A 72,089-nucleotide genomic window follows, 5' to 3' on the forward strand; every position below is an offset into this window, starting at 1 on the left:
TCAATGTGTTTTGTATTTTGTTTTAAAAGAAAGGCTTTATTTATAGCACACAAAACTAGCCATTCTAGACAATATTTATTGGCCAAAACAATTTTGATTCACATCCACAACAAATTAACAAGTTTTCAAAAAGCTATTATGAAATGTCACAATCAACCGGGTGAAAAGTCGTTTTAACCGGTTGAATTGATTAGGCAGCTACTTAACCAAGTCAAAAATAGTTTTAAAACCTTTAAACAAACCAAGTGACAAATAATCGATTATTTCGATAATTCAACCGGTTTTTTTTCTCTTTGCTTAGAAAAACACTTTTCTTATAGAAACAGATTGAGCAAGCTTTGTGCAAGGGACTAGGAAAGACCTTACAAAGATTCTAAACACCCTAAACCAAACCCAAACCAAAAGCAACACAGCTTCAACCTTCATCATGGATTTGAAACATCAAAGCTCCCATGTTCAACAATTTGTTGTACTCATTCATTTTAAAATTTTGTGAAAAACTTGTATCCATTAATACTATAGTTAGGCCAAATAGGATCCCATGTCAAACTACTTAAAAGCACATCATTGATCATATTTTTAGGATTTTGTGAAAAACTTGTATCTATTAATACTATATTTAGGCTAAATAGGATCTCATGTCAAACTACTTAAAAGCACATCATTGATCATATTTTTGGGATTGAGTTAGACAGCACTTTATTAAGAAAGTTTCTTGGATCAACCAAAGTATATTAATTTCACTTATAAATATTTAAAACCCATTTCTTCATTAATAAAAATCTTATTCCAATAACATACAAATCAACCATTAAACATGATTTGACTTAATTAAAATCCACCATATACTTCCTTCAAATAAGGTACTATACCCAAGAAAAACTTAAACAATATACAAATATACAACTTTCTTGTTCATCATCTCATTCAATGTAGAAATGATATTTTTTCCAAAAGATAAACCAAGATAAATTGGCAAAAGAACATTACCCTCTATCATTATTTCTTAGCAATCTTATTCTCATTGGCGGAATGTTAATAATATGAAGCAAATGTCAATATTTACTCAAGTAAATAAACTTGACAAATTAAGTCTTTCACATAAGTTTTTTCTGTCACTTTTTCTTTTAAAGATTGAATAAATCTATAGAGCAAATAAAGAGTAAACTTAGAGTAAAACAATATAAATAAAGATTTTCTAAGAAGTTGGACACGTTGGAGAACTAACCTTTCTAATAGATATATTTATCTACATTGAATTGAAAACTTGTTTAATATAATAAATGAAGTGAAAGAGGTTTCATGAGTAAAAGAAAAATAGGAAGAAATTTTTTTATGAATAATACTAGTATAGAGAAAGAAATTAAAGGAAAAGCAAGCTAAAGTGGACATAAAATAATATTATTAAAGCATTTCTTTTAAACATGTTTTTACTAATGATTTTAGAATAAAAAAACTAGATATATAATTTTATTCAAACTAGGTTTTTAGCCTTTTTGTGAGAAGTCGTGAGTTTGGTTTAGGTGTAATTTAAGAATTTGGAGGAATTAATTTAATAAATTGAGTATGTGTTACTAGAAATCAAGGAAAAAACAAGATTACAGATTTATAAAAGAAATAGCATACATTTTTTCCATTTTCTAAATATATCTATGTAAAAAAATATTTTATTACATCAACAAAATCATTTAAAAAATTTATTCTTTTTTTCATTTTCTAATTCCTTTTTCTTAATTTAAAAATAATTACACTTTAAAAAAACATTATCTTTCTTCTTTCTTTCTTTATTTCACCCTCTCACTTTCTCTCCTAATTCAAACATTAATTTAGGGTTTAAAAATGTTGAAGTAACTCCTAGTTTCCCCTATCTATTCTTTCTTTTGCCTAACATTATCAAATTGATCAATGGAAAAGAAGAAAAGTTGAAAAAAAAAATCCTTTTTAAAAATAAAATAAAAGTGGGTACTTATCCATTCTTTCTTTACCACGTTGTTTCCTTTTTGTAGGTGACTTTTTAGAACATATGCTATGCACAGTTGATTGATGATTGATGAACACAGAAAAGAAAAAGTTAGAGTACTTGCAATCAAGTCAAACATATATACACACACAAAAACACATGGATGATTAAAGCTAATAATCAAGAATATAATGTGGTAGATTAATACATGAAAGAAAATTATTAGGTTTAAATTTTTATTTCTCTCAAATTAGCATTTTTTTTATTTAGATTCCTATAAAAGAATTGCTTTTCATCAATGTAAATTTTTTTTTAGTTCTTGCAAAATAGTTTTTTATATTCTTCAAAAATATTTAAATCATTATTTTTAGTTCCTAATATTCTTTTCAAAATAGATTAATAATATTTAACTTAAAAATTTAATAAACTTTGTGAAGTAAGACATTATCATTTAATATTACACCTACGCGTCTTTTAAAAATTATATTATATATAATATTAAAATGGATTTATTTAAATAACAAATATATAATTAAAGGGTTATATTTTTTGTATTATATTATTTAAATATGCAAAAATATTAAAATTTAAATCATTATGGTACCTGTAAGTCCATCAACACAGTAGGAACTCCTTCTTTTTCACTCCTATCATTAATTTTTTTAATTTGTTGAAGATATAATAAGTAAACATATATAATACTATATATTAAAATAATAGTCGTTTTCAAATTTAAATGACTAAATAATAAAGATAGTGATTAATTCACTCATTTTACCCATCTAAAAACATATTTAATTCACATTATTATCTATTCTAAAATAGTTACCATTATAATCAATAACCTATGCTTTACACACTGATAAAAAAATATTCATTAGATAAAAAATCCGTGTTAAATATTAAGAATTTAACTGACATTTATTTATAACCTTTAAGTCAAAATCCATAACCATGCACAAAATTATATATTTATAAATTATTTGATAACAATTCAAATAGATGACATGATAAATTGAGAAAACTTTAAATTTTAATATTATTTTAAAAAATAAACTTTTAATATAATTTAATTTTATATAATTATTTGTAAAATAAAGTTTGTACTTACTTATATATATTATAAATTAATATAATTTTTATTCAATTATAATCTCCAACCATAAAAATTCTTATCTCAACCATATGCATAAAGTTTGAAGTTATGATGTTTCTAGGAAGATCGAATCCCATATCAGTCAAAATAAAAGTAATCTATGATGAAGAAAATTGAGAATGGAGTAAAATTGTTCATGGCATGAAATGAAATAAATAAAAAAAGATAAAAAGAAAGCAGGTATGTACTTGGTTGCAAATTTCAAGTAAGAAAAAGTGTAAGAAAAGGATGCATGCTTAGCCATGTCCCAAAATAGTGAAAACACCAACACCACCACTGTTCCTCTTTTCTTATTCTCTCTTTTCACCTATTCTCTTCTCTCTCTTTTTCTGTCTCCACCACATGCATACCCTTCTCTTCTCTTCTCTTCTCTTCTCTTCTCTTACTACATCTATACATACGTACATTTATACATCCAAAACATGTACACAAAACCAAACAAACACATCAACTCAACTTCATTACCAAAACCAAGTGATCCGAGACAAACAAAAAAACATCGTGGCTTCGATTTCTGAACCCTTCGATTTTTGTGGTCGTCGTGGTTGTTTGTCTCACAACTTTTGCTCCTGTGGTACATCATCAAATCTTCAGAGATATTCATACACCTTTTCCTTCTTTCAAGATGCTGCACCTCTACATGCAACACACTATTAACAATAAATTATTCAGAAACTATGAAATCAAAAAGTACTTTAACCCTTCTGCTTCAAATCACATCAATCTCACACATCATTGCAATCTTGACTTCATCTTAACATCCTTCTTTCGCATCACGACAAACTGCACTTACTTCACAAACAAAATTCAAACTTTATACATTTTCCTCTCTACATTATCATATATAACTACACTCCATATTTCAAATAAATTTGTTAGTTAGTATATTTTATTATTATTTTGGGCTGTTTGGGCCTTGGGGCCTTGGACCTTCTTTTATTTTCTGTCACCATGTATCTTAGATTTAGTGAGTTTTTACTTTACTGATGGTAACTTTTTGTAATTGTAAATTTTCTCCTCAATTCAATTTCATAACAGCGTTTACGTTTTTTCCCTCATTCTCATCACAGAACCTTCCAACCCTTTTAGGGTTTATCTTTCCTTCATCTCTGCATCATTCTCATCACAGGTTCTTTTCATCATTCACGAAGTTCTTCCGCATAATCAAGACAAAGGATTTATTTCTAATATGGTATCAGAGCTTTGAAGAGCTCTGCTGTGCACTCTGAATTTCGTCTTCTTCTATGAATTTCGTTTTTCACGGTTTCTTGTTCCAAATCTTGAATTTTTTTGTTTCTCTTTCAGATATGGCTGAAACCGCTGGAACTGAAGGAACCACGGTGCAATTGTCTCAGCCGAATGCAACGAATCAATCAGTGGAACAATTGAACTTGATGAACAATTGCCTTTATCTCCATCCCAGTGAGAACCCTGCTGTCCCTTTGGTCTCACCGGCGTTGGACTCTACAAACTATCACTCTTGGAGTAAGTCGATTATAACGGCGTTGAGCGCGAAAAATAAGGTGGAGTTTGTTCTTGGCACGTGCCCATGTCCGCTCAAGAACCATCCCACTTACCCGACTTGGCACAGATGCAACAATATGGTCGTCTCGTGGTTAGTCCATTCTGTCTCTATTCCCATTAGACAAAGCATCGTATGGATGGATATAGCTTTAGATATATGGAATGATTTGAAGAGTAGATATTCTCAGGGGGATTTATCTAGAATTTCAGATTTACAACTGGGAGTTGCTTCTTTACATCAAGGTGAATTGACTGTAACTGACTATTTCACTAAGCTGAGAATAATTTGGGATGAACTAGAAAACTTTAGACCTAATCATGTATGCATTTGTGAGACAAAATGCTCTTGCTCTGTTGCTTTTACTTCTCTTATCAACCAAAGAAAATGTGAAGACCAGGCCATGCAGTTTCTAAGGGGGTTAAATGAACAATATCATAACATAAAATCTCATGTACTTCTTATGGAGCCTATACCTCCTATAACAAAAAAATTTTCTCTTGTGGTGCAACAAGAACGTCAACTGGCCAGCAACTTTTCTGTCTCAAATATTAATAGTGCTAATTCTAATCGCATCTCTTCTTCTGTGATATGCACCTTTTGTGGTAAAAATGGCCATACAGAGAACGTTTGTTTTCGGAAGGTTGGGTTTCCTAATCAAGAAAATAAGTCCTTCAAAAATAATGGGAATAAGAAAATATGTACCCACTGTGGAAGAAATGGTCACACCATAGAAACTTGTTACAAGAAACACGGGTATCCTCCTGGATACAAGTTTTATGGTAGTAAAACCAATCAGGTTAATAATATTGTTATATCTGATGATGTGCTTTCTGAGCCTTGCCAAAAAGAACAGGAAAAAGGGGAATATCACCTCACAGCACAGCAATATCAAGTTTTGTCAGATTTGTTTAGACAAAGCACCAATAATAACACTGCAGCCAATATTCAAGTAAATCAGGTGGGCTCGTTCACTGCAGACACCAATCACAAAATGGCAGAGAGGTCTCCAACTGGTAACATTCTTACCTTAAATAATTTACAGCATGGTAGAAATTATTGGATTCTAGATTCAGGAGCAACTGATCATGTGTGTTCTTCTTTATCTGAGTTTACTTCATACAAAAGCATTAAACCTATTTCTATTAGTCTACCTAATGGCCATCATGTGTTTGCAAAATATTCTGGAACTGTGATTTTTAATCACAAATTTTACCTTATTGATGTCTTATATGTTCCTCAGCTTTCCTTTAATCTTGTATCTACTTCTAAACTTTCTTTAAATATGAACTACAGTTTAATTTTCTCCTCCAATAATTGTATGATACAGGACAATACAACCAAAGAGAGGATTGGTATAGTTAGTGTCAAAGTTGGCTTGTATGCTTTTGAATCTTCTTTTTTTCGTAATACTGCTACACACACTATTGCTCATTCTTTCAATTGTACTGTCAAAGACATTAATCTGTGGCACTATAGAATGGGGCATCTTTCAGATGAAAGATTAAATGTTTTGAGAACTAAATACTCTTATATTCCTGCTGAAAAATCGCATGTATGTGATGTATGTCATCGTGCCAAACAAAAGAAACTCCCTTTTACTTTAAGTAAATCTCATACTGCTAGCATCTTTGAATTACTGCATATGGACATTTGGGGTCCTTGTTCTGTCATTTCAATGCACGGTTTTAGATATTTTTTAACCATTGTGCATGATTTTTCACGTTTTACTTGGGTTATTTCTTTACACACAAAATCTGAAGTTAGAAATCATATTGTTAATTTCATTGCTTACGTTGAAAATCAGTTTAAAACTACGGTTAAAACTATTCGCACTGACAATGGTGCTGAATTTGCCATGAAAAATTTCTTTTCTTCTAAAGGCATTGTTCATCAAACCACATGTGTAGAAACACCTGAACAAAATGGTATTGTTGAAAGAAAACATCAACACATTTTAAATGTTACCCGTGCCTTGCTTTTTCAAGCAAATTTACCTCATTTATTCTGGAATTTTGCTGTACAACATGTTGTCTTTTTAATCAATTGCACTCCTACTCCTTTGTTGCACAACATTGCACCCTATGAAACATTGAATGGTAGACCATATGATCTTTCTTCTTTACGCGTGTTTGGATGTTTGTGTTACTCTAGCACGCTCACTACACATAGAAAGAAACTTGATGATCGTTCTGTGCATGGTATCTTTCTCGGTTTTTCTTCCAACACAAAGGGATATATTTTTCTAAATCTTAAAAATCATAGTATTGAGGTATCAAGGAATATTACCTTTTATGAAAACCATTTTCCATATCATTTGAACAAAGATTCCTGTATGAATTCCAACAACCTTTCTTTGCCTATTCCTCACAATTATGATTCAAGCTGTGATATTATTTTTCAAAATGATTGTCATCCTCATGAGACTATGGGTACTGCACAAATTGATGTGGACATGAATCCTAACCAAAATGAAGAGACCCTAGATGATACACAAATTGATGATCTGAACATAGCATTGAGGAGATCAAATAGACAAAGAAAGGCACCAGCATACCTTGCAGACTTTCAAACTGATTTGACCACCACAAACAGTGTAAGTACTAAATATCCCATTAATAATTTTGTTTCTTATAAATCTTTATCTCCTGCTTTTAAATGCACTGTTCTTTCTATCTCTTCCCATTCGGAGCCTCACAGTTACAAGGAAGCTTCAAAACATGCCTGCTGGAAACAAGCTATGCAAGAGGAGTTGATTGCACTTGATGCCAATCACACTTGGCAGATTACCACACTTCCGCTTGGGAAGACGGCTATTGGCTGTCGTTGGGTTTACAAGATAAAGCACAAATCAGACGGGTCTATTGACCGGTACAAGGCACGCTTAGTTGCCAAAGGGTACACACAGTTAGAAGGCCTTGACTTCATAGATACTTTTGCCCCTGTTGCAAAATTGACAACATTGCGTCTACTACTTGCTGCTTCCAATGATTGGATTCTCAAGCAACTCGATGTCAATAACGCATTTTTACATGGAGATCTCCTTGAGGAAGTGTATATGCAGCCACCACCCGGTCTCACTCTACCCTCATCAAACCATGTTTGCAAACTCCAAAGATCTCTCTATGGTCTTCGTCAAGCTAGCCGACAATGGTATGCCAAATTATCTAATTTCTTGCTTTCACACACATTGTCATTTGCTGATCATTCATTATTTTTAAAACGCATTCATACTAAACTCACTGCTCTTCTTGTGTATGTGGATGATATTGTACTTGCTGGAAACGATGCTGAGGAAATCGCTCATATCACTAAGTTGCTGGATCAACAATTCAGAATTAAAAATTTAGGGGATCTCACATATTTCTTAGGACTGGAAGTGGCTCGCAACAAATCTGGTTTACATATCAGTCAAAGAAAGTACACTCTAGATCTTCTTCATGAAACGGGAATGCTGGATTGTGCCCCCGTGCCCACACCCATGTCTCATTCCTCTCGCCTTTCTTCCACGGACAGCGTTCAACTCAATGAAGAAGAATCATCTACCTACCGTCGACTTATTGGACGGATGATCTATCTCACCAACACGCGGCCTGACATAGCCTTCAGGTGTCAACAACTTAAGTCAATTCGTCTCTTCTCCTACAAAGCACCATCAACAAGCTGTTTTTCGCATCCTAAGGTACCTTAAGGGTAATCCTGGCTCGGGCATTTTTCTTCACAAGAACAGTAACAACCAGCTTCGCGGCTACAGTGATTCTGATTGGGCCACATGTTCTGAAACCAGAAAATCTGTTACTGGCTTTGCCATTTTCTTGGGTGAGTCTCTTATATCATGGAAGTCCAAGAAACAACCTACTATCTCAAGAAGTTCTTCAGAAGCCGAGTATAGAGCTCTTGCAGCAACCACTTGTGAAATTCAGTGGCTGACTTACATTCTTAAGGATCTTGGTATCTCCTACATTGAACCTGCAATTTTATTCTGTGACAATCAGTCAGCAATTCATATTGCCTCAAATCAGGTTTTTCATGAGCGGACGAAGCACATAGAGATTGACTGTCATATCGTCCGCGAGAAAATTAATGTTGGTCTTCTCAAGTTGCTTCCAATCACTTCCTCCATGCAAACTGCTGACATCCTCACTAAATCACTGGCTGCTTCCACCTTTACTGCTCTCAAGTCCGAGCTGGGAATGCAAAATATCTATTCCCAGCTTGAGGGGGGGTGTTAGTTAGTATATTTTATTATTATTTTGGGCTGTTTGGGCCTTGGGGCCTTGGGCCTTCTTTTATTTTCTGTCACCATGTATCTTAGATTTAGTGAGTTTTTACTTTACTGATGGTAACTTTTTGTAATTGTAAATTCTCTCCTCAATTCAATTTCATAACAGCGTTTACGTTTTTTCCCTCATTCTCATCACAGAACCTTCCAACCCTTTTAGGGTTTATCTTTCCTTCATCTCTGCATCATTCTCATCACAGGTTCTTTTCATCATTCACGAAGTTCTTCCGCATAATCAAGACAAAGGATTTATTTCTAATAAAATTCTCTGTGCCAATCTTATGAACAAAGACACATGATTCAGAAGATAGTTAACTACATTTTTCATTGAAATTAATTATTATAGTACTATTTATTCACTTTTTTTTTAAATTAATTTTTAAAAACACAGTAACATATTACTACCAGAAAATTATTAAATAAACATTAATTTTTAGTAATCAAAATAATTAGTTACAATAGTAACTAAATTAGATATCATTTTAAAAATTAAAAAAAAAATTAGTTTCAAAATTAATTTCTATTATTGTTATTTCTAAATTGGTATTTAATTAGCAACCAAGGTTTTAACTACAAATTATTTAGATTCTAAATTTGGTAGAAAAACCTTGGTTGCTAATTAGATACCAATTTAGAAACTATTTAACAATAATATAAATTAATTTAAAAATTAAAAATTTATTTAATTTTTAAAATGATTTTTAATTTATTTATTATAATAATTAATATTTTTGTCTTTAAAATTAATTTATATTTCATGATTTTCTTGTAGTGATTTAATATATTTTTTGAAAAAGTAAATGGTACACATATTAAAAAAATTAGTTGAAAACTTTATGTTCATACGTTATAAAAACAAATTATATGATGGGAAATCATTATTTTTATAAAAATTCATTTCGGAAAATGTTATTTTAATAAGTACACAGTAAAAATACGTTTATAGTTATGATATAACGTAATCTAATTTTAATATTATTCTATTTCTTCATATGATATTCATATTTAAGCAAGAGAATATTTCATTTTTTCTGTGCATAATTTTCAACATATGAACACTCGTTATTTTTTCAAAGAAGAAGAAAAAAGAAGTATTGAAACTAAAAAATAAAAAATAAAATATTTTTTTTCTATTTGTTCATAGAATTAAATACTTCACTTAAGAATGTTATAAACCCATCTTGGAGGAATGAACAGGAAAGGAAAATCTTTGATGATACATCATATCCAAAATGCAAAATATTGATGGATGCAGTTCTGACTATAACTCAACACAATTACTATTCTTTTGTTTTGTGTTTGGTTAATTTTTAGTGTCACTGTTTGTATGTGTATATATGGAAACCAAAGGTTTCTCTTTCCTTTCTTGTTTTGTGCTTATGCTTATATTGGTCACAAAGGTTAAATATTATATTTTTATTCACATTTAGCAAGTTTTTTCATAAACATGGTTAACATCTTAAGATTTCTCTTTAAACTTTCCCAAGTACATCTTTTAAATCATATATAATATGGTACTGTAGAATTTAATTGGAATCATGTATATTTGAAAATGATGAGTTTTATAATACTTTACTTTTGTGAATAGGGTATTTGTAGCAGAGAACTAATCATTCATTTTTCCGTATGATTTGACTACTCTTATGTTTTTTCTGTATATTTCAAACACAAAATTCGTCAATCACCTCACACTTTGAGTTGCTTCTACTAATATTTCTTGTGGCAAATTATTCCTACACCCAAGATTTTTAACTGCACCCAACATAATTTTACTTTTTTTCAAAAATGGTTTTCATTCCAAAAATGAAAATCCAGAATTGAAAATAATACATTGTGAAAAATATATTAAAAAAAATGGAAACATTCCAAAAAAAATATCCATAATGTATAACCCTATTTATTTAAGGGTATTTTCGTCCTTTTATACTGAAAATGGGTGCAGTATATGGTGCAGGAAGTAATTGGCATATTTCTTTTGGGTTCCTGTGTCTCCTTACAAAGGGTGGGCTGCTTCTTCCTGCATCTCCCTTTGTTTTCCTGCACCTCCATAACTTTTATAATTCAAGAAATACCCTTTCGTAAATAAGGTTTTGAATTTCATATTACACCATTTGAAATTAATTGAAAGGGTGGGATGACTTATGGTTGACAATCCAAAACTCATAACTAAATTTGGAAAAATGTTTTGGATTAATCAATCCATAAAATAAAGGTATGTTTTGAATTATATATTTTGGATTATATAAATTAGAAGTTAATAACTGGAAGTAATTTTTCAATAAAATATATTTTGTATTGCATAAATCAAAAGTTAATAGCCGATCCAAAAGTGGTTTCTGATTTATCTAATCCGAATTTTTTTTAAAAAAAAAATTACTTCCAAATTGCCTAAATTTAGTGAACAATTTTTCATTACAAAATGTTTTTCGATAAACATAATCCAGAATAATTACAAAATATGAAAAACAAAAAGTGAAAAACACTAGATGAAAACAGTAAAATACAACTAAAAAAATCATATTCTTCATCATAGAATCACAAAAACGGTTAAATCCTCTAAAAATAGATAAAGAAGCACCTAAAAAATCTTCAATGAGCTTAAATGGATGTTGGAGTGACGTGGAATGTTGGGATGCATGGGGCTGCGCCAATGAGAAAGATAAAAAGGAGAAAGAAGGTGAAAAGGTATTGGGGATTTTAGGATTTTATTTTTCTTTTCAAGGGTACAATCGTATTTTCATATTTATTATTGTGTATGTTAAGAACATATGGAGGTGCAGGAAGAAGCAGCTCAAAGGGTGTTCGGTTTAGCCCTTCATTTTTTTTTCTTAATTTTTGTTGGTTGTGGAAAAGTTTAGGTTTTAAATTATTTCATAATTTACAAATTTATTTTAAACTGTGTAATTCAGAATTTTAAAGTATATTATGTATTATATAATTTAAAAATATATTACAAGTTGTATAATATAAAATATATTTTTATATTAAAAAGTTATTCTAAATTATATGATATGAAACATATTTTGGATTGTAAAATTATCAATCTATAACATATTTTCTAGATACATAATCTAAAAATACATTGTAAATTATACATTTAAATATATTTTTGGATGAAATTTAAAATTGTACTTTTGATATTGGTATGAAAATTGAAAATAAATAAAAATATATTATAGATCACGAAATTTAGAATATACTTTCAAATTATGAAATTTATAAATCTAAAAATGTATTTTTGAATTATGTAATTTTAAATTATTTTCAAATTACATAATGTAAAAATTTAAAATTGTAATTCAAATTACATAATCTAATAGATTTTGTTGATTACAGATTTTGGAATTTACTTTTAGATCCAGAAATATATTTTTTATTGTTTAATTCATGTTTTCAAATTTCATAGTCAAGCATGAACACTTTAAAATTTCCAACATCGAAGAAACCATGGCTGCAAAAAGTAATTGCTTATAACTTCAAATCATTTTAGAGATAAGTATATTTCATATAAGAAACCCAGTGGATCAAATTTCAAGATTAACATGTGGGGATTTCTTCCTGCATTCCCATAATTTTTTCCTGCACCCCATATTATTTATATAATTGTGTTTGGATTATTCAAATCCTAATTTTTAGGTGTTGTTTCTTATAAAAATTTACGATGATCATATATTGCATGTGAGCAAAGGATGTTGTGGGTTATGAGACTCCAAAATAAAGATGATGAAATTTTTATTTTGAATCTTTTGATGTTTTGTTTGATGATATATATTTGGAAATCCCTACATGAATGGATAATATTTTATGATATAATATTATCTATCATGTAAACTTAATTTATATATTAAATGTCATAACATAATAATTTAGAAGGTAATTGGGATGTTAGATCTAAATATCATCCAGACTATGTAGATGACAATACAAAGTACATACAATCGATCTTTGTTTGCTTGAAAAAGTATGTAGAATTATGATAATGACCTGAACTAGTGCATGTATCCAACTACATATGATAAAGGGTGTGAAGACAATGTCATACCCGATAACAAGATGGTTGACAAAGTGCAATCATTAGTCATCAATAACAATAACTACACCTCCTTCAAATGGTTGGAGAGGTTGAAGAATCGCCTACTTGTACCCAAACTTCCGCACACTCTGACAAATGGCGCTATGAGCACGTCCCAAGCCGGGTATATTTTAAGAACATGGTTGTCGCCTCAAATGAAAAACTAGGACAATGATCACCATGAGTACTCCAGAGCACCCCCAACATGAGTAAAACCATTGATATGCACACGCACAACACCAACTGTACATATATGACGTCCAGTAACATAACAGGACGCCCAAGGGAAGAGCTCCCGATATGTGGGATTGATGTCCCTCATGAACAAAATATTATTCATATATTTAATTGAAAATAAATATAAGTTGTTAAATTTACCTATAACAACGTGACATAACCTCCTAATTACTTTGGCTACGCACAACAAGCATGCCTCAACTGGTCATACATGTGTGTGAGTGTGACATCTCCATATGCATACCCACCACACATCCTCAAATTGTCAAATAGCGACAAGTACGACATGCTAAAAAATATCACACTTTTATAAGCAAATATTGTGCACCCAATTATATACAACAAATAAGTGTGAGATGCGTACTCCCATCTGTAGTGGATGATACACTCCTTATACACCTCGCATAGCCAACTCAACCTGACTATTCCAGTTCTTTTTTATTTAACAAAAAAAAACTAGAAAACAAACAAATTAAAACTGAAATTTATTCAAGAAAAATAATTCAAGACATAAAACTAACAAAATAGCAAAAACAGATAATTTATTCAAAATAAGCAAATAAAACAAACTAAGCAAATAAGAAAAAAGTAAAATAACCGAAAATCACTTTTTTCGTTGAAAAACTCGCTTGAGCGAGAATTGTCTCACTTGAGCGAGATGACTCCAAAGAGCACCCCACTTTTTGTTGTTCAACTTGCCTAAGTGAGATTGGACTTGCCTGGACAAAAATCCCTACAAGAAAACATTATTTTGAAAGGTAAAATCAAAACAAAGATAATAAAACAACATAAAACTAAAATGTGGACTGGGTTGCCTCCCAGTAAACGCTCGTTTAACGTCATCTAGTTTGACGCCTATTTATTTCAAGGTGGACAACTCCCTTTGTTACATCCTTTTGTACAAATTCTTCCCCTGCATTAAATTTTTTTAGACCATAAAAAAGATTAAAGGTTACCTCGTCATCTTGAGCTCTAAGTTGAAGTTCTCCTATGCCAACATCAACTATGATTCTAGCATTCTTCATAAAGGGTATGTCAAGTATCAAGGGAACCTCCTCATCTTCTTTCATGTCCATTATAACAAAATCCACAGGGAATATGAACTTATCCACCTTCACAAGGACATCTTCAACCACACCATAAGGATATTTGATGGATCTGTCTGCCAACCGTAACGACATCTTTGTGGGTTGAACCTCCAAATCTCCTATTTTCTTCAGCATTGCCAAAGGTATTAGATTTATGCTTGCTCCCAAATCCAGTAAGACCTTGTCCATAGATAAAGCACATATAGTCATGGGAAGATTAAAACTTCTTGGGTCCTTGGATTTTTTAGGCAAGCCTTTTTGAATAATGACATTGTATCTATCCTCCAACTCCATATTTCTCTCTTCAAAATAGCTCATATTCTTTTGAAATATTTCAAATGTTGAATCTTGCTTCAGATTTCCTGCAAAATAATTTTTATGGAGCAAATTGTCAAAAAATATTATTTCCTTGTCTATTTTTTAAGCAGCATGAGGATATGATAAATCTTTTTCAAGAACACATTTCTCCTTATTTTTAATTTTTTCTTCCTCACTTCTCTTTTTTTTTTCTCTTTCTCATCTATTTCCCTCTCAGTCTCATCTTTTTCTTTCTCAGTCCCTACAATCTTACCATCCCTATCTCCTATTATTTTACCACGCTCGGCGATAATTTGATTGCGATGCTTTCTTCGGTTGGTTTGGGCGTCGGCTGAAAACTGACCACTTTGTCTCTCACCTAATTGTTTGGCAATTTGTCCCATATGAATTTCTATATTCTTTTATTGTCGCCATAGTATTCTTTTGACTGGCCATAATAACTTTCATGAATTTCTCCAAGGTATCTTCCAAATTGTTAATTGAAGGATATAGGTGATGAGAATCAAAAAGTTGCTATTAATAGGAGGAATGATCAAGGACCAAAATACTTGAAGTTCTTCTTATTAGTATTCTTAATATGGAGGCCCAAGCCCAAGGCCCAAACCCAAGAAGGCCAAAGCCCAAGAAGCCCAAGTCCAACCCATGAGGGGCAAGGCCAAGCATTAAATAAATGAGCATCATTGGATGTCTCTATTTGTAATTTCCTTTTGTATAGCTTTTAGTAGCACATTAAAGGAGGGTGTAGATATTAAAATAAGGGGTGCCTATGTATAAAGATAGGTCACACCTTCTATGTGACAAAATAGTAGGTGTAGGTGTAGTTTTAGGATGTGCCAAAGTACACCTCTCATGTGACTTGTTTTGGCTCCAAATTTGAATTAGAATTAGGAGGGAAATCTGAATTTGTGTAGCCTTTCATTTCAGCCCTCTTTTATTATAAATAGAGAGGCTATGATCTTGTAATTTCAGAATTTGATAATTGATAAAGGGAAACTCTACTCAATTTGAGAGAGAAAATTGTGAGATTTGATCTCCTTTCCATAGTCTCATCTTGTGTGCTTTTGGAGTGTTACAAGTGGCAGCTTCCCACACTCATCTTGGAGCTCCATCACCAAGTGGCGTGTTCCTCTCCAATTCCATTCCAACCGATCTTTATCCACTTAAGTTCTTCTTCCTTTCATCTTCATTTCCATTTTCAATCGGTAGCCTAGTGTTCTTTAGTTGTTCTTCATCTTTTCACCGTTTATTTTGTGCCTATGTGTTGTTCTTAGTTTTTATTTGGTTCAGTTTGTTCCTTTGCTAATTTCAGTCGGTAGAAATTAATTTTGTATTCAATTCTGCACTTTAGATCCTTCTTGATTAAAATTAGGTTCGGTTCTATCCATTACATATATCAATTGAGTTTCTATTTGTGTTCTTGAGTTGTTTTTTGCTTTCCTTTTCAATTCCGCCATATGTTTGTGTTAAGGACATGACACTCATGATTCATATGAGTTTGGCTCTTCATTTGGATGGCATTATCCTCCATTGCATTGTCCTTAAGCCTCCTTAATGTGTTGTTTCTTGTTTAGTGTCAATCCAACTCATATCATGTGGAATCTAGAGCTATGGTTGTGTGCAAATTTTTTTTGAGTTGTTGGACACTTTGATTTTGTTTTTGTGTTATTTTGAGTCTTTCTTGCTGTTTTAATTGTTGTTAATTCATTGTGCTTGAGCCATTTTAATTTTTGAATCCATACATGTTTTGTCAAGTCATGTTTCTCCTCATATGTCAACAATTCTTTGTAGTACTTTTCTTCTAATTTTAGTTGCTTGATTTTGTTTTTCTTCATTGAGTACAGTTTTGTGTTTCTATTTTTGATCCTTTGGTGCATTTTCTTTTTAGAATTGAGTTCGTGCTTGTGTATTAGATGTATACAAGTTCTTATACATCATTTCTATTGTGTCTTTGTAGTTTCTTCATTCTGTTTTTCATTCCAGAATAGGTTTCCTCTGTTTTTCTTGAAAACGTGCTGACTGTTTGGTTTAGGGCTTTTTTTGTGGTTACTGGAAAATTCTTAAAACCTGGATTTAAGTAGTTTTAGGTGTTAAAAAAGAAGTATAGAAAAATTCAATATACAAAAAAAAATGATAAATGAAATACGTACAGTGTGCAATACTGACACAGAAAATATGGTAAAGCGGCAGTGATTTTAGAAAATTTATCACAATTAATTGGCTTACTGTTTTTGAGTGCTTCCAGTGCCAATTTTTAGATAACATCTTGAATTTATAGTGGTTTAATTTTCAGATTCCAGTTTGCATTACACAGTTGTTTTTGTTGTTGGAAAGGACCTTGGTTGTTGATGTCAGTTGATTTGCTCATTTTAATTGGTTTCTCTTGTTTATGATTTTGAGATTAGCAATTTAAGGTGAGAACCCTAAGAAGATTCCTATTGAACACAAAGTTAACCAGGTGATTAAGTAAGTGTAAAGGTTCACTTTAGAAGAGTAAAGAGAAAAACACAAGAATAAGGTGATTATGATGCAGGGGGCGGAATTTAAGAACAATGGAAGTAAAGGATGAATGAAGATGACCAAAAGAAAATGACATAAACAAGAACATGATCAAGTAACATAAATGGCACAAGGAAAGATGGAAAAAGATAAGAGATGAAAGAAGCTTATGGTGAAAATGGTGAAGATGACCACGCCACTTGGACGGTTGGAAACTCCAAGATAAGTGAAGGAAGAGTCGCCCCTTAAAATGCTCACACACTCAAGATAAGACCCAAATCATTTAGGAGATAAAGCTCACTAATCACTCAAGTAGAGTTTCTTTACTATATTCAAAATCTAACTGAAAATACATGAGGCAAGACACTCTATTTATAGGAAGGGGTGCCTTGGTGAGAAAGATGAGGGAAGGGTAGAAATGGCAAGGGAAAGGGCTATCTAGGATGTTGACCATGGTCAAAATTGCACCTTTAGGTATAGCTTCTAGAAGATAGGTTAAAAACCCTAATTCTAGGTGCATTGTCTTGAAAAAGTGGGCTTGGTACAAGCTCATTTCGCTAAGTACACTCCTTTTTATGCTATGTGAACCTAGTCTATCCTATTTTTCTATTTGGACCCCAAAAGTGAGCCCAAATTATTTACAAACATGTTTTTGTCTTTTAAGAAGACTAGAAGAAGGAACAATTGATGTTCTGGTCTATGTCAAGTTCTTCTTCTATTGAGGTTCGTCTGAATATGGCCTTGACTTGATTGCTGAGATGACTGCTCACAGTGTGAATTGTCTCTTGAGTCCTTGGTCATCTTCTTGGCTACTTGGATTGTATCAATTATTGAAGAAACCACCTTTCCTTCCCCGATTACCCATGTAATTTTCCTCATCTTCAAGTGAATTATTCTGATAAAAACAATGACCATTAGGATTATCATCTCCACAAAAATCATACCTGATTGGTTGACTTTGGCTTTGAGATGAATGAACAACATGTAATTGTTGGGGCAATTTAGCTATTTGTGTAGTTAGTTGCTCAATCTGCTGTGTCAAAATTTTATTTTGAGCCAAGAGTGCATCTTCTAACAACCTTCTCTTTTGAATACCTTGTCTATCATGTTAGGCTTGATAATCATTTGATGTCAATGCATTAATAATCCTTTTCCCTTGTTCTACATCAAGAGCCATCCTTGTACCACCAACTGCGACATCTAGAAGCATATTTATGTCAGATTTGAGACCATTCAAGAACATGCTCAGTTGAGCAATATCTTCAAACCTATGATTTGAGCATTTTCTAAGCATCATTTTGAATATTCCCCATGTCTCACATAAAACTTCATTTACTCATTGTCTGAAAATAGAGATTTCGAACTTTGTTTTGATGTAGCGAGAGATTGGAAAAAATCTTTGCAAAATTTTTTCCTCTACATCATTCCAGCTAGTAAAGCTCTGATTTGGAAGTGATTTGAGTCATTCTTTAGCCTTTCCTGCCAATGAAAAAGGAAACAAGCGCATATAAACATTTTCAATATCACCTGATTGAAAGCCCATAGTTCCCCACCAATTCATAAAATGTGAACAAATGAGAATATGGATCCTCATGATCCATTGTTGTAAATTGATAAGCACTGATGAGAGTGAGAAAAACGGGTTTTATTTCCAAGGCTTTGGCTGTAGCAAGTATTGCAATACTAGAAAAATTCTTTGCCCTTGATACATGACATAATCTCGAAGTGTCCTCTTAGGAGGTGGTGCTTGCTCTTCTGCCATGTTGCTTTCCTCCTGAAAAAATATTATTGGAAAAAAAAGAAATGGTTGAGGATCCCTCTCTAGTATCTCCTTGTCTTTCTTTTGTCTTTGTCTTGCTTTTCTTTTGGCTACCTTTTCAATATTTGCTTCAAATAATAATTGGTATAAGGAAATTTGACCTTTCAATATCATACAACACAACTAAATCAAAGGTTAGCACAATGATTTACTAGAGTAACAGAGTATTTTTTTTTAATTTAAAAAATTAAATACAAATAAAAGAAAATAAATTCAAAATAAATTTGAAGATAAATAAAAACAAATTAAAACAAATCGACAAAATAAAATAAACAAAAATAAAATTAAAAAAAATAGTAAACAAATATAAACAAACTAAAGAAATATAAAAAATAATTAAGAATTGTTAACAAAAAATAAAAACACTTACAATATTAACAATATTTAGGAATTTATACTCAAAAATCAAACTATTCCCTGGCAAACGATGCCAAAAACTTGATGACTTTCTACAGAAAGTGCACCGTGTTGTTAGAAGTAATAATTTGTTCCTAAGGACGGATATCAATCCCACAAGGAACAATTGAATTATCAAGTACAATATTTTCTAAATATAAAACAGAACAATAAAAAGTGAGTTGAAATTGGTTGTGTTGGCGATGATTAATAAGAAAACATACAAAGAATTAGTTGCTTCAAGTTGGAAAAATAGGGATTAGGTTTCATCTTTCTCACTCTTATGTATTTTGATTAACATGTTAACATTATGTTCTTTGATTGAAATTGATGCTCGTATAAAACTCATTTATATCAATTCCTCGTGTATAAAATTATTAAAAAAATCCTAAATATTGATTTCTCTCATATTTATAAGAACAACTTAGAATCAAACTCAGACGTTAATAGCAATTAACATTTCAAGTATATTCCTAGCACTTAAATATGTTAAGTATTGTTGTTTAAGTCAAAACCTTCAAAATACTTTCTGGTCAGATTTAAGATTCTAGATCAAGAGTTAGAAACAAAAACAACAATACCAATAATCAATCAAGAATAGAATATTATATCATATTTAAATATCACCTTAATACATAAGAGTTCAAACAAATTATTCTCATTCCCAAAGGGTAGAATTAGCCACACATCTTCTAGCATATTCTATTCTCCCAATTGGTTACAAGTTACTCAATAGTGTTTTCCTCTCAATCTGACAGACTAGGGTCGAACCTCAAGCCCCCTATTTAACCTAATTTGCTAGGGTTGGGTGACTTCTTGAGTCGCACTAATGGGCTTATTGATTAAAACATAAAATGGCCCAATGTCGATTTTTAACACTGCCACAGGAGCATTTTGAGCGAGTTGCTCTGCTGCTGAGTTGGACTTTTTGTGCACTTATGCGTTCCTGGGCCTTCCAGCTTTTTCCTTATATCTTATATTATTCCTTTTTAGCCCAGTCATCTCCATTCTTCCCTAAAAACCTAAAATTAACACCAAATTTGAGAATAAAAGGCTCTTATTCAAATATAGATCATAAAATATGTAAAAAGGTATAAATTCATAAATTAGGGATTATTTTATATTTATTTAGGATCACTAGAGCCATTAAAACAAGGAAGCTTGACCGAAGGTAGCCTAGCCTTTGTATCTTGGTAGTATCCAACTCCACGGTGATGTCTCTCCCCTTGGTTGTGATGTCTATGTCCATGGAATTGAGGTGGAGTTTGCCTTCTCCTATGGTCCTCCTCACGACCAAAGTCATTTGAAGAACCTCTTGATGAAGGTCTATGTGAATGATGCCCACCATTGATAGATGGCCTAGCTTGTTGCACCTCCATCTTTTGCAATTTTTCTTCCAAACGTCGAATGGTGCGTTGAGCTTCATGCAATAAACCAAGGACTGAAGCTTTGGAAGGAGAGTGCTGCTTGTAAGATTCACCACTTGAATAGCCATCCATTTGCAAATGAAAACAGCAAACACAAAAAACAGCAAACAAGTTAAGAAACAAAGTTAGCAAAAATTAATTTGGCAACCAAATTGCCGAAGTGAAACTGGCCTGAAAATCACTCTCAAAGAAATAATGTCCCTGCACCAAGCTGATCTTGAGGCCTTAGGAATCCTCAAATGAAAGATGTCAAAGCAAAGCACACCAATCTCAAAGCCAACCACAACAAAACCAATGAAGCAATAAAGACAAACAAGAAAAGGTATAAGCAATAAAAGGCTATAACAAAAGGAATACTAGATGTATGACAAACTCAAAGAGTAATGAATAAAAGACAAGCAAGAAAATAAGGAACTCAATGAAAAAATAGGCACACAAAAGAATACTTAAAGAAAAGCACTAGAGTGGATGAAGAAAACAAAAACAAAACTACTGGAAAATATTTTTATGCAAACTGTCCTTGATGTTCACTGATTTAACTGGAATGATATAAAACGAACTGGATTATGAAATTTTAACCACAGAAACTTCAAGATCTTAGCTCAAAAATGGCACTGGAATCACGCAAAAACAGTAAGCCAATTAATTGAGATAAATTTTTCAAAATCGCTGCCAGATTACCATATTTTTTTCGGCAGAATTGTACACTTTTTGTATTTTATTTATCATTTTTTGTGTAATTTGAATTTTTGAGTACTTCTTTTTTCTAATCTTTTCTAACACTTTGAAGAACACAAATCCAGAATTTCAGAATTTTCCAGTGAGTAAATCAATTGCAATAAGGAAAAACAGTAAGCACGTTTTCAGAAAACAGAGGAATCCTAACAGGAATGAAAAAACAAAATTAAGAACTAGCAAAGACATAATGGAAAATGATGTATAGGAACTTGTATAGGTCTAAAATACAAGTATGAACTCAATCTAAACAGAAAAATGCACAAAGGATCAAATATCAAACTCAGAAAAAAATTATATGACACCAAAGCAAGAAACAAAAAATTCAATAAAAGTACTACAAGAAGTGATGACAATTATGGAAAAACATGACTATGACAAAACTTGTATGGATTTAAAAAGGAAAATACACAAACATATGATAGGCACAATTAAGAAAACAGCAAGAAAACTCCAAAGTAAGCCTAAAACATAAATGTAAACGGTAAGAATTAAAGAGCTCTTGAAATAAAGTGCAACACAACTCAACAATTAAACAAGAACACACCTAAACTCTAGATACCACATGATATGATTCCAATAGCACAATATGAATGATTCTTGACATTCTTAGGAATCATCTTGAGTTGTATATGAGATAGACACTTTATGATAGAATTGGATCAAGGTTCTATGATCAAGAACTCACCAAGACTAGTACCAAAACCCAAACTCATATGGAAGTTCCATGTAGTGTCAAATTGAACCGAACAAATTGAATGAAAAGGGTTCTAAGAGTCCTTGTTTTGATTCTACTTACTTCCTTTTAATTGTGAAGTTTGCAAAGTAATTAGAAACTTGTTTTTAGTAGAAGTAGATTTAAAGTTCCAAACACATGAATTCAAGTGTTCAATTATATTGAATACAACAAAAAAAAATTGTGAAAATTGAAAGTTCTTGAAAATTATGTATAATGCAAGTTATGGTCATTTCTTTCCATAGGTCACCATTAGTATAAAAAAACAAAAAAGCAGCAAATATATTTCAAAGAAAACGCCTCTATAGGTCTCAATTGCAAAGAAAATCATTTTCCAAATATGGATTCAAATTTATTGGCAAATTGTTTTCAACCTTGTGGAATTTTTTATCCTTTTGCTTTAACAAGTTCTAAAGAAAAAAAGTTTCATAGTTAAAAGTTTAGTAAGTATCTTAGAGTCTTTTTTTGTGCCTTTTCTTATTTGTCTTCCTTTTCAAGTTTTGTCATATTCTCTTTTTCCAATTTGGTTTAGCCTTTCTTTTGTTTGAGCTTTTCTTGTTTGTCTTTTCTTTCCTTCTCCTTAAAAGTTTTGTGGTGATTTTCCTTTGAGATCAAATGTTGAAGGCTTTGACCTTTTTCATCTGAGAGTATCTCATCCACAAGAGAGACCTTGGCTAAGGGAAGAAATTTCTTTCTTTGAGTGCTTGGAATGATCTTAATAAGTGGTGCCACCTTGAATTTTTTTTATTCTAACTTCTTTTTCTCTAATTGTTTGTCATTTGTGTTTTGTTTTTATGACTCATATTTCAAGTGGAGAATCTTCTAAACCCCAATCTCCCCAAAAGGCTTTCCTTATGGGTGAATTGGCGGCGGCAAAAAGAACTATAGCACAAAAGGATGAAGAGATGAGGAAAATGGAAGAAAGACACCAAAGGCTAGAATCGGCCTATGATAGACCCCAAAGAGGAAGAAGATATCATCAAAGGCATGAATCAAGAAGTTATCAAAACTATGGTAGCCATGAAGAAGAGGACGAATGGAGAATGCATCATTTTGATGATAGGCGCCAAAATGTGGCAAAGCCTTCTTTACCATTTGTAAAAATACCTAGTTTTACAGGGGAAGGTGATCCCAATATTTACTTAGGATGAGAGGCTAAAGTAGAAAAAATCTTTAATGTACATGAGGTTCAAGATGACCAAAGAGTTAAGTTAGCCTCCTTAGAATTTTTTTATTATGCCATGCAATGGTGGCACAAAACTATAATGGACATTGGACTAAACAAGAGGTCAGTCGTGGTCTCTTGGGAGGATTTAAAGTTATGCATGCACGCTAGATTTGTGCCTCCACACTATAGAAAAGAGTTCTTGTTGAAGCTCCAATGGCTTCAACGAGGAACACAAAGTGTGGATGCTTATTTTAAAGAACTTGAAACAATATTAATTAAAATTAACATGCATGAAAGTGAGGAGTCCAAAATGGCTCGCTTTGTAAGTGGCTTAAGAAGGGACATACACGATGTGGTAGAACTTTATGAATACTCCTCTTTAGAAAAATTGGTTCTCCTTGCCATCAAGGTAGAATCCTAAATTTCAAAGAAAAACTCTTTCAACAATTTTCATAATGATGGCTTCTACCACTCATCTTGGAAAAACAAAGACAAATCTTCTTCAACTTTTCCCTCCAATGTTCTAAAAGAGTCCACTTACAAACCGAGGGATTCTAAACCCTCCACTTCAGCCCCTACATCTCTTACCAAAACCTCAAGTAAAAAGTGTTTTAAATATTTACGCTTTGGGCACATAGTGGCCGATTATCCAACAAAGCGAACCATGATGGTTAAGGGGGGCAAGTAGTAAGTGAACATAATGACCAATCTTCTAGGTCTAATTCCCCTTCCCCTTCAAAAACCCTAGTGATAATGAATATGAGATACCTTATGAAGCTGACTTATTGGTAATAAGGTGAATGCTTGGGACCATTTCAAAACCTTTGGATGACACCCGAAGAGAAAATATTTTCCACACCCGTTGCCTTATCACCAACAAGTTATGTTCCATGATAATAGATGGGGGCAGTTGTGCTAATGTGGCAAGTACAAGAGTTGTGGAGAAGCTAGACTTACCCACTATCTCTCATACAAAGCCCTATAAATTACAATGGCTTAGTGCCGAAGGCGAAATCATGGTTAATAAACAAGTCCTCATAACTTTTGCAATAGGAAAGTATAAAGATGAGGTTTTATGTGATGTTGTGCCCATGGAAGCAACCCATATTCTATTAGGAAGGCCATGGCAATATGATAGACAAGTTCTGCATGATGGCCTAACAACAAAATGACTTTTACCTTCCAAGGGCGCAAGGTTACCTTAAAACCCCTCTCTCCCAAAAAGGTTCATGAGGACTAAATAAAAATGAAAACAAAAAGAGAAAATGAAAAAGAGAAAGAAATGTTAAACCGAGTCACGAAGTCTCATAAACTAAATCAATCATGTTGACTTGTGCCATGCTACAACTTGCACCTCCAAGGTGTCATTCTTCCTTATCTTTTTCATTACCAAACTACACACCATCTTTGTTAAGGAATGTTAGGAATGATTTTCGAACACCTCCTAAAGGTTTCCACCTTCTAAGAGGATTTTCTTCAACACGATTTGCCATTCCCACACAATCTTTCCAAACATGTTCTATATTTAGAACCCCGTCTTTTAAACTCCCCGAGCTTAAAGAATATGAGTCAAGTTCACATCTTCCTCCTTGCACTATTTTATATGTGAACAAGCTAGCTATGTTATCTGCATAAGTTCTAAATTCATGGTCGAATTCTTTCCAACCTGGGGGACATGATGCAAACCAAGCCAACAAGGGGATGACCAAGGATGATAATTTACACAATGAGAAGTCATCTCAAAGTAGAGACCTCACCAGAGGGAGAATTGGACAAGGACCAGAGCTCCTAAAGTTCTTCCTGGTGGTCTTCTTAATGTTTAGAATATGTTGTAAATAAGTTGAGCTCATTTGAGGGGTCCAAATAGTAGAATAAACAAGAGTAGGTCCATATAGCATAAATAGGAGGTGAAGTTATAAAATTAGGCCTATGAGAAGTCCATTAGGTAATGAATGAAACCCTACCTTCTAGAATATGTATGATGGTGCGGCATTGACCTTAGTCAATGACCTAGGCCGCACCATATTTGCCTAATGGACTTACTCTAAACCCTAAACCCTAAACCCTAAACCCTAAACCCCTTCCTACTCTCACAACATGTTCTTCGAGGCTCCTCATTCTATAAATATGAGGCCTCCCTCATTGTATTTACAAGTTTAATAAAATAGAGAAAAGTTACTCTGCACATTTTGTGTGAGATGCTAGTGAGGCTTGTCCTTTTAGTCTTTTAGTCTTATCTTGTGAGAATTTGAGATCTCTCAACTGACGACTTACAACACTTATCTTGGAGTTATTTCATCATCCAAGTGGCGTGTTCATCATCTCAAGCTTCATTCCTCATAAGCTTCCTTTTCCTTCCATTATCATTTCATTTTATTCATAAATATGTTCTTGTTTTACTTCCTTGTTCCTATTCGGCTATTGTCTTTCATTCTTGCTTTCCATGCTTAAATTTCGCACCATAATTGTCATCATCTTCACCTTATAATTGCCTTTTCCTTTTGCCTTTGTGAAATGAACCTTCACATCTACTTAACCACTTGGTTAAGTTAATGTTCAGTGAGGATTTTCCTTAGGTTTTCACTATTAAATGTTTAACAATCTCAATCATAAATCTAAAGTGTCACCTAAATGAACAATCTTAAAATCAACTCACATCACTACACCAGTGAACGATGTAACTCTCAACAAGACATGCTCACCTGCAAAGAATTCTAAAGGTCTTCTTCTTTGATCTGCATAAGATTTCGCCTGTTGTTGAGAGTGGTTTTCAATCTTTCCTGAATCATTTTTACTTTCTCATTGGTTTGTTGTAGTAATTCTGGTCCAATTTACACACTATCATCATCCTGAAACCAACATAGAGGTGTCCTGCACTTTCTTCCGTACAATGCCTGAAAAGGAGTCATTCCTATGCTAGCTTGGTAACTATTATTGTAAGTGAACTGTACCAAAGGTAGAATTTCATCCCAACTGTCCAAATGATCTAACACACAAGTCCTAAGCAAATCCTCTAAGGACTAGATAGTTCTTTCTGATTGTCCATCAGTCTGAGGTTTGTATGTTGAACTAAGTCTGAGTCTGGTTCCCAAAGATTCCTGAAGTGTTTGCCAAAATCTGGAGGTGAATCTGGGATCTCTATTTGATATTATGTTGGAAGGAACACCATGCAATTTGACTATTTCATCTAAGTAAATCTGGGCCAACTTCTTCATAGAGATTTTTAAATTTATAGGTAGAAAGTGTGTCGTCTTTGTCAACTTGTCCACTATGACCCAAATAGAGTCATGCTTCCTCAAAGTATGTGATAAGTGGGTAACAAAATCCATTGAGTAACTGTCGCACTTCCACACTGGAGTGTCTAACTGAGTTAACATGCCTCCAGGTCGTTGATGTGCAATCTTTTATTTTTGCAAGTCAAGCAAGCAACTACAAACTTGGCTGCATCATTCTTCATGTCATGCCACCAATAAGACTTCTTGAGATCTTGATACATCTTGGTCATTCCTGGATGTAAACTAAGTTTGCTTTTATGACCTTCAGATAACACTGTTTGCTTTAGTTCATTAACCTATGGTATGCATATTCTATTTTTGAATCTCAAAATACCATCCACTCCTAAAGAGAAGTCTTTAGCTTTGTTAGTATTTAATAAGCCCGTGAAGTTCTTCAATTTTGAATCTTCCAACTTCTTCTCTTTCACCTTCTCCAGAAATTCATTAGTTATAACAAGTGTATTACAACTAATGCAATTTGAAGACATGGAAACCTCCGAACTCATACTTCTGAAATCTTCAATCAATCCTAACTCTCTAATCAAAGCGACGACATTTGTATCTTTTTACGACTCAACACATCTGCAACAACATTTGCCTTTCCAGGATGATATATTAGTTGGAAATCATAGTCTTTAAAAAATTCAATCCACCTCCATTGCCTCATATTAAGCTCCTTCTGATCAAACAAATACTTCAAACTTTTAAGATCAGTGAACACATTAAAACTAACTCCATAAAGAAAATGTCTCCATATTTTTAAAGCAAAGGCAATTGCTTAAATCATGAGTTGGATAGTTTCTTTCATGCACCTTTAACTGACGATAAGCGTAGGCAACAACTTTTTTATTCTGCATTAGAACACAACCTAATCCCTAATAGGAAGCATCACAAAAAACTTCAAAAGACTGATTGGTATCAGGGATTGTCAATACAAGAGTATTAGTCAACCTTATTTTCAACTCTTCAAAGCTTCTCTCACATTGTTCAGTCCATGCAAAAAGACGATCCTTTATAGTCAATTGGGTCAAAGGAGCCACTATTTTAGAAAAGCCTTCTAAAAACTGTATTCCTGCCATCCAGAAGTCACATTTTGAAATTTAGCATATAACTGTTTTTCTCTCAAAATGTTCAGGACAAATCTAAGATGTTCTACATGTTCTTTCCTTGTACGAGAATAGTTCAAGATATCATTTATGAACACTAAGATAGCTGGAGCATTGGTCACACCACCAAATGGCATAACCAGAAATTCATAGTGGCCATACCTTGATCTAAAAGCAGTCCTCTGAACATCTTTCACTTTCACTAAAATTTGGTGATAACCTGAGTGAAAATCTATCTTAGAAAAGAAAACTGCCCCATGCAACTAGTCCATGATATCGTCAATTCTAGGAAGAGGATATTTATTCATGATTGTTAACTTGTTTAATTGTCTATAATATATGCATAGACGTGACGAACCATCCTTCTTCTTCACTAATAACACTGGAGCTCCCCATGGAGAAACACTAGGTCAAATGAATTGTTTCTCCAATAGGTCTTCTAGTTGTTTCTTCAATTCAGCTAACTCTGTCGGTGCCATTTGGCACAGAGAAATTGACATAAGGCCTGCTCCAGGAATCAAGTCTAATGTAAACTTTATCTCTCTTTTAGGTGGAAGTCCAGGAATCTCACCAGAAAATACATCAATAAACTCCTGAACTACAAACATATCTTTTTGTACTTTATCTGTAACTATAGAACAAACCAAGAGCACAAAACATTTTGGACCTTCTTTTATCTCTCTCTCAAACTGTTGAGCTGAAATAACCTGCATTTCTTCTAATTTAGGGAAAAGTAACTTCTTCCGACCACAATCTATAAGGATATGATTAGTAGACAACCAATCCATTCCCAATATAACCTCCAAATCCTTTAGAGGTATACAAATCATGTTGATCGTGTATCTCTGCCCATCTATAATTAATGAACACTCAACACACATGGAAGAAGTTACTATAATCCCTTATGTTGGTGTAGATACCAACAACTCAATTTCTAATTCTCGGACTGGCAACTTAAGTTTCTTAGCACAATAAAAAGATATAAAAGAATGGGTTGTCCTAGAATCAAACGATACAGATAACTGTGTTCCAAGGATAAAACAAATACCTCTAACAAGGCTATCAGACTGCGAAGCTTTAGGTCCACTAATGGCAAAAACTTTGTCAGCTGCTACGGATTTTTTATTATTATTCTGTTGTACTTTTTGCACTCCTCCAGAATTTCGAGCTCTCAATTGGACATGATAGTCTTTTGTTGCATGACCATACCTATGACATCTATCAGATGTCACATTTGACACTAGATGAGGGCAAAATCTAATAACATGTGGCCCACTGCATCTAAAACATTTGAAACTATGTGGCGATTGAGAATTGGGTTTTCCACTGCTATAAGATTGAGGTCTGAAATAAGGTTTCTTTCTATCTTCATATTTAGACATGCTTTTAGAAGGTCCTCCCACTTGAGGCTTAGCAAGTCCGCTACTGCTTTTCAAACTCTCCACTACTTTTCCTTTCTCCACCACAGCAGGGAAATCTCTATTGGACATAGCAATCACCACTTCTTTATGCTCTTGCTTCAACCCAAACTCAAATTTTCTACATCTCCAAGCCTCAGTCATGGTCTGGGTGTAGAATCTAGCTAGGTGTTTGAACCTAGTAGCATACTCAGTGACTGAATGATTTCCTTGTTCCAGCTGCATCAATTCAATTTCTTTTGCATATCTGAAACTATCAGGAAAAAACTCCTCCAGGAATCATACTTTGAAACTCTCCCAAGTGACAATTTCTTCTCTGTCTTCCATCATCTGCTTCATACCTATTCACCAAAACTCCGCTTCTTCAATAAGCATATAGATGACATAAGATAAGTTTCTTTCTTCAGGTCATTGAGTAGCTTCAAAGATTCTTTCTATGTCTTTCACTCATTGGTCTGCTTCATCTGGATTTACCTTCCCATTAAATTTTGGTGGATTGTGTCTCAGAAAATCCTTTAGACTAAAGGTGTGGGGTTGTTGATGAAGCTGAGATGCTTTTATTGCTAATTAGTTGTTTCTAATTGATGAAGGGCGACCTGATGCTATTGTGCCATAGTAACACTCTGTTGTTGCCATCATCTCTATTGCCCGAGCTAAGTTGGGCATATCTACTAGTGGAGGAGGAGTAGGTGGTTTACGTGCCATCTACTTAGCACATAAAGATTGGGTTAGAAATTACTAAAAATTTCCAACTACATCTTTAAGACAAATTAACTTAAAAGAAATAATCACACAAAATAGATACAAAACCAATCAAAACTTATCTCTAAAATGTACTCTAACTATTTTGAATTAAGATAGAAAATAATTTTGATCCAGTTATGAGTTTGCACCCTCACCACTCTGTCAAGATTCTTTCATTCTTAATACTTTCAGCTTTATTCATAACAACTACTTTGACTCAAGCACAAACATTTCAAGAAAACAACTTTGTTAAACATTCTATTAGAAACTTTTAACTAAGTGTTGAAGCTAGAATTAAACAAAAATCTACACACAGGAGAAACACAATAAATCCACTACCCTCAGGTTATCCTAAGGATGAACCGCTCTGATACCATTAAATGTAACACCCTAGAAAATAACATTTAACTATTACAATACAAGTTCTATTGGTTTCTATACAAACTTGGAGTATTTCAAAACATTCCCATTACAAGATTATGGCTTATAGAAATACAAACATTTACAATATAAAGTTTAAAACATCCTAAAGCTTTCCGGGACCTTCTACGCCTCTATGGTCATCTACTCGTGTACATAATACAATCATCGCAGTTCACAACACAACAAGAAAAAACAAGGGTAAGCTAGTAAAAATATAATTTTATAATATGCACAATTAAATCCAAAGAGAAAACCAAATTGCATTAATCAATTTCAGAATTATTCAATCTTCTTCAAATCCCAACATAAAACAATCACATAGATTTCACATGGATCTACACATCCAGGATATTTAGCAAACATAATAACAACTAACGCCTACCAGAAGATCCATATTAAGTAAGTCCTACTAGAGACTAACACCTCATATGTCACAATGTGCATGAACTCCCCCATCAGCTTCTCACCACCTGATATCTTAGTCTATGTGACTTGATCATCAGTGAAGCTCGGAGATCTCTATTACCACATAGGCATCAATACTTAATACACAAACAAACATCAGTCCACACATTATCCCAAATGTATGAATTCAATCTCATACAATTTTCATCATACAATATCATTCAAAACACAATCCACAATATTTAAAATCTTATTTAACATAAAAAAATAACACTTAAATACTAAACCATCAAAAACTAATATTTTTACAAGTTTAAAAAATATATAAACAAACACGATATATAAACAAACAAACACCCCATAAAATAACATCTAACTATTATAATACATGTTCTATTGGTTTCTATACAAACTTGGAGTATTTCAAAACATTCTCATTACAAGATTATGACTTATAAAATACAAACATTTACAATATAAGGTTCAAAAGAACGTCCTAAAGCTTTTCGGGACCTCCTACACTTGTATGATCATCTGCTCGTGCACATAGTACAATCATCGCAGTTCACAACACAACAAGAAAAACAAGGGTAAGCTAGTAAAAATATAATTTTATTATATGCACAATTAAATCAAAAGAGAAAACCAAATTACATGAATCAATTTCAGAATTATTCAATCTTCTTCAAATCCCAACATAAAACAGTCACATAGATCTCACATGGATCTACACATTCAGGATATTCAGCAAACATATGCCTTTCGAAAGAGCCATATTAAGTAAGTCCTACCAGAGACTAACACCTGATCCAAAGATTACTAGCGAATCCAACTGAAAGGATCAAGGTAAGTTTAATACAACTCAAGTCGTGCATCTCATATGTCACGGTGTGCATGAACTCCCCCATCAGCTTCTCACCACCTGATATCTTAGTCTATGTTATTGGGTTTATTAGTGTTTAAGTTCAAGAGGGGGGATGAATTGAGCTGTTAAAAATTTTCGCAAACATAAATTGTTTTCCAGTAATCCTGAGAAAAAGAACAGATTGATTTTAAAAAGAATAGATTTATTTTTCTGTTAACTTTATCAAAACCAAAACCTTAATCAGATTAGCTTGAGATTAAAAGATAGTCTTTTCCAGAACAGTGTAGGCTCTTTTACTACAATAAGATTTACACCCTGAAATTAAACTTTGAATCTTTAACAAGCAATCTTGAAGAGAATATGAATCTTGAACAAAGTTACTTTAGAGTTTTATTACTCTCTTTAAACAGCCAACACACAGACTCATATATTTGCAAACAACAAATAACTTATTCAGAATCTTTGAAGAACAGTATGAAGAAGCTTAGAAAGAACAAATTCAATTTTGATTCAACAGATTTATTTTCTGGCAGATTATCAAATTCTGCAGAAAAAAAGTGTAGGGACTGAGAAGAAAGATGGACACACAGTTTATACTGGTTCACTCATGAAGAGCTACATCCAATCTCACCTCACACCAAGGTGAAATCCACTAAACAGTTCAAAACAAATTACAAAAAACCTTGTGGTTCTTAAACCCTTTAAGAAGAAGACACACACAATGCTGAAAAACTCTATTTCAGCAGCAAAAACACTACAAGAAACCCTATTAAGAAGTGTCTATACAACCACTTTTACACAAAAATAAATGAGGAAAGAAAACACCTGAAAAAAGTGTACAAGAACCCAAAACAGTGGCACTTTTCTGCAACACAACAATGACAAAACCTCAAACCTTGACCAAGGCACACTATGAACAAGCACACTTGAATTTCTTTAAGAGAACCTTTCAAGAAAACATTCAAAGCTTTTGTCTCTAAATGAAAACTCTTTGATATGTGTTCAAAAACTTGATCACTCAATTATTTTTCATGTGAGATGTACCTCTCTTTATATAGAAAACAGTTTATAACAGTTTTTCAAAAAATAGTTGAAAGCTGATATTTAAAGAACAGGTTGAAGTTAAAATAAACGAATTGTTTTTCTGAAAAGCAAAAGATGATTTTTAAACCACTTCCAACTCATCTTAACTGTATTAAAGGGCTGCAACAAACTTTTTGGTGCCCTAACAGAATTTTGAAAAACTTTAACCAGTTCATAAATAAATCTATTGTTTCACAAATCAACAAATTTATTTTTGTGCAGTAACCTGAAAAACTTAAGGTAGTTGATAGAAGAGTTTTGAAAAACTTTATGTGCTTGATCTTACCACCTTGGTTAGGGATATGAAGTAGGTCATGAAGTAAAAGGCCACCTTAAACTCACTTTAACCTACTATGACCACTAATAACATCATCACTAACTTCAAAGCAAACAATACAATTTTCTGCATCAAACACACACATTAAGACTTGATGAGAAGAAGCTTCATCCATCTTTAACATATGTGACTTATATCATCATTGAAGCTCGGAGATCTCTAGTACCACATAGGCATTAATACTTAATACACAAACTAACATCAGTCCATACATTATCCCAAATGTTTGAATTCAATTCCATACAATTTTCATCATACTATATCATTCAAAACACAATCCACAATATTTAAAATCTTATTTAACATGAAAAAATAATACTTAAATACTAAACCATCAAAATCTAATATTTTTACAAGTTTTAAACAATATATAAACAAACACAATATATAAACAAAAAAAATCCCTACAAGATAAATTGAATAGGAGGATCACGTCCGCTCCACATCCAAATCTTTAAGCCTAGGGTGCCATTAAAAATTAAATTTAGTTTTCCTTACCTTAATTGTTTGCTTTCCAAGCAACTTCTAGAATTTTATCCCCTTAGTCCGAATAAGCTTCAAGATTTAAGGGCCTAATGCAAGTTATCCAAACAAAACAAAAATTAAGTATATAGTAGAATAAGTTGAGAGGATTACTCTTCTCAACTGACCCTACCAAGATTGATGACTAAATCTTAAGGAAAAACAAAGAACAAAGGATCTTTAAAGCAAAAATAAACTTACTCTGTTTGAAAATCTGATTGGGTAGAAATGTTCCTTAACTTCTCTGCTACAACATGGTCCGATCAGATTCTAAAATAGATGAAAATTGTGAGAGAAAATTAAAAGAAAAGGGAGAGATAAGGAAGAAAGAAAAAGAAACTGTGTGTGGGGTGGAGGGTCTTTATTTATCTTTATATTGACGTTGTTACATATTTAATTATGTAAATTATATTTTTTTTACAAAATAGTGAAAAAAACGCGTCAAATAAATCAACAAAACTTGAAGCGAGATGAAATAATTTTTGAATGTTATATGACTTCAAAGAAGGCGATAAGATTATTTTTTTAAGAAGATGTTAACATACCAAATAATGAAATTCGAGTTATTAGCCTTTTAGGATGAATATTTTTTTTACATAATTGTTTATTGTTACTTACTTTTCTCAAAATTTGTATTAGTTTGTTAATACTTGGACAATTTATTTTTTTACGCATATTATTTATGTTTATGCATTATGTATCTTAATCTAGTATGTTTAATTTTTTTTATTTATTCGTATATACTGATTTGTATTTCTTATATATTAATATTTACCGTGTAATTTATGTATTTATTAATAGATTAATAATACCTTCTAAGTGTTTTTTTTAACAAAAATGACCCAAATTCTTCAGCTAGCCCTAAAACCCTAAAACGAATCTATACTTAATACAGGAACAAAAATAAAAGGTTTTAATACGTCTCACTTCCACAATTTTGGAAGAAAAATAATAATATTTCACTTAAAGCAGAAACTTTTATACGTGGCGCTATAAAAGACTTCATATATGTTTCTAGGAAAAAAAAAGTCTAAATTATTCACCTGACTCAAATTAGAGTAATTTATTTATTTATTAATATATTCGTGCACGGGTTCAAAAAACTAGTTTTAGACATATAATACATTTCGGGCCATTTGAGTAAACAACATTCAAAATTTATAAAATAAGAATTTTTTAAAGTGTGTATAACACTAATAAATTAATTTTACTTTTGTAATTTTGTTTGATAATTTTTTTTAAAATAACTTGTTTTTTACAGTTTATCATGGTAAAATTACTAATAATTTTATATTAAAAAATTGTTGAATTAAAGGGTTTATTATTATTATTATTATTATTTTATTATCATTGTCATATTAACATTTTCAATTGAAAAAAGGTACCATACAACCTCTTTCAATTCTTATTCATAATTTTTTTTTTAGATTTGAAGTTTATTACTGTTCAAATTTCCAAATTCCCTTATTTCATATTTGATTATTCTTACATTTTTTTTTCTCTCTCGAGAATTTCATAAGGATTTAAAATAATATGATTACACAATATGAGTTTTTGCATACATTTCTATGCAGTGAAAAGAGCCCCCCTAATTTGAATCATAGCCTTCAATAACTTGATTAAATTAACTTGAAATCTAAAAATCCTATCAAATTTGTCTAAATAAAATTATTCATGGTTAAAATGAGTTTTTTAATCATAAAATTATTCCTTTTATTGGTGAAATCGTGCCCATTCCCTTTTTTTTTGTCGTATTTAACTTATTTTAATTTCATAATTTATAAAATATCATAATGATCCAGAAAAGTATTTTTCACCAAATTAAGTCACATTTTCTTTATCACAATAATAATGTTATAAGATTAAAATTACCATTACTCTTTTCTTTTATAATTTTGAGTTTATTACCTAAAATTATGCTAGATTAAGCTCTTTTCTCTTGACAACCTTATTTTCAACGTCTCTTGATGATTTATTAGTCACTTTTAACACTTAAAAACTTAGGCTTTAGCTGTCATAATAAGATGCATTAGTCCATTTTAATCATTGTTTTGTGTTAATGTTGCTTTTTATTATTATTATTATTATTATTATTATTATTATTATTATTAATTATTATTTAGTTTTATGGTCTAAAACTTCACTTCCATATACATTAAAAGAAGACATTCACACTTCTATACTTAAATTTTAAAAGAACTGAAGAAAATTTTATAAATTAACTTATGTATTAAAAGATCAATTTTAATTTTATGAAAATTTAATTTAATTTTTTCTTCTTATTTATCTCTCTTAAATTTGTTCACTGAGAAACTCATAAAAAAACTCATTTTTAACATAGTTATAATTATATATGTTTTTTAAGAAATTAAATCGACTTTCCTCTACATAAATTACTATAGTAGTTAAATCTACAAGAACAATTTTAGGAGCCATTCTTCAAGGAAAACAATTTTTAGTTGTTCAACTATATTTTTAGGATATTTTCTGTAATTAGATTGTTTTTTAACTCAATTTCTTAATCTATTTTTCCAATATTTGTAATTATAAATTTTTGAATTTTAATATTTTTAATTGAAAAAAATATTTTCTGCATATTTTTTTCAGTCCTGTTTTTTTTATCATTATACTTTTAAATCAATCAATTTTATCTTTCAACATTTAAAAATATGTAATTCTGAATTTTTATATATTTAAACTTAAATATTTAGTGATATTTTACCACCATCACAAAATTAAAAAAAAAATTAACTTTTTTAAATTATTATTAAAAATACAAAAATCAAAACTCCAGACAAAAATACAAGATCAAAAACATATTTTTCCTTCCAATTTTTTTCAGTACAGAGACTCAACTAATTAATCTATCATTTCATCAATAGATATAATCTGCACCAGACTTACAATACATTTATATATATATATATATATATATTATGGTATAATAGTATTTATAATGATTGAGAAATGTACTTGCAAGGGTACATGAGAAGTTCCTTTTAAGAATGTGTAGAGTTTTCTACTTTGTTGATGAAAGACAGGCACTGCAAATAACCCTCCAAGATTATAAAGAGAATAAGGATGTGAAAAAAGTGCACGTGACTTTCTGCTAACATTTCTATTTACAACAAAAAAATATTTGCTTTTTAAGGTGATCTATGATGTCAATAATCAGATTATATATATATATATATAATATAAAATATGATTTATCATAAATTTTACTACATAAAATAGACATTTCTTCCATTTCTTCTTAAGCTATAGATTTTAGGAGAAATTTTGTTTTTACTCATCTAGTTAAAATTATATTAAGTATACCTTAATGTACTTCTAAGTATTTTACACAAAGAGAAAATAAATAAAATAAAACACTATACAATTATTTTATTAAAATAAAATACATATTATCTATAATATATAATAAAAAATTTCTAATCAAAATACAGATATTTTTATTCATTTTCAATTAGAAAAAATTATTTAAATTGCTTATAAATAAAAGTAACAATACACACTACAAATTATTCTTTCTACAACACAACTACTATGTATTTCTTATGATTAATTTTTATTTTATTAAAAAGTACATACTCATGAAGTGTCTTTTTTTTCCCAATATTAATTCTTAATTCTTCTTCAACAACCTTAAAATACAAATAAAAGGATCTTAGGTAGATTTAACCATGAGTTTTGTTACAAAAATGAAAAAGGTTGTTTGACACCCTCAACTTTGAGAACGCTTATAATGATATAATAATATTTTAAGTTAAAAAATAAAATAAATATAATTAGAATGTTAATTTATTGAATTGTTAAATAAAAATATTTATTTTTGAAGTGTGAAGGAGATTTGCAATTACAAATGTGTGTAGGTTGAGGTTAGAGAACAAAGGGTTGAAGAGTGCATGATTATTAGGGTGGGTAGGTAGAGAGAGAAAGTGATTTGTGTGTAGAGAGAGAGAGAGAGAGGCATTTGTGTTGTGTTGTGTAGTGTAGTGTCTCACAATCGCCACACTTGTTCACTATTCTTCCAGCCTCCAACCGCTGAGAGAGGAACAAAGAAACTCCTAATCGTACGGACCCTAACTCACTCTGTGTTATATTTTCTTTCTCTTTTTTCTTCTCTTTGCTCTCTGCAATTAATCCATTCCCAGATCCTTTTAATTTTTCTTTTTTACCCTATTCTAATCATCTTCGTCTTCTTAACCCTGTATTGTTTCTCCCAACTACCTCTCTACCCTTTCAACTTAGCTTTTCCCACTTATTTCAACATTTCACAACAATTTCTACAAGCAATCACTTTTCTTTGGGTCACTACTTTTCATTAATCCTTACCCTTAAGAGCTTCCTTTTCACTACATGTACTGTATGTAACGTTGCACCTTAGGGGTGTTTTTTTTTTTATTGTGTGTGATGCTCATGTGATTGTGTGTAACAAAAAAATAAAAATTTGAGGACGCCCTTTTATCAAGCACTGACCTTTTCCCTATAATTTATGGTTTCCCGAGTTTATTTTGTGTTGGGGGTGTGGGTTTTGAAGCCCTTTGGATGTATTTGCTTTTGGAGAGTTAATTGTTCGGGGGCTTTGTTTTGGGGGATGGAAAGAATGATTTTACTCACGAGGGAATTGTGTTTGAAGTGGTGATTGAAGATGTTGATGATAGTGGTGACAGAAATTTGTTGATGATAGTGATAGTAATGTGATTACAGTGATTGCCTTTTTTGATGTTTACATTAGTAGGAGACACAAAGATCATGTCGGTAGAAGTTCATATTTAGCCTGTTTGTATTTAAAATTGACATTTTTTATTATGAGTAAGGTGATTCCAATTGACTAGAATATGTTACGAAAGGGAGAACCTTAAAATTTGTATTATTCATACATGTACTTTCTTCAATTTTATCAATATTTGCAACACTACCAAATCCTACAAAAATAAAGTATATGAGGCTTCGGCATTTTGATATAGTTCTTTGGAAGCTGAGTATTACAGTGTCAGTTACTAATATTGTAATAGTACTAATATTTTTTATTTGTTTAATTGTAGCAGGTCAATCATTGTGAAGAAAAGAAGTGAGCAGACTGATTCTGTTAGGTTCTGAATTTCAGCCATTTAAAACTAAAGTTTGAAGTTTTAACTGAAATGGAAACTGAAAAATCTAACATTTCAAAGGCTGAAGAATTTAAGGTCCTTGCCAATGAAGCTTTCAATGGTAATTAATACAATTTCTCTGTGCTGTGATTAATTTACTTTCTTCGCCATTACAGTGAAATTAGTGGTAATAGCTGAATTATTGAATCTAAATCAATTTTGATAAGGTCATTAGTTGTCACTGCTTTAACACATTTATTTGCTAATGCATGCTGACCTTGTTAATCCCCTTTTCAGCTCGAAAATACTCCCAAGCCATTGATCTATATACTCAAGCAATCGAGCTAAACAGTGGAAATGCAGTATACTATTCTAATCGTGCCTTTGCCCATCTTCGGCTTGAGGAATATGGTAGTGCAATACAAGATGCCACAAAGGCTATTGAAGTTGATCCTAAATATTCAAAGGTGCTCTGACTCCTAAAACATTCAAGGCTTTCCTATATTTAGTTATCATTAATAAAAAAACATGCCCTGATTATAGTTTATTGTTATAGGGTTATTACAGGCGAGGTGCTGCTCATATTGGGCTGGGAAAATTCAAGGAAGCACTGAAAGATTTTCAGCAGGTAACTGTGTTCGATGTCTTTAAAATATTCAAATGAAGGAGCTTGGGTTGGGTTGAAAATAACATGTTCATATTAGAATGTCAGCTGCATTACAAAACATTAGAGAACATTGATAGATTAATATTTACGTTCCATTAATTAGTCATGTAGATCAGAATACCAAAGAGAATTCAGAGATGAAAAAAGAGAAAGTTGTGGTAATACATTTAGTAGATTTTATGAAACCGTACTAACATTAGTTTTTAAGAGAAGAACATGTGTGCCAAAAAATGTTAAAATAGTTTCTGGAATCAGAAATAGGTATTTTTCATTGAATATATTCTCTGTTAGTTCCTACCTGATATCAATTGCACTTGTCTAGAATATGGGTTACAACAGCTGCAAAAAGATGCGAAAGAAAAAAAAGAAAAAAAGAATTTTCAGGCAATATTGTTGATATTGATATATCTTCTACCTAGAACTAGAATTGAAAGAATGGTGGGGAGGTAGACAAGTAAAACAAGAAATCATAATGTGGTTTATTAGATCCCACCTAATATGCAATTGTTGGAGATTATATCGATTAAAAATATGACCAAATTATACTATATAAATAGGTGCAAATCTCACTTTACAAGTTCATTTTATGAAGTTGAGTTAGATAAAACCCACTTTCTAAGAGCAATATTATACTACTACAACAACAAAAGCCTTATCCCACTAATTGGACAGCACAATGCTATTTGACTTGGTTAAAAGACCAAATCTTCAGAGATGATGATATGCACAAAATATATTTCAACATATTTAAATGAAATATGGAGTAACATAAATAAGCAAAGTAACATTAAAATTACCACTGGCAAAGTAGGCATCATCAGTCTTAGTCCCTCAGACCACTACTCCCCAAACAATGCCAAAACAAAACACTAATAAATAAAGGCCAGTACTCAGGCAATTGACTAGGCGTAGATGGATATCACAGTAGCCTGAGGCTGCAGAGCACTTACAGAACGGAGCTCATAAGCAACCAGCAGTTCTGAATATGTCCAACAGGAGTGGGGGTCTCACGGCACAGCTCAGAGGACAGAATTTGTGAAGAGAGTTCTTAGCATCAGCTAAAATATAACAGTTGCAAAAATTTGATGAGATGCTGCAGCTCAGATCAGCCTCTGAACTCCTTGGTGCAATTATGTCTGGCTTCCTGCTTTTTTTTTAATACTCTAACTCCTTCAATCTTCATCTTGCAAGATTCTCTCTGAACTTACCATATTTCTCTGGCATTTCTGTCTTTTCTTCCTTCTTCAAATCCAGTGCACCAGTTGCAAATAACTGGAACCAGAAATAGGTATTATTATATTCTGAATGTACTCTATTTGTCCAAATATCAGTGATATCAGTCTAGAAATGGATTACATCACTGTAAAAAGAAGGGAAAAAAGAGAGGATTAAAGAGGATAAAAGCTAAATATTGCTTTCAACTTTGATCTTCTTGCTTCCTCCCAGTTTGAATCCACACTGAATTCTTTGGTAACCCTGTATTCCCTTTTATCATGCTACAAGAGATTGCACATGATAGCTCAACAATTCTAAATTTCTAATGAATATAGGACAAATGTACACACACTTGAAATCCGTAAAGAAAATGATATTCACAAATTATATGCGAAATTTAAAAAAAATTCCTTAAAAGTAAATCTGCAAATAAGTATTAAGTTGAATGTGAAGGTGTCCACCAAGCATCCATAGTTTATAGAAAAGAAAAACCAACTCTCTTGTATTCTCCACTATGAAATTTACAACATTTATTCATATAACAAGTAGTGCTACATGTCTACATGCTAGAAAATTAAGGATGCTTCTACAGTAATTTAAATTTCTAACTCTTAATTGTTTATCAATCTGCAGATTACCCTCTAAATTCTTCTACCACATACAATAATTACACACACTATTTGAAAACATGTACAACTATTTATATTTTGAAGTGGTTGTTATCCTTATAATAAAAACTGCAAATTTTGTCCAAGCTGGAGAGCTTGGCACACCCAGCCATGTGAAGAGATAGAAACGAAAACAAAGACATTGGTGGCAGTTTAGAAGAAAAGTAGCTAGTATAATGATGGAATAAGGAGATAATGTGGAGACATGAGAGACAAATTAATATAGATATTTAGGGATATTGGTGTTTCTTTTGATTCAAATTATTTGGACTTTAAAAAATTATATTTTTTTATCAAAAGAATTTAACTTTGATAAAATCTTTGGGACAAATTGAAGGTTGTGAAGTACCTTCCTGTTCTCTTTACTGATAATAGATTTGTTGAGTTGAGATTCTCTGTAAGTAATGTTTTTGTGATTTTAGACTCTTATGCTTGAAATAGATTACTACTTAGGTTTTGAATTTTGGTTATGGTTGTATTGCAGTTGTGATAGGTGCTGGCTAATGTGAGCCAATGTGGTGTGTACTTGCAGCCTGATACTGTTTCAGGGGCAACTGCAACAGAAATGTTGCACATTTGCAGCTGCATCATCTAATGGGCTCTGCAATTTACACAATTGATGATTACAATTCTCTCTTCTTAGCAAGCCCTTGAGCCAATAGAAGCTGTTGTCTTGCTTCTAACTCCTTTTTTTTAAAATCAAAACTTAGTAGTTGCCAATTTTTATTGAAAGCCAATTTTATTGAATTTTTTAGAATATGAAATTTTTCTTGGTATGCAACCTCGTTGAAATGTTCTCACATGAAAGTCGTCTTGGTAGGCTGACGCTGACAGATCTTGACCTTTAATATCATCATGAATGTTGCAACTTCTACTTTTAAGCTTTTACTTTCCTTCAAATAACTCTGGCTACCTAACTCCCTCTTATTGTTCTGTAACACGTACTTGTTTCAATATGCAAATGTCTTCATATTTAATAGACTTTTATTGAATAGGTCAAGAAAATGTGTCCAAATGATGCTGATGCAACAAAGAAATTGAAGGAATGTGAAAAAGCAGTTATGAAGCTTAAATTTGAAGAAGCAATTGCCGCACCTGAGTCTGAAAGGCGTTCAATAGCTGAATCGATAGATTTCCATACAATAGGTACTATTTTGAATATAATGTCTTAAGCTAGTATCTTAATTTTATACCTATTTTTTATTCTTTCATGCAGTCATTCTGTTATATCTCTTAACGATTATTTATTCTGGATGTGTGTATTCTGAAGGTATTATTGCAACTTCAATTTTTGTAGAGCTTCAAATAAATACTATATAACATTACCCTATAAGACTAACTTTAGTTTTGTTTTATTATTTGAAAGCTCTATTACAATGTCTGAAGTGATGAATACCTTTTGACCTTAAATTAACATTCCTTCATATATACATGCATGTTTTGTGCGATTATGGTTTCTTGATAAGAACCTTTGGAGAACCCCACCGCAAGAGCTAGATGTTGTAGTTGGAGATCCCAAGGTCTTATAACCCCCCCACTATAATCCCATATTTGAATGTGGGATTCAAGTCCATTACCTTGCAATTGGTTTCTAAAATATTCTTAATGTAATAGTGTGAAAAAATGAAGCAAGTATTTCTTTGATAATTAGTTATGCATGATATTTTCAGTTTTTCATTAAATTATTTGATTGAATATGGTCCTTGGTTTTCTCTTCATTTAATTGTATTGTTGAATGGTCTCCTTTGCAGAACACTGTTATTTTCATGTAGTAAGATGTATCTTTTTTCATTTCATTGCCACTCTTTGTAGTGAAATTTGTATTGGCTACTGTTTCTTTGAATAAATAGTGATGATGGTGGTGTTCTTCGATAGCTCTGAGAGATGTTTAATGAATTGTTTGCTATGAACTTTGGGATTTTCGATTGATTATGTACATCCTCATGGAATTTGTTTTCAAACTTAATGAGAAAAACATGAAGTGTGATGTTGACAGAGAGGAAGGGCAGAATAGTGTAATATCATCTCATCTCAGTATTGCAAAGAAATGCATATTTAAATATCAAGACATGCTTAAACTTTCTTCTCCAACCACCAGAACCATAAGTCAAATCCTTGGTGCAATGCTATGTGAAAGGTTATGCATTCTGTTTGTTTCTATTTCATTCACAAGGGTTCAAGAGTCAAGAAAATCTTATTGATATGGTTACTATCTTTCAAATACGTATTAGTGGTGTATGATCTCATCTGCTTTTTGTATTTTCGTTTTACGTATTTGTTTCTTCCATTTCCTAGTTGGGAAGATGATCCTGAAGGTTGTCTGCTAATATGTTTTACATTGAATTTCTATAACGCTTTTAACCAAGTAATGACATTTTTATCCATGGAACATATATAATTACCAGACAGAAGTTTCCATTTCACTTCTTGCCAAGTCAAATAAATTGTCATTTTCCCTTCCTATTTTCAACTATACACTTCTACCTTGTGTTTCCTTCAACCTCCTTCCTTTTTCATTGGTAATTTCGATGACTAAAAACAGGAATTTGTCAGAAGTCTTGAGTCTCGTGTTTGACGAATATGTCTTAGAAGTGATTAAAAATCCAGAAAATGATCATACTATCTAGGTGGTCATACCCTTTTCACCTCTTGGTTCATGCACATTATTTTTTCCTTTCCCAACCCAAATCAGTAGTTAATACTTTCAAGCTTCCGTCACATACCTTAATCATCCTTCTTTCCCTCACAAATCCCCTTTCATAATCTAGGGATATTTTATTCCTGTCTTTAATGAATGTTTGTCCAACTTTCTATAAATCATCACTCTTTGTATATATTGTATCATTATAGGAAAGGGCCGCAATTCTTCGGTGCCAACCGAAGTGGCCATAGCAGCAGTGACAGTAGCAGTAATGGCAGCAGCGGTGATGTTGTTCAGGACATCAAAGACCACAATAGTAATTGCAATTGTGGTTGGTTTGCTGTTGCTCCTCGGGGCTTATTGGTGGAGTGGCCACAATACTGGTACATTTAGGAGTCCTTTGCATGACCCAGGCCATAGCTTAAAATTATGTAATACGTAAAACTAATTAAGCATACAATGAACTTTAAAAATCTGAATTTCAATTTAAGTCAGATGGAATCATTATTTATAACGCATTGGAAAATAAATTGTTTTGTTCTTTACAATGCAACATAATTCCTCATACTGTTTATTTTTTTGGAACAAGTTAATCACACATAAATTGATTAATACCTAAAACTAATTAATCATAGAATTCTCTTGTGTCTCTAATATACTAGTTCCTTAAAATGTGATTATTATCCTTGTTAGGCTCTGATACTAACCTAGTTCCATTCTTTTGTGCCGATTTCAATTTGGTGTTTTTTCCAATAAGCATAATACATTTTATCTGAAAATGTAAGAGGTGCTAGAAAGGAGGATAAGTCATCCTCCTAAACTGACAAATGAAGAATAATGTACATGTTATACTTATTTTTACTATTTTCAGTTGCTTGCAACCCTGGTTGAATTGTTTTTTTTCCTTTTTGGGTGTTCAATTGCAACCTGGATCAACATCTACAAACTTTTTGTATTTGAAAGGGTATGCGTTTCATAGATGCCTTTGGGTTTGGTAGAGATATTGTAATTTCCTGATCTGCATGCCCTCTACTTTTTGTTGGGAGTTGTTAATCACAAGGACCATTAACAACACACATTAGCATGAAAGAGGAACACTTAATTTTGTATTTTCAGTGGTCTTTAAAATTAATGGCCCCTATTTTCTGACTAGATTATTAAACTAATTCCAAGTTCTACTGCTGCGTATAATTTCACTCATGGAAATGAACAAATTTTGGTGTTTTGTTTGAATGCTAGATGTGGAGCCACAATATTCAGGAGCAAGAATAGAAGGGGATGTTGTTACTTTGGATTTTGTGAAAAAAATGATGGAAGATTTCAAGAACCAGAAGTTCTTACATAAACGGTACTGAAGGAAGAAAACCATTGTTTCTCTATTTTGTTTCTTGATGAGTTATTGAAGTGTCTTCTCTCTTGTCCTCCAATTTTTTAGGTATGCATTCCAGATTGTATTGCAAACAAGAGAAATTTTGCAATCTTTGCCTTCTCTTGTTGACATACATGTTCCTAATGGCAAACATTTTACTGTCTGTGGTGATGTGCATGGTCAGGTAATTGATTTATGGTAATCTTTAATTATTTGGGTCACATTCTTGATTTTGAACTTTAGGACTACTGAAGTTGATTGGTGACTTCATTATATGGTAAAACAAATTGTTGCTTATATCTTTGTGATATCTTCTGATAGTTTTAGATATTTAAGACATAGGATTGTTGATATAGCCTTCGTTTGATTTCCTCCCATATTTTCATGGAGTGAGATTCTCCGACCTTTATGTGGAGGAATTGGGTAGCTATTTTTGTGCTGATGAGCATGCCAATTATTTATTTTGCACCATTGTTCAGGAGGGACTTTATCTGCCTTGTTGTATATAAGACCTTTTTATTATATTTTTTTAAACCACTGATAAGAGGGAATGTTATTAGATGGGAAAAAAAGAAAGAATCACAGAAACATGGGATATGAAATCTTTCTTTGAGAGAAATGGTAAGTAAATAATACAGAACAACAAAAACGGAATCCTCCTTTTGAATGTTTGATCCAGAAACCCATTTGAAATAATGGTTTTATCCCATATGATAAACAACTTCCATAAACACGTCTTTTAAAATTCAAGCATTGGTTCCTATTTCTAACCATAGTATCCGATTTGAAGCCTACTGGTTCTAATGCACTCCATTACAGGGCCTTTTCCATGTCGTACTAAAACCTTGGAAATGGCATTAGAAGCTTAAATTTTTAATCATTTGCATTTGTAAACAATTCCCACTCCCACTGAAAAAAACTGTGAAAATAGTAACTAACCACTCCAACTGTTGTGAAATAAAGCATCTTCCCTTTATAGTGTACGGAGACAGGGAGAAAGAACACTCTAGAGTTTGAAATTTAACTAGTCACATTTACTATGATATCTTGATTTACAGTCTATATATAGGCAAATTATTCCTATTGCAGTGTTGGCACTAAAATGAAGTAAAATGGTTGTGTAATTCTAAGTAGGTAATTTTTTTAATAAAAAAATAGACTCCTGAAAAGGAAGGAACCTTGAAAAAGTGACATTTGAGGGACAAAACTGTAGCCCATTTCTTAAAAACCAGCCTCGACATTGCTTGGCTTTGTGTTTCCTGGGTAACTTTACTAGCAACAGTCATGCAAGAAAAAAAAATGATTTTCATAAAAAGGTCCTCCTTTCACTGTAGGGTATTTAATTTATAAATGTCTTCTCCAGTTTAATTCTTTCAAACTTACTTGAACGTGATGTTAAGCCTTTTTTATCCAATTGCGTCATGCTGCTTGGCTTTTGTATTATTGTATTTTCCCCCTGTAATTCTTAGCTTTGCAGATTGATTCTTTCCACCTTGACTTCTGCAGTTCTATGATCTTTTGAATATTTTTGAGCTTAATGGACTTCCTTCAGAAGAGAATCCGTATCTATTTAACGGTGACTTTGTGGATAGGGGATCTTTTTCATTGGAAGTTATCCTGACCTTGTTTGCATTTAAGTGCATGTCTCCATCAGGTAAACCATAGATCTTTATAAGTTAGTTCTGTTATTTCTTTTTTGGAGGCATCACAAAAATATGATCCCTTAAGCATCTGATTAGATACTTTTTATGACTTTTTAGAATAAAAAACAGTTTTTTTGTTCATGATGACATAAATTGAAATTTATTACAATTCCTTGGGAAATTTAGCCCCTCTTAGATTGCAATATTTACTTCTATTGTGTCAAGTGAATTGTATAGTGCTGTTTGTGGATTGGACATTCATTTACTTCTTTCCTCACTTTACAGAATTCACTTGTTTAAGGGAATATTAATATTTTGTTCTAGCAATATGGTAACTTGATTTGTTGCCATGTAATTTTCAGCCATATATTTAGCCAGAGGAAATCACGAGAGCAAGAGCATGAACAAGATATATGGTTTTGAGGGTGAAGTGCGCTCAAAGTTGAATGATACATTTGTCGAACTATTTGCGGAAGTATTCTGCCTTTTACCTTTGGCTCATGTGATAAATGAGAAAGTTTTCGTAGTTCATGGAGGTCTTTTCAGTGTTGATGGGGTCAAACTCTCTAACATCCGATCAATTAATCGATTTTGTGAACCTCCTGAAGAAGGTTAGATGTTTACTTTTTTTGTCTTTAATTGATCTGAGCAATACCTTAATCTCTCTAAACTTTCAGTTCATGCACTTCACAAACTAAAATTCCTGACTTTTTCACCCTCAGTGTCGTAGTTTTATATACACCTATGATTGGTATGTGTAGGGTTGATGTGTGAAATTCTTTGGAGTGATCCACAACCTCTCCCTGGAAGGGGCCCAAGCAAGCGTGGTGTGGGCCTTTCTTTTGGTCCAGATGTTACAAGAGAGTTTTTGCAGGAAAATAATTTAGGTGTGTTTTCCATTAGTCAGATACTTTTTTAATGTTTATTTATTTATTAATCAGTTACTTCACATAAATTACCAATTTGCAGATTTAATTGTGAGATCTCATGAAGTAAAGGATGAGGGTTACGAGGTTGAACATGATGGTAAACTCATAACTGTGTTTTCTGCTCCAAATTACTGTGACCAGGTAACCAAATCCCTTTTGCTACATTCATTTCTAAGTAAGTTTAGCCATTTACATGATTGACCAGGATTCTTTTCCTATCACATTAAATGGGTAAATGAAAACCATATTACCCACCTTGCATTTGTACATTTATTGTTTGCATGGACATTATGCAGTGGCATATGAAACGCTGATCTTTATTTCTTTATTTCATGCTGCAGATGGGTAACAAAGGTGCCTTTATCCGATTTGAAGCACCAGCTTTGAAACCTAACATTGTCACATTCTCAGCTGTGGTTAGTATCTTTTGTGCTTTAGACCATGCTATGCTAAGCTATGTCATGTTGTCTTCCTCTAAAATAATAACAATAGATGAATATGTTCATTCATTTTTTTTATGTAGCAAATAGTTTGGCGCAATATGATTGCGTTTCTATCAATCTGTATTGGGGTTGACATTCATTCCTTCTGTCTGGTTTACTTTGTTGAATTTGCAGCCACACCCTGATGTCAAACCAATGGCTTATGCAAACAACTTCCTCAGGATGTTCTCATAATTTACAAGACTGCTTAGAAGTCTAGAACTGCCAATGGTTTAATGCTTTTTTGAATGACTGTTATGTCCCAAGGGCAAGATTCAGGTGATGGCAAGAGAAGATTTGGTACTGTGGTACATGTTTATCTTTGTTGTTCTGTATAATATTTTTGGCTCAACATTTTATTAAAACTCATTTTTTCTCCCCCACAATCTTACCCGTTCAGTTTTGTGCTGTTTTTTCATTCGGTGAACAAGTGTAAGGAAATTTGCATCTCTATTTAGCTTCATGAAACTCTGGTGATTTTTCATTCGGTGAACAAGTGTAAGGAAATTTGCATCTCTATTTAGCTTCATGAAACTCTGGTGATGCTCACACGAAAATCACTGCTTATATGCAGGACTATTTATTCTGTTTTTGTCCTAACTGTTGATTAAACTTGGCTACTAAGTTTGAATGAGATATTCTTCTGCAAAATTGTAGGTTTCTTTCAGGATTCAAGGTTTCTTTTTTTACAACTTTTTTTTATCAAATTAATTTCATTCTTGCTAGAACCAGTTTATGTCCGGGAGATAATATTCTTCTCACCAATTTTTTACGGCTTTATTTTCCTGCACCTCTATAATTTTCAAAATGACCATTTTATCTTTCTTTAAAGGGACTTTCATTTTATCTTTCTTTAAAGGGGCTTTTGGATTATCCATTTGGAAAATCTTAGAATGGAATTATTTTGGAGCACACATTCTAGAATTTCTAGAACAAGGTTTGGAACATATTCTTAGGATATGAGTTCTGAATTTTCAGAAGATATGAACATATAAAAAATTTCAAAACATTTCTGGAAGGTACTATAATGTAATGCGTTTTCTGTTTTTTGGAACATGAAATGAGTTTTAGAAAGAACTTTCCAGATCTTTTTTCCACAATGCATTATTTTTCTCTTCTTCCTTAGCAGGTTCTCCCTCTCATGCAGTAGTGGTGCAGTGAGGGAGGTATTTTAATCTTTTTCTGTTAGTAGTGGGGTGCAGTTAGTAATGATGGGGTTGGAGAGAGCAAAAACTTTTTTTGCGTGAGGATATCATCAAAGACTTATTGCCCACTTTTATTATGTGGAGTTTTTAATTGATTTTTCATATAAAGCTTCTAGAGTAATACGAAATCATTGTCTATAATCTCTTATTGAGTTGGGGTTCATAAAGATTATGTGCCATAAAGTTCCAAGGTTTTACCCAAACCAGCATAACTTTATCCATGATTTTGTGCTTTTTAATAAACATGACGATGTGTCATGGTTGTCAACAATTGTGTGCCAACATTCAATTATAGTTTTCCTCTAAAGAATCTCAAAAGGTGTTAAGAAATTTGTCCTTTGCTTTTTATTTCAAAACGTAACTTCCATGGTAGTACGTAGAGTTGCTGCAGTAAAGGTTGAGCTTGGCGAAGGTATGGTAGAGTTGCACGTGTGTTGAGAAGGTTTTGTTGGTGGTTTTTGGGTTAGGTATGATGACATGGGTGTTTTTGGAAATTGGGTTCTGGAGATGTGTTTCAGAAAGGGAAAATGAACTTTGGAATTGGAAATCCATAAGAATAAAATGCATTCTGGAATGGAATGGGGTGCCACTTAATGGAAGATTGTTTTCCATAATGGGGTTTTTAGAAGTGAAAAAAATATGTATTATGGAATGGAATGGGGTTTCTGGAATGAATGATTTGTAATGCAAAGTTGTTTTCTAGAATAAGCATCGTGGAAGAGAAAAAATCATTCCAAAATACCTTTTGGAATTTGGAAGACAAAATTAATATTTTGTTGTTATTTCTTGTTAGGTTACATGTTGTTTTGCCTAAGTATGCATTATAGGGTTTTATCTAAGATTATATAATGAGGTTGGAGTGTGAGAGGGACTAGATAGTGTTGATTTTGAGCAGTCAATATCTTGTAAAACATTAGTTAATGAATGCATGTCAATGTAGTGATGTGTTTACCACATATGAGGTAAATGTGAAGGTTGAAAAATATGTTTAGATTGTATATTATTTGATAAATTAAATATGAAGTTGTGATAATTTTTTATAAGTATTTTCTAGTCGGGATGAGCTTTTGGGGTGGGCCAGAAAAGTTGTGTATGATTTTTGATTTTGTTATTATTATATTGAGGTCAAATACTTTAAATGGTCAACGAAGAAAGAAAATATACGTATTATTAAGTTGTGAGAGAAAAGATAAATACATGCGATATAAGAAGTACTTACAGGTGATTGAGAGTGAAAGTAGAAAATGTGACTATCCTATTATATTACGAGAGGGAAACCTGTAAGAGGAGGTAGTGAATGATGAATGTTGAAATTAGTTTGTGGGTCTCATAATCATGACTTAACGGATATGTTGGTTGGTCATCCATTTCAGTCCATGCTTATGAACATGAAAAATAGTCAGTGTTATCGATATCAAATAACAAATCATATCAGGACCCCGAGAAATCCTTTATAGAGTTATAATAGAAAACATAATGGGTTATCAAAAGAAATATAATATATACATATAAAAAACTTTAAAAAAAATACAAAAATAATAAAAGAGACAATTATAATTAAAGATTATATTATGTCTAAATATTCAATAAAAATAACTTCAAATCAAAACATCAGAAATTTAAAGTTCAAAATATAAATAACAATAAAATACAAAAGAAATTGTCTTATGTTCTAACTATCTGACTCTTCTTCAATCCTAATATAATTGTCTTCAATATTATCTAATAGGTATATGCCACCTTCTCCTCCCCTTCATATAAACTTTTGTCAAAGTTAAGTAATTTTTCAAACTCAAAATCAGAGTTATCATGCAATTCATTCTCAACCCCAATTTGAATCTTATATTTGCCCTTTCTTGTTGGGGGAAAAGGTTGCAGTTGGACCTTTCTTAGAAGCATGGGAAGAGCCAATGACAATACCATCACCACTCGATGATAACTTTCTTTTACTGGTTGTTTGTCTCCATGTGTAAATTATTGGTTCTCCAACACCTAAAGCTTTATAAACAGTTGCCCAATTAAGAGTGAGATCATCATCAAAAACCAATTCATTTTCCCCCTCTTCAGTATCATTATCATTATCATCATCTACTTATCCCACTAACCACTCATTGCACTCATCAATGTCATTGAGTACAATAAGGTCTACTTCATCTATAATATTATATCTTTGAGCAAGTTGTAGGTTATACCTTATGCAAACCAAATCATGCAACCTTTTGTGCTCCAATCTATTCATTTTTTTTGAATGAATCTGCAAGTATAATGTGAATTAATTTCTTTTTTTACATCCTAAGAGATAATAATGAAATGAGTCCTATCATAAAAATTAATTATTATTTACTTTCTCAAATACACTTTAATTGTGCTCACATCCCGATGAACTACATGTCAAAATTAAAATCTTGATTGCTAGATTTTGTAAGTTGCGTGCCCATAATTTTTCCACCATTGAGCTATAAAAGTAAAAAAAAAAGTAACTTAGAATGTATGATATAACTTATATGTTAATGCAATTTAGAAAGCGTTTAACTGTCTCACATGCGCTTGTGGTTTTCCTTGATTCTTTGGCAAAGTCATCACCAAAAGTTCACTTCCACTCCTATAAAGAGGTAACTCAGTTAAAGTTTTTGTTGCACATGTTTACTTGACACCAACCTTTTTATGCAAGCATACAACCCATTTGTAACTTCCAAATCATATTCCATTTCTGGATTAGAATAATAGAACTATGCATTCAAAACGTGACCAGCTGCATGCAAGGGCGATGAAGTTGACATGTCCATCTATTATCAAATGATTGTAAATACATCCTTGTACTTACTTTCATGGTTATTAAATGACTTAATTATTGTTTCTTTGGCTTTCTCCATTGTTTCATATATATAACTCATAGTTGTTTTGCTCTCTTCATCAACCAAACGAAGTAATGATTAAGAGGAGTCATGACTTTGAGAGTAAATACAACATGATTCCAAATTGAAGGCGTAAGAAAAAATTTCATAGCTTCTTTCCCCTTAGCTTCCTTATACAATTTGTTCTTGCTCCATTCATCTGAGTGAACATTTTTCTCAAATTTTCTTTCTCTTGATACAATCTTTGTAATGATAAATAAGAGGTAGCAAACCTTATAATTGCATGTCTTACCAATTCCTTCTTATTTGTAAATTGTTTCAATAAACTTAAGAAACTAGAATGGTTATATATAAAGCCAACAAGACTAACTCCTCTTTGAATCGTCTTCTTTATCAAAGGAATCTTTCTGATGTCTTCAAGCATTAAATCTATACAATGGTATGTCCTTTTTGCTTCCACTAATTTACTACTAGAAACATAATTATCACCATTATTTGTGATAACTTGAAACCATATTTCCTTCTCCAATCTCCTTCACAAGGGCATCAAGCATATCAAAGAGCTTTTCTCCTGTCTTCACAAATTTAGAACCACCAATCAACTTGACAAACATTGTCCCTGTAGGAGAGCTCACCAAAAAGTTAATCAAACATCATTGCTTCCAATCAGTCAATGCATCTAACATGATAGAACAACCATGCCTTCTCCATTGCAATTTATGATCTTTCAACAACTTTTCGGTGTACTCAAATTCCTTGTTGAGGAGTGGAACTCTAATCTCATGATAGGTAGGAGTTGAAAAATTAGGTCCATAAGTACCTACAACATTAATCATATCTTGAAAACTATTTAATCTTACAAGATTGAATGACAAGTCTACTTGATACTAAAATCGAGCGATATATTGAGATAATGCCTTTAAGTTCTTCTCACATGCTTTTTTAATACTAGTTTACTAGAGTTGTTATCTCTTTCTTTTCTTTATTGCAACATTTGGATATCTAAAAAAATACATCTTGGTCCTTTTTTCCACCACTATTTCTCCCCTTATCATTACTAGCGGTGGAAATTTCACCTTCATCTTCACTTTCAATATTATCATATGTCGCACTATATAGAGGATCAACGAAAGAAGTGATTGTTTTTTTTTAAATAATTTCTAAAGCTCTTTTCTCACATTTTGGGAGTCTTGGTGCTAGCAGCAACAATGCCTTTCTTTGCCATCAAATGTTCTTTAGTCCTATTAACTCCCTAATTCATAATTTTCCCATAGTGGTTACAAACAATTGTATTTAAATTTGTTTCATCCAATGGATGACAATGTTTCCAGCCTGGATCAATTTTGTGGGATGTTTTTGAAGTATCTTATTCATTGGCCATTATGATAAAAAATAGGAATATTTTTCTAAAAGTAATTATAATGGGTATGAAAAAGAAAAAGAAAAAAAAAACAAGTGAGAAAAAAATCACTTCAAAAGTGGCGGCGATAGCGGTCGGTGGCAACGGGCCGCCGCCGCCAGTGGTTGTAGGGAGAAATAATCAGAGAAGGTGTAGTGTGAAATAAAAAATGTGTTATGAATGAAAATAATTATAATATTTTAAATGAACCAAAAATAGGGCAAAAAACCTAATTTTAAGTAAGTTTTGATCTTTTAATTAGGGTTTAACAGCATGCAACTGCACACCACACAACATATTCAACATTTAAATTTTAATTAAGGTTTTATTAGGTTGAAGTTGAAATAGGCTAAAGGCCCAAACTTATGTTTTTTAAAAATTAGGTTTAATTTAGGTCTTCATGCGTCGTAACATTTTCTTTTTCATGCGCAGTGTCGCACACAACTCCTTCTTCTTCATGCTTCGTTGTCGTCACAGTGTGCAATGCCACCGCTGCCACTATCCTTTTCTCTACCTTTTTGGATATTTCCATTTTTTGTTAGCACTCTGAGATGCAAAGCGGTCATAGGCCGCCATGGAAAACTGCATCGCCACCGCCTTGTGGTGATGGTCAGAAAATCCACCACCACCTTTCGCCATGGTGTTTCCATAACCAAAAACTGATAACACTACAAATAGTATAGTGAAGCCTATAAATATATTTGCTAACAATAGAAGATCATAATGATAAAAATTTCACCACCATAAAAGTTTATAATGCCATGCATGTGTATAGAAGATTAGAACAAGGTGACAAAGCTGATATGCAACAATGGATGACGTTACTTGAGTGAAACATGTATGTCCATTGGTGTAGGTTTGATGAAGGGACGAATGTCATGCAAAATTTATTTTGGACACACTCTGATTTAGTGAAGCTTTTAAATGTCTTTAACACTGTGTTGATGATGGATAATACCTACAAAACTAATAAGTACATGATGCTCTTGCTTGAAGTTGTTGGTATTACATCAATGAGGGTGACCTTGCATTTATGTTACTCATATTTGAATGTTATAACTTTATATGGGTCCTTGGGAGACTTAAATGGTTGTGTTCTAGAATTGATTTATACCTTAAGGTTGTGATCAGTGATAGAGATATTGCTCTAATAAATATTATAAAATGTTGTATTTTCTTAAGCTTCTAATATGTAATGTCGTTTCCACATTAATTAAAATGTTAAAGCAAAATGTAAAATGGTTGTTCATCCAAGAAAGACATGAGATCAAGTGATGGAATCTTTGGGAGCTATTATCGATTGTGATAATGTACAAACCTATGAACATCGTGTACATACATTTTAAATTGTTAGTTCACCATAACCTATATTTATTGAATATGTGATTAGTACTTCCACACAAAGAAAAGTTTGTTAAGGCATGAACGAATAGGGTTATGCACTTAGGTAACACCACAAGTAACATGTATTCATATGTTTTACTAGTGATAATATTTATTTTCCTCTAAAAGATTTAAGATACATATTCGATTTACTGACATAATATTTAATGTAGGGTTGAGTTTGCACATTGGAGTCTAAATAGGATGCTTTAGACGTTAATGGGAGACTTATTCTATTGTTGGGATTCTATGAAAAAGATGATCATCTTGCAACATAATGCAATTAAAACTTCATTCGAAAAGAGTTTGCATGTGGTGGGTTGTATGGCTTTGTGTCCAAAAATGTTGTACAACATATTGCAGAAGAGGTGATTGAGTTGAATATGTTGGCTTAGATAAATCTTGTTGTGGATGCACTCTTAGATGTACTCATGGTCTTTCTTGTGCTTGTGAATTGACTTCCTTTGATGTAGGTAGCATACCATTACAGTCAGTGCATTTCATATGGATACGATTAAGCTTTTCAGATATTTCAAGTCCTGATATTTTAGCAAAGTTGTCACCCCGACAATGCATTGTCTCAACAACTGCTACTCCATGATCAACACGAAGTGACTCCATGTCACCTATCTACAAAGACAGACATGAGAGCACCCATCTTATTCATTTTTCTCCTATTAGAAATCAATTTCAACTCACCCGATCCTACAATAACCAACCAAAATAATATCAAATTTTTAGTTTACAAAATAAGTTATGTTCACATATCTTATTTCAACATATTTACTTACCACACCATTTAATAGTTTCCTCACCACATGGTCCTCATAACTTCCCAAAAATGACCTATCTACTGGCCCTCTAAGATATTCTTCATCATCCACATCGGGTTGGGCTTCATCATCCACATAGGGTTGGGCTTCTTTAAATTCATGTTGAACGTGTTGTTCATGTTCATCATCGCGTTATTTTATTCTAATCGATGTCATCAGTCGTACACGATCGCCATGTATAGCTTGTTGAACCAAGTGGTGTTCAAGTTTTGAAGAATCCAAACCCTTAGAAGGATGATGAAGGCTAGTTGTGCTTGTTGCTGAGCTGTCCTTTTAGATAGGATCTGGGGTAGATTTAATATGTAATCCACTCTTGATTGAATCCAAAGCATAAGCACTCTCAATCCTTTTAAAAGAAAAGTGTTTTTTAAGCTAAGTGAAAAACAACTTGTTGTTTTGTCGAAACAACCGATTGTTTTATACTTAGGTGTTTTTAAAAAAGGTTGAAAACTTTTTTTCAAATGGTTGAGCTGTCAAAACCAAAACAACCGATTGATTCAAAGAAACAACCGATTGTTTGTTTTGGTACCATAACAGAAAAATGGTTTGTGCTTTGACTGAGCATTAAAAGATATTCTAACTGTTTACGCTCCAGTTTTTAATGCTTTGACCAATCTTTTTATGCAATTAATAGTTTGTTAAGATTTGATAACAAACAACTTTAAATATATATAGAAAAACAGATTTGAGTTTTTCACTGATTTTTGCTTAAGAGAAAAAGTTGAGATTGCTTAGAGATTTAGATTTATCAAAGAGTGTGAGCTAGGATTTTCTGCTTGTATTGATTTCAGATTTGTTCTGTAACAAGTGTAATCCTTGTATTTGTTGAAAGAAACTTTGTGTGTTTGCTGAGAAGTGTTGTGTGTTCTTGAGGGGATCAAGATCAACATTCTTAGTTTTGGTGTGTTTGACCAAAGGAAGTGTGTGCCTTGAGGGGATCAAGGTCACTTCTTTGGTTGTGGTGTAAGTGATCTAGGTTTGATTGCTTAGTGGATTTCCTCAGTGGTTTCTAAGAAGACTGGATGTAGCTCTGGGTTTAGAGTGAACCAGTATAAATCTCTGTGTGCATTCTCTCTATCCTTAATCTCTTTAAATTTAGTTTTGATATTTGTAAACTGGTATAAACAACCGATTGTTTCTGCAAAACAACCGATTGTTTTTCTGGTGCTGTTGTTTTTGCTTTGTGTTTTGGTAAACTGATTTCCTTATCATTTGTTTCTCGAAGTAGTTTCATTCTTGGTTTAAAAGTTTGCGAAAACCCTCTTTAAATCATTCACCCCCCTCCCTCTAGTTTAAAGCCACACATTCTAAAATAACTCATTCCCTAGTATTTACCATCATTCTAGTTAATACAAAACATTTTAATACACATAAAATCAAACACTCATTCAAGAAAAGATTAAAAAAACAAACAAAACCATGTTTTTAGAATAAACTTTTTATAACTACTTTTCGAAATGATCTTTCCAAAATAGGATTATGGAATTCCAAATCCAGAAACCTATTCTGGAAAGTCCATTATGGAAAGCGTATTCTGGAAACATGTTACAAAATTCAACTTGCCTTACACTCCTCCAATGCGTTATGATTTAAGATTCCATAAAAATTTTGAATTAGAGATTTTATAATTAAAAAATAAACAAAACTTACCTCTCTTCTCCACGAACATCGGCTTCAAACCCTGCCACTAACCACTGGAATGCACTCTTACACAATGCAGTATACAACAAACCACTGAAAGTGCACCAAAATTCTACGAAATGCTTACTGAAATAGTATCACAAAAAAACGTAGAATAGAGGGAGGGAGGCGTTGTTGTGTTGGGGTTTATTTAAAATATTCTAGGGTTATTTTTTCATTTCATGTTTTTGATAGGGTAGAAATACCCTAAAACTTTACATACTGTGGGTGTTTCTTCCTGCACCCTATTAATTTTTTGAAATCTCAAAATTGCACTTCACATTTTATTTCAAAATGCAGCTTTTATGGCAGTGTGTGGATTGCAGGTGGGATCGTGGAGGTTGTTACAACAAAGGTTGAGCTTGGCATAATTGTTGATGTGTTGAGAAGGCTTCATTGGTAGTTTGAGGTAAAATATGAGATGTGTTGTATTGTTTTAGTTGGGTATGGTGGTGTGGATGTTTGCAAAAATCGGGTTTCAGGAATGAGTTTCAAAATTGGTATTTTGAAATTGCAAAATGAATTTTGGAATTAAAAATTCATATAAGAAAATAAGCACATCACAAAATGGGTGTTCCAAATGAAAAGTTATTTTCTAGAATGAGATTTCTTAAAAATGTTTTTTTTTAATGAGATTTCCAAAAACAAAAAAATCCATTCCAAAAAAAATACTCCTTAATACAAAATACAAAGTTACTTTTCAAAATAGACATTTCAAAAAAGAAAAAACTATTCTAGAATACATTTAGAAATAACCTTCCCAGTACACATATTTGACATTTGTTGGACTTATTACCACCCAAAACATTCTAACTACTCTAACACTCTTCATTCTTCCTGTTATTCACTTTTATTATTATCACTATTCTTTCTCATCAAACCATTTCATTTCTTTATATCCATTTACTTTCATCTAATCTAATCTTTGCACCGTGTTTCATTGTTTCAAAATTATAATACTTTACATTTTTTTCCACATTTCATTTTCAAAAATCATTATGTAAGACCATAAAATAATTAAATATATATATATATAGAGAGATTCTTTTCTTTCTCTTCTCTTTCACCTATCTTTACACTCTTTAGACATCCTACATTCATTACAAGAAAAAAAGGTTTTAATGGAGGTTATTTAACAGAGGCTAATCTAACCCTCAAAATTGATTTAATTAAAGAGGTTATTTTCTATAACCTCAACAAAATAACGGAGGTTCTTTAATCTTCGTTAATTTCCATAGGTTTATTTTAAAACATATGCAAAAAAGCGGAGGTTTTTTTAACATTCGTTAATTTCCAAAGGTTTATTTTAAAACATTCACAAAATAACGGAGGTTTTTTTAACCTTCGTTAATTTTCAAAGTTTTTTTTTTAAAAATTTGAGAATAACAGAGGTTTTTTAACCTTTATTAAGTCCCAAGGTTTATTCTTAAATCTCAACAAAATAATAGAATTTTTTTTAAGCTTTGTTAAGTTCCAAATGTTTACCGTAAAACCTCAATAAAATATTTTGATTTTATCCAAATCTCAATAAATAATTATATTAAATTTTTTATAAATAAATAATTAAATTATAATTTTATTGTATTTGATAATTAAATATTATTAATTATATTTTAATATGTTTATAGAAATATTATATCATAGTTTTCATTTAATAACTTTTTATTATATTAAAATAAATTTATTTATCAATGTTTATGATAATTTTCATAATAAATTTGATTAAGGAAAGTATTTTAAAACTTCATTTAACATTAAAGATTTATTTAAAATCCTTCGTAGTTGAGGTTTATTTAAAAACCTCCCTTAAATAGTAAAGGTTCATTTAAAAACCTCCGTTAAATAGTAGAGATTTGTTTTAAAACCTCAGTAAGCTACTCTAGTTTTATTTCAAATTCTTTTTGCTTTTGATTTTCTTCTTCTTTTTTTCCTTTCTCTTTTCTGGTAGACCCTTAACCCGCCTCTCATTTCCATCTTCTTTTCTCTTCACTCTCATTTATGTCCAACTCCCACCTCTTCCATCGCACACCACTGGACATTTGCTTCTAATCCTCCCCCACGGAACATGCTTTTGCTATTCCAACACGAAACATGGTTATGCTACTTCACCATGGAACTTGCTTCAACCTTCGCTCCACCACGAAACCGCTTGTCTGCAAAGCGCAGGTATGTTCCGCAATTGGTGATGTGGTGTTTGTTGTTTATTTGACGATCTTGGAACCCTAATTTTTTTGATCATTTTTTTTTTCGTTGTTAGTGCTTTGTTCTCGTCATTCTTTGTGGCTATGGTTTGTGGTGGAGGTTCATGGTTGAGGTTGAGGTTGTGGTTCATGGTTCATGCTTCGTGCTTCGTCTTATACCTTTTTCACATCGATTTGTGATTCATGGTTCATACTCAAGGTCGTGGTTCGTTCGGTGTGGCAATGGTTTGTGCAGTTTGTGTTGATGTTTTCCTCTTTCTTGAAATATTCTTGCTTAAATGTTGCGAGTTATTTTATGATAATAATAGTATAAAATCTTAAATGTGTATATATCCTTGGGCTAGCTTTTATGGATTCATGCTATGTTTCAGTACTTTCGCTCATATGGATGCCTAAACTGCAAATTCTGAAGCATTCAGGTTGAATTATTTAAACACTTAAATAGATGCCTAAGCTGCTAATTCTGAAACATTTCAGTATTGAATTTTTAAAATTAGTGCTTTAAATGTGAATCTGGTGATGTTCTGTCTTGAAATGCAAGTGCATCTTTTGTTTGTCCATGTGATGCTTTAAAAAAGGGAGGGAGGGATGAAGCCAATGCTTGGTATGCTAACATTAAGATTAGCAACAGAAGAAGGAGTTATCAGATGATGCAGAGTTGCCAATTAAAATTATAACTTTTGTAACCTGTTAAGCTAGTGTTTTAGCTTGAACTTCGATGCTAAATTTTGTATTTGTTTTTATTAAGTATTCACTGGATTCTTTACATCTTCAAGTCCAGTAAACTTATTTACCTGCACCTTATTTCATATCCCTAACGTGCTTTGAAATTAGGAAAATGTCAAGACAAAGCATCCTCAGTTGTTGTAGGAGTCCAAGCTCTGTTACAATTTCATGCTCTGGCTTTGCTACATCAGGTATGCTTTCCAGATAAGTTTGGTTATGCCCAGGTTTTTTGGTGTATTGAAGGACCTCAAAACTTTGTCATCATTCTAAGGTCATGTTATGTTATCACATTGTCATCTACAGCTGAAAATTTTAGCATATTCATAGTTATACTTCTAGTTTCAACTTCAGCATCAATTAGAAGTGGTTGCTTATTATAGTACATGAAAAGGTTTCAAGGTAGAGTTTCTGTTCAGGTCTCTGTATTGTATAATTTAACCAAGTTTTAGATGCTTTGAACTTCATGTTGGTAAACAAGTTGAAAGTCGCTTGCATTGATTGTATAGTGCTGTAAATTTTGGTGCCATTTGACTCTTTACACATCTAAAGTAATTATCTTGTAGAATTAGTTTAGGCCGGATCATGATGGGAAATTTTGTTCCTTTAGCACTACTGTAAGTTTTTTATTCAGCATCATTTTCATCTTGCCTTCATGGAAGTTGACTCTTCTTATCATATAAAACACATGTATAAAATCTAATGAGAGTTAGTTGTACATGGTGAATTGAACCATTGTATATATGAAAAAATGATCGGTTGGAAGTTAGCAAGTTGGGTTACCAGTTTGACAAGGGGGACTATTCGCTCACCTTTATCATGGTGCCTTTTGGTCCGTTACACTATGTGTTTCCTTCCATATGTACATTGTTATTGGGATGCTATTTATTTTCATAATCTTTTTCTTCCATCATCTATGTAGGTTAATTATGAATCAGGCATTAAATACACAGGCAGGGAACGTGATTATCTTGACAGTTGCCTTTGTCAGAGATGGTGATTTTTGAAGCTGCTAGAGCAAGAACAGAGCTCAATGGTGTAAAAATCGAGAATTAACTCCAACAATTACTGCTCTTCATCTATTTTTAAGTTCTTTTAAGCCAGTCTTGAGATTTGTTGTTTTTTGTACCTTGAACAAGGTGATAATTTCTCAAGTTTCACTTTACAGGTGGCAATGACGCATTCAATGGCAATGGCAGTGAGTCAGTTTCTGCAAGGAGAAAGGTGGATTCCGGCTACAGGGGTGCCATTCTCTTCTGAAATGAGTACATGATCTGTGATGGTGTTAATAATTAATATATGGCTAGCTTCACTGTGACACAGTTTGCAATGTATATCATATATGCTGGCTTTTAAAAATATCATGGTCCCAGATTCCAAAAGTATGTTGCATCAAACTACTTTGTAATGGTATATTACTATATGCATATGTAAGACAATATTATTATTATTATTATATTATATTATGCAATAAAATTATCCATGGATTGGTGTGACCGTATATTGTTGTTATAAATTTTGTATAAATATTTTTAAGAAAAAATAAAAACAAAATAAAAATGAATATATGAACTTAATCATAAGTTTTACTTCGATCAAATAGAAGTTTAATTTCTTATGAAAAGTTTATAATTAAAAGAAAAAGCACATGAATGATAAAATAAAATGAGGTTGAATCCTTAAATGATAAAATGAGTAAAAAATCAAATGTTTTTAGTTTCAAAATCTATGATATTTTATGGGATAATGTATGGTAGTTTACAGAGGTTTCAAAATCTATAGTATTTTACGGAGGTTTCGAAACCTATGGTATTTTATGGAGGTTTTGAAACCTATGACATTTTGCAGAGGTTTTAAAACCTATGGTATTTTACGAAGGTTTTGAAACCCATGGTATTTTACGGAGGTTCTTAAGTCCATGCTATTTAACAGAGGTTTTGAAAGGCTTTTCCTGAGGTTTAAAAAACCTCAGGGAACACGTTACCCAGGGATGGTTTAGCAGGGGAAACAACACTCCTGGATAAATGACTTAACGGAGGTTTTAACCCTTACTAATGTAAAAATAAACCCATGTTAAAACCATTTTTTCTTGTAGTGATTATTTTTCACACAAAAATCTAATTCAGTAACGAACATAAGTTGTAAAAAGAGAAGAAACACGAGAAATGATGCTAATAAAATAGAAAATATTTTAATATCATAAGAAATAATTGATTGTAAAATAATTAATGTTTAAATCATATTATTAACAATTAAATCATATAAAATATTATATTATTAAAATTACTACACTTGATTTATTCATTACAATCTTAATATTGATGCCTCCGGACAAATTTTCCGAGCTTCACAATTGTAAGAAGCAGGTGTCAATATCCAAAACCCGATTTTGGTGCTTCTTTATATGTTCACAAATTCACATTTTCTTCCTGCAACTTCAGAACTTTTTTTCACCTCTATATTTTCTTGAAAAGTCAGATTTACCCTTAATAAAATTAAAAATTAAATCTACATGACTTCCATTTTTTTTGGCACTGGTAAATATTACTATTAAAAAATGCGAATACTATTAATTCTAATTTAAATATTTTGATGCCTCTAATACCTAAATATTGTTTGATGAAGTTACAAAATCCATCTCTTCAAATAAAATTGGGGATCAAACACTGCATATGTATGAAATTTATACACAACACCATAGCTTCGAAAATGCATTGGATGATTCAGATTTGCACCCAACAGCGAAATCTTCGTTTTATTCTTAATGATTTAAAATTTTTACCTTCCAGATATACAAATCCGGAACTAATATGTTATTTTTGGATTTCACCGTTTGGAAGTTTATCTGGACAACATAAATGACCTTCAAGATGTCAAGATTCATAAGCAAACATAAATGAGTTATGAATTTCAATCCTCAACACCATTTATAGAACCATTCTGGATATCAAAATCCATAACTCATAACTCACTTTTGGATATGACCATCCGAAAGCTTAAATGAAATATGAAAATGACCTTTTAGATTTCGAAATTCGAAATGTATAAAAATTACTTCCAGATATTGACATCCGTAAACAAATATGTGAAAATGGCATAATAGAATTTTAAAATTTTCGTTGAGTGTCAATCAAAATTGATTGGGTGGTGGAAACAATTGCTAAATGCATTTTGAACTCCAAAATTCAAAAATGTCTAAATACGTTTTTTATGGGTTGCAGGAAGAAGAAGGATGGGATGCACTGTATGTCTACTTGCATGCGAGATATTTGAAATATAATTTAAACATTTTATCAATTTTATTAATATGTTAATTTGTGATTATATAAAAGAAACAACATAACGCAATTAATAATATAATATCAGTCAGAATACATAAGTAAAAGAATAAATATTTTATAATTAGTATTCACATTTTTAATTTTAAAAGTAAGAATTCTAGATGTTTATACAATAATACCTCTATCACAGGTCCTCTTAATTTATACTCGTTTTTATTTTTGTATATTTTACCTTATGTTCTTATTTTTAGTATTTAGACATTATTCATACTAGACTTCCATTTAACCTTTATTTACATTTCATCAATGTATACCTTTTTTCTAATTGAAATCCACATTTTAGTTTATAAAACTTAAAGATTAGAACTTGGTGTTAGACATTTTAATTTTAAAATTCTTCTTAGCTTATAAAAGTTTATGGTTTTGACACAATTGAATTTTATGTAGAATTAACTAATTCATAACTAAATGAATAATTTTGACAATAAATGGAATAACAAATAGTAGTAATTGTCAAGGAATTTCAAAATTCAATAGCTTGTCATTTCAATGAAATAATTATCCAATATGATTATTGTAAAATAAAGTCGACGACTATTCATTTATGTAGGGCATAAAAAATACTTAATGAAGGATCATCCACAAGTTCCAAATCACGATATATAAGGCTAAGAACAGAAGAATGTAAAACATATATATCTATCTTAGTCTATATAAAAATATAAAAACAAGTAGAATAATTGTTTTAGGTTTTATATTTTTGTATCATTTTTTACAATAGAGTTTAAAATAAATCATATATACCCTATAAACCATTACTTGACATGCAAGTAAGGGTTTTTAGAGCCCAAATGAGTAAATGATCACATCACAACATTAGTTAGAAGCTCCAAAAGCTCACCATAGGTTAGCTAGACTAACCAAGGTTAAGGTAGCTTAACACCATCATTACAAGAAAATCATTAAATAGTAACCAAATTTAAAGATAAAAACTAATTAGTCACTATATTAACTAAATTAGATATTAATTTAGAAACTAACAAATTGTTCTATTATTAATGAAAATTTATTAACTAAATTAGCTAGCTAAGTTTTAACAACTAATATTTTATATTATAAATTAGTCTCTAAAAGACTAATAAAGACCAATTTAGAATATAAAGTAGTAAGTAGCTAAAACCTTGGTAGCTAATGGTTAGATATCAATTTAGAAATCATTTTATAAATTTTTATTAATAATAGAAACTACTTTAGATACCAATAGTTTTTTTAGTTTATAAAATGGTTTCTAATTTAATCAAATAGTAACTAATTATTTTGGTTTCTAAAATTAGTTTCTATTTAATGATTTTCTTGAAGTTTATAAACAGGTGCCTTTTTTCCTCTTTGTATTTTGATTTGAAAAAATATTGAATGAGAAAATTGATTTTCAGACTTCATTCTCTCCTAAATCTCCTTTTGCTAGAAAGTCTAGAGGTCTAATGAAATCTTAGAAAGTTGGCTCAACCTCTTTCTAACTTCAACACCTATTTCACCTCAATTCTTCACCAAATCACCTCCAATATTGGTCCATCTTCATCCTCTTCCGCTACTACGTCATTCCTCTTTCAAAATCCATCAACACGGATTGCATCAATACCTTTCTCTTTGGTTTGAAAATATTTAACTTTTGAAAAATGCAATAGTTCAACGCATCAAGACTTATAAGAGACATGACATACTACAAAATATAATATATAATGTGGCGGTTATTTTCGTATAAACTGGCGTTTATAACTGCCACAATATACGCGTGTGGCGGTTTCCTAAACCACCACAGAACTAGCTGCCACAAAGTTTAATGTGGCGGTTTTACGCTACTCGCCGCAACACCGCCACTTTAACACTGTGTTTAAGTGGCGGTTTTTATATGTAAGTAGTGTCAGTTATAACTGTCGCAATTTAATTCATTGAAAAAGATTGCAGCGCCATTATATAGGGTATAATGTGGCGTTTTTAACTATCAGTATTATAATAAAATTGTAAAAATAATATGTCTATTTCAACTTACGTAATTTTAATTCTAAAGAAATGAAATTTAACGACCACTTTTTTATAATCTGATTTGCACAATTAAACTAAACATAATATATTTTCATAATAAAAGATAAAATACTAATAAAATGAAATAATGTATAAAGTTATAAGCATCCATTCATTTCATTGAAAATTAAAGCACACATAATATTGTTCAAAAGTTGATACATAATTGAAAATTAAAACACATAATTGTTTAAAAGTTCATACATAATTTAAAATTAAAACAACATCCCTAATCAGTTTTGCTTCCAACACTTGATCTTATTATATGATTAGGTGATGGAGCACCACTTCCAGTATCTGATGCCTGAAATAAATAATTTTAAGTTAATGAATTTGAATATTTATAATTATAAAATAAAAAATACCAATAAATATTTAAATATATAAATTAGAGGAAGCATAGTTCATTCCACAAGATGCATGTGTGTGAGTATTATAATATCAAGAAACACCAAACAAATGCCAAAACACACCTCAAGTGTCATCGATACTTGTTGCATTACACTATAAATCTTCTCATTGCTGCCTCAGTGAAACCTTATCCTTGAGAATCACAATACTGAGGAAATTAACATTTGCATAAACTTGCTTTGACCTGGTACACATAAATACTTATTTTTAACATGAAAACATATAGACATGAAATAATAACCTTGAAAAAAAACAATTAGTTATCAATTATTATAATAGAAAAAATATATTTCTTTAGATTTATGCATTGTCAAATGCATATTAGTTAATTACATTTCAGGAATATATCTTTGTATTTAATTGCATTATTTGTGTAAGGGTGGTGCATCTAAAATAGTTTTCCGCATATGCTTCAGATTAGAGGGGTCGGGAGAGGTCTAAAAGAAGAAAATGAAAAGGTTCAAGGATCATATATGTTAGTTTTGAAGGCCTTAAACAAGAGGGGGTGAATTGTTTTCAAACGTTTTTTCGCAAAGTTTGAAAGTATGAAGAAAGTCAAAGAAGAATCACAGCGAAAGGAATGAAAGAACACAAGATAGAAAACAGTTTTAGTTGAATTTCATAAATTCAACCGGTTGTTTCTGCGATTCAACCGGTTGTTTTTATCAGCAGAGTATAAAAACAACTAAAAATAGGTATAAAAGAGTTAAGGAAGAGAAAGAATCACACAAGCAATTTTATATTGGTTCACTCTTATACCAAGAGCTACATCCAGTTCCCAGAAACCTCTGGGTATCCTCTAAGTAATCAAAAACCAAATTACAAACACACAACCACCAAAGAAGTGATATTGATCCCCTTAAGAACATACACTTCCTTTGGCACACTACTATCACACCATAGATTAGAACACCCTCTGACCTTGTGAACACCAGTACTTACAGAATTACAAATCAAGAAGAAATAGGATTGATCACACCTGGTACAAATCAAGTCAAAGTACACAACAAGTCTTACTCCACTCTTAGAGAAATATCCAAAGCCTTAAGCAATCTTGGAGAAAACTTGATTTCACAAACTGATCTTCAAAATTAATGCTAGGAGCGTAAAACAGAACATTTATTATAAAAGTCAAATCAATTTCAAATCATTTAAAGAAGATTTAACCAACTTAACAGAATTTTATTAAGATAGTTAAAAAACAGTCGGTTGTTTTGTCAAAATAACAGATTGAATTGGTTTGACAGCAAAGTCAACCAAATTCAAATATGCCAAAACTAGTTTCAAAAACCTTAAGTATGAAACAATCGATTGAAATGATAAAACAACTGGTTGTTTTTCTGTTTCTTCATAAAACACTCTTTTTTAAAAAGATTTGAATTAAACCAGCTTTGGATTCAAACTAAAAGTGAATTAACAAATTCAAACTACCTATAACACACCCAATTAAGAAATCCATGGAGATTTGGAGTCATCAAAGCTCATCTTCAACAATATAGTCAATCTCAAATGATCATATTAACCAAAAAAGAAAATAAAAAAACTAAAATGTGTATATCAGATTTTTACAATTCTTGTACCCTAGTAATTTGGAAACAACATTCATATCCACATCAATGGCACTCAAATATTTACTATTACAATCACAACTATTACTTGTTCTAATAATTAGATATTTATCTAGAAAAGTAAATTGCAAAAAGCATTATGTGTAATACCTTAACCAAGGTTGACATGAGAAATTCAACCAGTTCTGGCACAACAATTATCTGTGCACCCTATTCTCCCTAGATAGCAAAGGTAAACAAAGTCTAAGTTTCCTAAAATATGTGTGGGTTGTTGTAGATGCACACTAAAGTCAAACAACACAAAATCGTAAAATAAAACTTAGAATGAATACAAATAAGAAAATGTAATCCAGGTCATGTTTATAAACTTAACTTGCAATCTAACAACCAATCAAATTAAACAGAACTACAGAGGTCACACTTGTTAATATTGTTTTCTTTACATATTTGACTATTTTTCTTTTTGACACATGATTTGATTCATTGTAAGAATAATCTTTCTATTAAATGCACTCTATTGATTTAATTAGGAAGATAATAGAAATATTGACTCATCAAACAACAAAGAGAAGTTATTAACTTTAGAGATCAAAGCAACATTAAACAAAAATCTTTTAGTATGTACATGCCAAGAGAAGACAAGGAAATTGGAGCAAAATTAGCAAATTAAAAAACCCATACGATGAAAATGTCATGTAACACATTGCAGATTATGATGTACAAGTCCATCAGAAGCTAATAATGTTTATACAAAAACCTTAGCACTCATCTGTGGATAGAGCAAATTTTAAACAAAAGCTTCCTGAAATAAATCTAATTAAAGGAATACCTGCAATATAATATCCCCAACTTTCTCCCTAACAATTCCTCTACCAAGGATTGAGCCAAGGAAGTCACCATGTGAGCAAGGTTCGAACTGGAAGTTCCCTTTAATGCTTAAAAAAGTAATTTTATGTAAATATTAGTAAACACTTCTAGAAACATTAATAATGGATCTAAAGAGTTTGGAAATGAAATTAAAAGAGTTAACCTCCATGGTGAAATAATATCTGGATCACTAGTCAGTTCTTCTAGATGTTCAACAAAAATTCGACAACGTTCAGCCTAGAGAGAATACAAGTTTGATGTCAACATACAAATTCAGATAATTTTAGTATCGAAGGACTGAAAAGAATTTATCTGGATATTTTACCTGAGGGTAACCTCCTTAAGAAATTGCTTTCACATTTGCTAATTTTTCCAAAACTAGCATAGATTCCTTTAGCACTGGAGGGGTTAGAAATCTGTATGGAGAGTCTCCCACTTCAGTGATGCCTGTCTAGCATACAACAAATGGACAACAACCATGTTAGAGATTAAATAATGATATATAGGGTAGGATTTTAAGACATGCAATGGTCCAAGGGCATCTATTTTTGACAGAGAATCAACATCAAACTTCTTTGTTATCACCCATTAAACTAGAGGTCTTCCTTACCTAGATGGAATGATACATATCCAACCTCGCCTTCAATTTTTCCCATTGCCACCAGAACACATAGGATCATGCTCTAACAAACCCAAGATAAAAATTTGGAAATTAGAACAATTACACTAATCTCACTAAACCAAAGAACAATCGGTACCTGGTAACTAACTACTTAATAAGTTAGTAAGCAATGATAGAAAAAAGCGCGTTTAATTCAAGAGAAAATATGGTATTTACTTGTAAGTGACTTTTAATCAAATTAATAGATTGAGCTACAACGGTTGCATGACTCTTCCAATCATCATCGTTTTCATCCAGAATGTTCCAATTATTGGCCAAATTTTTTTAGACCGTGAGTCCATCAGAGGTTGAGGGCTCGACGACAACGACCTCAGAGGCCTAAAAGCAAATTTGGAGAAGCATCGTTAGAGAAGCGAGAACTTGGGATCGAATTTGAAGAGAAACAAGAATTGAAACAATTTCTTTAGAGGTACAATACAATTTACAAAAGTTATCAGTATGTTCAAAATTATAATGCTAATCCAACAATAGATTTTAAAAAAAAAGTTATCTTGAGGGAATACCGTGCAAGTTGGCGGTTGTTGCGATGATAAACGATTAAAATCACTGCGAGGAGGCATCCTTCAAGCCGGTAGCGATGGTTGACAGAACAAACAGTGAGATGGTGTCACGAGAAAAGTGAAGGGAAGAGTTAGGTTTTGCAGAGACTGAGTTAGAGGGTTTGTGGAGACTGAGTGAGAGTGTGAGAGTGTTTGCAGTGAGAGTGAGAGTTTCAAGCAGAGTGAAGATTGAAGGGAAGGGTTTGAGGGTTTCCAGTTGTGAAGAGTGGTGGGTTTGAAGGTTTTTAGAGAGTGAAGAAGGTAAGGGGAGAGTGAGAGGTTTTGAGTGAAGAGGTTTCCAAGTCAAATTCTGATTCCAAAGAGTCAAATTGATGAGGTTTTTGAAAAAAAAAAAATGGGAATGAGGAATGGTATGGAGGAAAGGAAAAGGCGAGAGATTGTATATATCAGAGGAAAATTGTGACAGTTCAAAATGACACATTCTGAAGGATAATTGTGACAGTTATTAAAATGTCATATAATACGGACACTTATGCCAGTTATTAATAACCGTCATATTAAAACCGCCACTAATACATGATTTTTTGTAGTGACAACTTTTACTCCAACAATAATGCAATTATTTGTAGGCTCTCATAACCCTTAAGGAGCATTACTGTAATTCTATAACTTGCTTATAATTTCTATTGACTTTAACTACAAAACTCTCAAGCCATGTTTGTAACTTCTAGATCTCACGTTGCAAATTGGATCACATTGGAGAACTTCAAGTAGGAGACCATAAACCCCTTTATAATTTTATGGAGAAAGTTATTTTTTAAGGTATTCCTTACTATAATACCTGATGTTGAAATTGCATACAATGTTATATTGTGAACTAAACCTTTCTTAGACAAATTGTACATTAATAACATAAAATACATGGACGGGTAAACATCGAACATCATTATGATCGAAGAGAAGATTGAGTACTGAAAGAAGGCAAAGAAAAAAAGAGTTGGATCCTTGATGATTTGATTCAATGAAAGTCAAAGCTTCAAATAGAGAAGTTCCTAATACAACTCATACACGCCACTTAATACTAGTATGGAAGTAAGAATTCAAGTAGCATTTGTTCTTGAATTATTGAACTTACCACCTATCACAACCTCTCTTGGTAACACTAACCAACCTAACTAAACTTTGTCTTTACCATTGAAACATTGGACATACAACTGAAAAGTGTACTAAAGTTTGAGATACAATTGGGGATCTTATTTTATTAGGAGCCATAACTATTTTTTTTTTAAATGATAAAATAGGTTGAGGTCGAGGTAGTTATAGAGGTCGTGGTCATGGTATCTAGGAGGCTAGCAAGGCTAGTGACATGAAACCAACAACAACAAAAAGGTTAAAACCAAAATGATAATGTCACAAACCAACAAGCTCAACAAGCATGACAACAAGATGGAAAGAAATACAAGGTTTTATCAACAACATAACTGACAATTTTTTTCAGTGTTACCTCTAAGCTATCCATGATGTTAACTCGATCAAATCATTCCTAAAAGGGTTTGATGTCCCCTAATATTTTTTATTGATAATAACTTTAGCAAAAATAACCCCTCAAATAAAGATCCAATTGTCATTATAATTAATATCGTGAATTAGGAAGTAGGAAAGACCCTTTTAGATGAAGGTAGCTTAATTTATGTACTCTATTAGTAAAAATATTCTCAAACTCGACCTATCACTCGATCTCACTAAGTCATACTTGATTCTTTTACATGGATTCACCAACAAAAATGTGCACACTAGGGAACATATGGATTTCCTCACTATTTTTTATGGCAAGTAAGTGACTTATAGTAGAATACATATTAATAATGTAAATTGGTGATTTGTGGTTTAATACATACTAAATAAACTTGGGACCATCGTTTCCATGACACATGGCTATGAAGTTCTTAGTCGATGAAAGGAGCACCATCATTGTCAAATTTGATCTGAAAAAGGCAAAAAAGTATGCTCATTGCTTAAAGTCTTAACATACACTTTTAAGTAATCTAAAGGTAAAAAAAAAAAAAAACCATTGTCAACACTAGGTGTTAAAACCCAAAAAAGAAACTATGAAAATGAC

General features: G+C 31.9%; 4 protein-coding genes across 10 annotated transcripts; 2 read left to right on the top strand and 2 right to left on the bottom strand.

The window, feature by feature from the left end:
* Nucleotides 1–14,115: 14,115 nt before the first annotated feature.
* LOC137833406 (uncharacterized) lies at nucleotides 14,116–15,018 on the bottom strand. Its single transcript, XM_068641757.1, has 3 exons — nucleotides 14,889–15,018; nucleotides 14,186–14,679; nucleotides 14,116–14,142 (listed from the first exon to the last, which is right to left on the bottom strand). The coding sequence occupies exons 1-3, from the start codon at nucleotides 15,016–15,018 to the stop codon at nucleotides 14,116–14,118; spliced, it is 651 nt and encodes a 216-aa protein (XP_068497858.1).
* A 13,185-nt stretch (nucleotides 15,019–28,203) lies between these two features.
* On the bottom strand, nucleotides 28,204–29,436 carry LOC137833407 (uncharacterized). The gene is made up of 2 exons (XM_068641758.1): nucleotides 28,842–29,436; nucleotides 28,204–28,646 (listed from the first exon to the last, which is right to left on the bottom strand). Exons 1-2 carry the CDS (start codon nucleotides 29,434–29,436, stop codon nucleotides 28,204–28,206), a joined length of 1,038 nt encoding a protein of 345 aa, XP_068497859.1.
* Nucleotides 29,437–37,421: 7,985 nt separating this feature from the next.
* On the top strand, nucleotides 37,422–48,834 carry LOC137831154 (serine/threonine-protein phosphatase 5). Of its 7 annotated transcripts, none has more exons than XM_068638719.1 (14): nucleotides 37,422–37,666; nucleotides 38,642–38,807; nucleotides 38,984–39,153; nucleotides 39,243–39,314; nucleotides 41,721–42,382; nucleotides 44,087–44,260; nucleotides 45,117–45,225; nucleotides 45,313–45,430; nucleotides 46,753–46,900; nucleotides 47,252–47,500; nucleotides 47,651–47,776; nucleotides 47,859–47,959; nucleotides 48,160–48,234; nucleotides 48,436–48,834. In XM_068638719.1, exons 5-14 carry the CDS (start codon nucleotides 42,241–42,243, stop codon nucleotides 48,493–48,495), a joined length of 1,302 nt encoding a protein of 433 aa, XP_068494820.1. In that variant the 5' UTR covers nucleotides 37,422–37,666; nucleotides 38,642–38,807; nucleotides 38,984–39,153; nucleotides 39,243–39,314; nucleotides 41,721–42,240; the 3' UTR covers nucleotides 48,496–48,834. The 7 variants fall into 7 exon arrangements, with proteins under 7 accessions (XP_068494820.1, XP_068494817.1, XP_068494815.1 ...); XM_068638714.1 differs by having other exon boundaries at nucleotides 37,482–37,666; nucleotides 42,232–42,382; XM_068638713.1 differs by having other exon boundaries at nucleotides 37,482–37,666; nucleotides 38,645–38,807; nucleotides 42,232–42,382.
* Nucleotides 48,835–59,506: 10,672 nt separating this feature from the next.
* Nucleotides 59,507–62,079, top strand: LOC137831155 (uncharacterized). The gene is made up of 5 exons (XM_068638720.1): nucleotides 59,507–59,821; nucleotides 59,913–60,081; nucleotides 60,691–60,773; nucleotides 61,502–61,615; nucleotides 61,748–62,079. Exons 1-4 carry the CDS (start codon nucleotides 59,747–59,749, stop codon nucleotides 61,577–61,579), a joined length of 405 nt encoding a protein of 134 aa, XP_068494821.1. The 5' UTR covers nucleotides 59,507–59,746; the 3' UTR covers nucleotides 61,580–61,615; nucleotides 61,748–62,079.
* Nucleotides 62,080–72,089: the final 10,010 nt, after the last annotated feature.

The sequence above is a fragment of the Phaseolus vulgaris genome, chromosome 6 (assembly GCF_000499845.2).
Source record: "Phaseolus vulgaris cultivar G19833 chromosome 6, P. vulgaris v2.0, whole genome shotgun sequence".
NCBI classification, from domain to species: domain Eukaryota; kingdom Viridiplantae; phylum Streptophyta; class Magnoliopsida; order Fabales; family Fabaceae; genus Phaseolus; species Phaseolus vulgaris.

Bases quoted from the DNA above. Each gene is read 5' to 3' on its own strand.
- LOC137833406 (XM_068641757.1), bottom strand. From the start codon at position 15,018: ATGGGACAAATTGCCAAACAATTAGGTGAGAGACAAAGTGGTCAGTTT. The intron at 14,680-14,888 runs GTAAGATTGTAG...ATTATTTTGCAG, and splicing joins AATAATAGGAGATAGGGATG to GAAATCTGAAGCAAGATTCA. The intron at 14,143-14,185 runs GTAACCTTTAAT...AATTTAATGCAG, and splicing joins TTAGAGCTCAAGATGACGAG to GGGAAGAATTTGTACAAAAG.
- LOC137833407 (XM_068641758.1), bottom strand. From the start codon at position 29,436: ATGCAGCTGGAACAAGGAAATCATTCAGTCACTGAGTATGCTACTAGG. The intron at 28,647-28,841 runs GTATTTGTTTTA...CATTAATTATAG, and splicing joins GTCTGATAGCCTTGTTAGAG to ATGGGCAGAGATACACGATC.
- LOC137831154 (XM_068638714.1), top strand. From the start codon at position 38,738: ATGGAAACTGAAAAATCTAACATTTCAAAGGCTGAAGAATTTAAGGTC. The intron at 42,383-44,086 runs GTACTATTTTGA...GTATCATTATAG, and splicing joins GATAGATTTCCATACAATAG to GAAAGGGCCGCAATTCTTCG. The intron at 45,226-45,312 runs GTACTGAAGGAA...CCAATTTTTTAG, and splicing joins CAGAAGTTCTTACATAAACG to GTATGCATTCCAGATTGTAT.
- LOC137831155 (XM_068638720.1), top strand. From the start codon at position 59,747: ATGGTTATGCTACTTCACCATGGAACTTGCTTCAACCTTCGCTCCACC. The intron at 60,082-60,690 runs GTTTGTGCAGTT...CTTTGAAATTAG, and splicing joins GTTCGTTCGGTGTGGCAATG to GAAAATGTCAAGACAAAGCA. The intron at 60,774-61,501 runs GTATGCTTTCCA...TCATCTATGTAG, and splicing joins CTCTGGCTTTGCTACATCAG to GTTAATTATGAATCAGGCAT.